Source organism: Dryobates pubescens, chromosome 10, assembly GCF_014839835.1.
Source record: "Dryobates pubescens isolate bDryPub1 chromosome 10, bDryPub1.pri, whole genome shotgun sequence".
NCBI lineage: Eukaryota > Metazoa > Chordata > Aves > Piciformes > Picidae > Dryobates > Dryobates pubescens.
This window is the reverse complement of record NC_071621.1, coordinates 27785202-27856665: the sequence shown is the minus strand read 5'-3', so window position 1 is coordinate 27856665 and position 71464 is coordinate 27785202. Positions and strand designations below refer to the sequence as shown.

The 71464-nt window shown below is 42.7% G+C and overlaps 2 protein-coding genes across 5 annotated transcripts; one reads left to right on the top strand and one right to left on the bottom strand.

The window, feature by feature from the left end:
- Positions 1-15551: 15551 nt before the first annotated feature.
- On the top strand, positions 15552-48289 carry ELMOD1 (ELMO domain containing 1). Of its 4 annotated transcripts, none has more exons than XM_054164656.1 (11): positions 15552-15647; positions 27904-28049; positions 28198-28226; positions 29444-29541; positions 35841-35970; positions 39097-39230; positions 41036-41104; positions 41419-41442; positions 43169-43219; positions 45157-45290; positions 47274-48289. In XM_054164656.1, the coding sequence occupies exons 1-11, from the start codon at positions 15631-15633 to the stop codon at positions 47444-47446; spliced, it is 1005 nt and encodes a 334-aa protein (XP_054020631.1). In that variant the 5' UTR covers positions 15552-15630; the 3' UTR covers positions 47447-48289. The 4 variants fall into 4 exon arrangements, with proteins under 4 accessions (XP_054020631.1, XP_054020630.1, XP_054020632.1 ...); XM_054164655.1 differs by having other exon boundaries at positions 15558-15647; positions 27886-28049; XM_054164658.1 differs by lacking the exon at positions 15552-15647 and adding an exon at positions 24553-24694.
- A 15829-nt stretch (positions 48290-64118) lies between these two features.
- On the bottom strand, positions 64119-65677 carry SLN (sarcolipin). The gene is made up of 2 exons (XM_054164782.1): positions 65562-65677; positions 64119-64490 (listed from the first exon to the last, which is right to left on the bottom strand). The coding sequence occupies exon 2, from the start codon at positions 64381-64383 to the stop codon at positions 64288-64290; it is 96 nt and encodes a 31-aa protein (XP_054020757.1). The 5' UTR covers positions 64384-64490; positions 65562-65677; the 3' UTR covers positions 64119-64287.
- Between the last annotated feature and the right edge of the window lie 5787 nt (positions 65678-71464).

The following is a 71464-nucleotide window of genomic DNA, read 5'->3' as shown; positions in this document are numbered from 1 at the left end:
AGTTTCAAATTCTTGGTACTGTTTGTGGTTTTTTTCCATGACAGAGGCACTTCTGTTGGTCTATGCTATGCACTGATACTGCTGTAGCTTTTGTAGTAGATACGTAGTTTGCTTCTTCAGGGAAGGGTGCTCAGGTAGAGAGATTAAGAGACAGGACCAAAACCAAGATAGTTGTATGAGGTCCTGCCTCTGCAGCTTCCTGTATCATGCTGCTAATCCTCTCACAGTTAACTGATATCTTCTGAAGGTGCGTAAGGAAGGCTGTTTCTGTGAGGAGTGCTTATTTAGGACTGGGTACAACTGGCTATCAATTTCACAAACACAGGAGTTTCTGTTGGCATATACACCATCTGCCACACGAGCTCATATTGTGGGCCTGTGTCTGAGCATGCCAAAAGTGAACTGCTAAGTTTCTTAGGACCCCAAAGTTGTGATGCTGCTGGGATGAGCATTTTGAGGAAGGACTCATGTGGCCAGTTCCAGATGGCACCGATAAGGAACAGAAGTTTTGACACTGAAGTGTTGGGGTTGTTTTTCTTTTGTTTTCCTTTTTTCTAAACTAGTCTTATTCATATATTTAAAACCAAAAATAAATCCCTACCTTTTATTGTCTTCGAGGATGCTTCAGGTATTGAGACTTGTCCATGGTGTAGCAACAATTTGTTACTGCACCGATAACAACTGCATGATTGGATGGGTGTGCAGGTGATAGGAATTTGGCACCTTACTACAAAAGTAGTCCTGTGGTCATGGAAACTGTAGCTCTTTTCCATAGCTCTCGTAGGCAGTTATAAGAGCAAGTCTCTTATTCCCTCTCCCACTCTGCTTTCACAAAGCTGCGCACGTATCAACATTGTCTTGGATGCATGCCATCAAACAGGTTGTGCCTCTGAAACACAAAGATCAATGTGAGGTTTGTTAAATTTCGGCTTGCTAGGGCCTTCATGCTGTCAGTGTTAATGCAGCCTGAGGAGAACAGATGGATCGAAGGAGGAAAAGAGGAGTTCTCGCTGAACCGTGTGAGAAAGGGAGAGGAGTGACGGTGCTCCCAGGGGAAGATATGGAAAACAGGACATATCCTGGGCACAAATCAAGACAAGACTGCCCTGACTATTTGGTGGGGGACTACAACAATTTCCCCAAGGATCTGAGATAGTCGTGTTCTTCTTTTAACCTTATTTGTTCTGTCTGCCTGCAATACAAGTGGTTTGGATCAAGGTTTGTTGTTTTTATACATCTTTGGAGTGTTAAGACACCTATATGTGAACAAGATGCCCTAGAATTGCTTGACTGAGGTTTCTTGTGGAAGGGGAAAACGTTTCATCATCTTGTTACACTATAGGCTGTTTTAGCCAGCATGAGTTTTCTTTCCAACCTCCCTTTTTTATTATGTTACAGCAATTATTTGAAACCCCAGGGCACTCTTTTTCCCTAGGGGGAGTTGAATGGTTCATCATGAGCAAGGGAGTGCTCATGCATATCTTGAACACCCAGTTAACAACACATGCAAGCCAAACAATTAGGGACTAGATCTGAAGCATTAGATTGTGGTAACAATTTTCTCCAAAAAAGAACCAAACAACAACAACAAAAAAAACCCAACATTAAAAACAGTGGAGAAAACATTTTCTCCACTGAATCTGAAGAAAATGTGTGCTGTATCATACAGGTTACTGAGATATTATGGGTGTATCTGCTGCAAGTGTGCTGGAGACTTGTTTTGTTTATTTTCTTTTGGAAATTTTATATACTCATCACTTTACACTTAGGAGGTAAAATATAAGACTGTTTAAAAAACAAACAGAAAAACAAAACTCTATGCCCCATTATTGTAAGTAGAAAGAGATATTAAAGGAGGAAATACTTCAGTGTTGCATTGTGTTAAGATTAAGTGTGTTATGGCAATGCTGTCAATCATCCTGTCCTAGTTTATATTTTTTTCTGGCTCTGCTTTGTTCTTCCCTGCTCAGTAATGGTTGTAAGAACAGATTGCAGTAGTGCTCATCTTCTCTTCTCTTCTCTTCTCTTCTCTTCTCTTCTCTTCTCTTCTCTTCTCTTCTCTTCTCTTCTCTTCTCTTCTCTTCTCTTCTCTTCTCTTCTCTTCTCTTCTCTTCTCTTCTCTTCTCTTCTCTTCTCTTCTCTTCTCTTCTCTTCTCTTCTCTTCTCTTCTCTTCTCTTCTCTTCTCTTCTCTTCTCTTCTCTTCTCTTCTCTTCTCTTCCAATTTTCTGCTATGAGGTCTTTGTCAGCATGCTTTGTTACCTGAGACTGGGCACCTAAAAGAAAGTGAACACCCAGCAGGAAGCGACAAAAAGAAGGAGAGCACTGTAGCACCTCACACATCCCTTGCCGCTGCCTTTTTCTTTTCTACTTGTCTGAGAAAGAACAGCTTGTGCAGTTACTATGTAAGGATGGTTTCTGGGCTGTTCCTGAAAGTGTTTCCTATGCCTTGCTTACTATCTGGTATAACTTTGTTGACTTTCAAACCATTCTTTACATCTTTAGCTTTTGGAGATGTTTATCACCTTTTCCTTTTGCTTATGTTAGAGGGGTGTTTGTGTAACTGTACCACTCCTTGCTGTGAATGCACCTGTGACCAAACTCCATCCTAGCTTGCTTTCTCCACTACTTGCAGAAGCAGTGCTTGATTTAGGTGCAGCTTGCACTACAGAAGGATGAAGTGAGTCTTGATACAGTCACTTTTACAGCTGTTTAGAACCCTTGTTAATGGAAATTAAAATTTGGTAGTATGCTTGTGACTCTTCCAAGTTGAAGAGTCAGCTGGTAGCTGCTCATACATAGGCCTGTCTGAACAACAGAGTTGGGAAGATGCATCTGAGGTGATGATTTTAAGAAGGGCTTAAACCTGTTTCAACTAAAGTATGGAGCTTGCAGTGTTTATTGCAGAACCTTAAGAAAACTTCCTTGGGCAAACAGATGGTAACTTCCACTTCTCTTCACCACAGACACTGGTAAAACTAGAGCAATCTACCCTGCACATGTACTTCTGGGCAGGAAAGTGCCTAACCAGAGCTTCTAGCAAGGTCATGTACTTGGAGTTGTCCTGATTTCCTGCCTCCTGGGATGCAGAACATCTCACTGGGCAGCAAACAGGAGATGAAATAGTAGGCCATAAAGTTTCAGGAAAAAAACCCAACCTGCAGTGGAATTTTAAGTCCTCTTGTCTGCAGATCAAGTATGTTGCTCATTGTAGTTCCCCTGGAGATTCCAGGACCACAGTCAGCTAACAACTGGTGCATAACATTTGCTATAGGACTCTCACAGCTTCACAAATGTGGTACTTCATGACATCATCTGACTGGCTTACTGAGTGGGAGGTCATTATTCTTGAATCCTGTCTTTGGGAACGGTGTATCTGTAAAATTTTGGCCACAATAACCCCATGCAGTGCTACAGGCTGGGGTCAGAGTGGCTGGAGAGCAGCCAGGCAGAAAGGGACCTGGGGGTACTGGTTGATAGTAGGCTGAACATCAGCCAGCAGTGTGCCCAGGTGTCCAAGAAGGCAAATGGCATCCTGCCTGCATGAGGAACAGTGTGGCCAGCAGGAGCAGGGAGGTCATTCTGCCCCTGTAGTCAGCACTGGTTAGGTCACACCTTGAGTTCTGTGTCCAGTTCTGGGCCCATCAATTCAAGAAAGATGTTGAGTTGCTGGAACGTGTCCAGAGAAGGGCAACAAGGCTGGTGAGAGGTCTCGAGCACAAGCCCTATGAGGAGAGGCTGAGGGAGCTGGGGTTGCTTAGCCTGGAGAAGAGGAGGCTCTCTATTGCTCTCTACAACTACCTGAAAGGACGTTGTAGGCACGTGAGGATTAGTCTCTTCTCCCAGGCAACCAGCACCAGAACAAGAGGACACAGTCTCAAGCTGTGCCAGAGGAGGTTTAGGCTGGATGTTAGGAAGAAATTCTTCACAGAAAGAGTGACTGGCCATTGGAATGTGCTGCCCAGGGAGGTGGTGGAGTCACCATCACTGGAGGTGTTTAGGAGGAGACTGGATGGGACACTTGGCGCCATGGTTTCGTTGATTAGATAGTGTTGGATGATAGGTTGGACTCAATGATCTCGAAGGTCTTTTCCAACCTGGTTAATTCTATTCTATTCTATTCTATGCTATGGTATGCTATGCTATTCCAGAAGGACATGTAGAAACTCTCATGTACCCACTCATGCATGTCTGTCTCAGAGAGCTATGTAGAAAAGTTGTGACTTGCAGGGCAAAGTAATCTGGATGCAGTGATGGGAGCAATTTTCTGTTCAATTAGTATACATTGTGTCTGACCTTCACCAAGTTCCTGAGTAAATAATTGCTTTATGCTCCTCTAGCCTGAAAGATTTGTCTGACCTTTGTCCTAACACCTCTGGTGTCTGTGCCTTTGTTTGTTTGTCTGTGGGTTTGTTGCTGTTGTTAGTTAATAAAATAAATATGGAAGTCCCTGGTTGTGCAGGCTGATGCTTGGTGTGAAGTTGCATTGATCTGACAGCTGAATTAGCTCTGCCTGATCCAAGCAAATATAACAGATATTGGAAAGGTAGGAAAAGGGATAGAGCAAGCATCTCTGCTGTGGTTCTATTAATGTTGCAGATCTGCATGTGACCTGTTGATAGGATGCTTCTTCCCCATGAGTGGCAACGTGTTAGGAAGTGGTAGGACTCTAAAGCAAACCTAGACTTCAGTTAATTTCAGTGGCAAGTAAAGACAAGTGAAGTTTTTTACCTCGTACCCTCTTCATCTAGGCAATGAAGTGGAAACCAAGAAGGGAAGACAAAAGAGCATCAATCATTTGCTTTTGGAATAATTTGCTTTTTGGGATATTTTTTTTCACGGGCCTTCTGCAATAATTAGGCTGGGAGCTCATCAGGCACTCTTTTTGGATTTTATGCATCCTGTCTTGTAAGACTTATTCTAAAATTGAAGGACTGTTGCTACAAAGTGTGATGTTTTATTTAGAACAGGCTTTCTTCAATTACAAGCTGTTGTATGATATGTCTGGAAACAGAGCGAGTGGGCCACAAATACTGCATGCTGTGTAGGCACACATGAGCCACCCAGAAGATGATGCTGTTCTCCTGGGTGAACTCAGCAGTGGTCAAGTGATTGTTCACAAGCAGTGACTAAAAATGATGCCTTTTTATAATGCATGAAGGGGAGATGGGGGAAGTTTGGTGGACTGAAGGCAGTTATCAAGCATGAGTCTTCATTTTTAGCTGATATATCATCTGCTCAGGCCTCTTTGGAGTAAAACACACTTTCCTCAATAAATAAAGTTTAAGGATGGAAGCATTATAAACAGACACTTGGATGCTTTAATTCCTGTTGAAATTAAGCATCAGATTACATTTCTAGAAGCTCTCCAGGACATGGGGAGCTTCCTTCACTTTGTAACTTTGTATTTAGTATTAGAAATAGAAGGTACACGGTGAAGTCTTCACTGGTGAACTGAAGTGGCTTCATACAATTTTGTCCTCAACCTCTTTTGATAGTGTGATAGAGCAGAGCTGATAGAATTTGGTAAAAGTAGATTATTACCACTGTTCTGCATGTGAAATATGTCTATATACATGCACATTTCCCTTGTTGAATTATTGGGATTTAGTTTGCCTTACAAAGTCAGATGCAGAACCGTAGCCTTTTTTATGTTAGAGAACAAAGACAAACAATTTACTGTGGAGACACTTCTACAATGCTGAGTTTTTGTTTGAGGTTATTTTCATCAAGCTGTGGGTTATCACTGAGCAAAAATCTACTGAGGAATTGCAGTGTGTAGGCTGAACTGGCTGGTGCTAGAGGTAACTTGCCATGTGGGGACTGATGAGTAAGTTTTCTTAAACCCAAATGCAGTCCGTACAGGTATTGTAGGACCCTCCTGATGCATCCTTTTCTGTCTTTAAAGAGGCAGAAAAGGACTGAAGTGCTAAGTTAGGACTACAGAATGGGAAAATTTCAAAGCACTGTTCTGTGGATTGTAGGAAGGGGTGGGTTGTTCTCTTCCACCCTCAATTATTGTGATTTTATGCTTTTCACCAGGGCTCTTTCTTTGTACTGTTTAGTTGTGTAGTGCATGCTTATGCTCACAGGCTCTCTAAGACAGGACTAAAATTCAGTGAATTTTTACTTCATGCCTAGCCTTTCCCTCACTCTCCTGGTGAAGTATAAAATGTCAATGTGTGATGGAGATTAGGAAAGGAAAAAATCTTATTATCTGTGACAGAGTGACTGCAGTCAAGTTTTGCTTATTAGCTTCATCAGTCAAGTGTGACATGTTGTTCCAAGACTTGCTTCTAAAGAATGCTTGGAGTACTGCCTCGTCTTGGGCACACATAGGTGAAAATACTGGTTTGTGCTGAGATGGAAAACTGAGTTCACACAAAACAAGCATCCTCTGTTGATCTTTGAGGCATGTCCTGCTGGTGGCTGCTTCTGTTTGGGTCAGGCAAAGCCATTTCTGAGCCAGCACAAAGCTCTTTCGAATTCCATGGAACTGGGATTTGAGGTGACCTGTTGCTGAGAGCCATCTTGACAGTAAAGCCATTTCCCAGGATGTCTTCTGAGTTGGAGAGGTCTGTACATCCTTCTTGCTATAACATTCAAAGACCTATGAATGACTATGCTCATTTGACATGGTCAAAGATGCTCTGTTTTTACTGGGTTTTTAAATACATTTTAAAGAGATGTTGATTCCACCTTTAGGCATGAATGCAGGTTGGAAGATTCAAGTAGATATGTTTCAATTCCATGAGGTAGCCTGATAAACAATACCTGCTGGGAATTAGTATGGCTTCCCTAAACTAGGGTCCTAGAGTCATTAGAGTTTCATTTGTGTTTGGGATTTTTCTCTGTTGTATTGATACTGGCAGGACTCTTAAAGTCTCCTTCTAGAGTTGTAGATCCCTTTAAATTGTTTGTTTCAAGTTCAGTGGTGGAGGCTTTCAGGTGGGAGCAGTGAGGAGTGATGAAACAGAGGAACTAATCCTGTTCCATTCTCAAGCTAGGCTTGTTTCTTGGGGAACACTGCAAATTACACAGGATTTTATTGACAAGTTGGTAGCTCTTAAACTAATAAAACAACAGGGACTTGGGCACCCTGTCTGTTCTGTGAAGTACCTGGGCATAACTTAGAATATCTGAGATTTCCCCATAAGAGTGACTGGGGGGAAGCAGAGAATCAAAAGCTGGCCAGATGTCCTGCTCAGAGCAGGTGCAGCTTTCTGATCAAATTTTTCACGTCTTCCTTCAGATGAGGGTTGAAATCTCAAAGGATGAAGGCTGCGCAACCTCAACCTGCGACACTGCCTGACTATCCTCTTGTGGAAAATTTTTTGCTTTATATCCAGGCTGAACCTCTCCTATTGAAGTTTATGCCTGTTTTTCGCTTTCTTGCCCTGCACTGCTGTGAATAGTCCACCTCAGTGATTTCCCTGTAGAGGCTGGGTGTGATGTTAGGTTTCCCCAGAGGCATTTCTGCCCTGGGCTGTACTAGAATAGAATAGAATAGAATAGAATAGAATAGAATAGAATAGAATAGAATAGAATAGAATAGAATAGAATAGAATAGAATTAACCAGGTTGGAAGAGAACTTTGAGATCGAGTCCAACCTATCATCCCACACTATCTAATCAACTAAACCATGGCACCAAGCTCCCCATCCAGCCTCTTCCTGAACACCTCCAGTGATGGTGACTCCACCACCTCCTTGGGCAGCCCATTCCAATGGCCAATAACTTTTTCTATGAAGAACATCCTAACATCCAGTCTTCCCCAGCCTCCCCATCATTGTCAGTGGCCTTTGCTAAAATCTTTCCAGTTTATTGATATCTTCTGTTTATTGCTGTGGTCCAAACCTAGATATTGACTAACTGTGGTCCAAAGAGTGCTGAGCACAGGAAGATAATCCCTTCTCTCAATCTGCTTACAGGCCCTGCTTGTGTTCATGCAGCCCAGGGTGCTGTTGTCTGTCTTTGCAAACCGCTGGCTTGTGGCCAGCTTGCTATCCACTAGGGCTTAAGGGACATTTCATAATGTGTATCAGCTATTCTTTCCCATTCTGATTCTAGTTATCACAGGATAGAGAAGCATTAACATTTCCACCAAGTGGGGTGGGGGAAGTAATATACAGTAGCAAAACACTTTTAGTGATATAAGGCTCAAGACTGATGTCCCTCACAAGTTAATACTTTGGGGGTTTTGGAGGCTTTTGAGGTGAATAAGGAGTAGGCGGCAATCCAGGATGCTACTGGAAAGGAAGTTGCAAACCGAAATCAGCATCATAATAGTAGCTGATGGCTTTCAGCTCAGAAAGAATCTACTTTGAAACTGTAACAACTAAACCTAAAAATAAATGAATGGATATTTTTTTCCCCCTCTGCACTCAAGATAACTACCTGAAGGGAGGCTGTAGCCAGGAGGGGGTTGGTCTCTTCTCCCAGGCAACCAGCACCAGAACAAGGGGACACAGTCTCAGGCTGCACCAGGGGAAGTTCAGGCTCGAGGTAAGGAGAAAGTTCTTCACTGAGAGAGTTGTTAGCCATTGGAATGGGCTGCCCAGGGAGGTGGTGGAGTCACCATCCCTGGAGGTGTTCAAGAGGGGATTGGACGTGGCACTTGGTGCCATGGTTTAATCATGAGGTGTTGGATGACAGGTTGGACTTGATGATCTTTGAGGTCTCTTCCAACCTTGGTGATTCTGTGATTCTGTGATATGACTGCTATTATTACTTTCTATTTCAAACATATGGGTTTGTGATGTTGTTTTTGTTTTTGTTGGTTTTGGTTTTGGGGGGGTTGTGTTTTGTTGTTGTTTTTTGTTTTGGGGGTGGTGGTGTTTGTTTTGTTTTGGGGTTTTTTGGGGGTTTTTTGGTGAGGAGAAAAAATTGGATGAACTGTAATCTCATGATCCACATCAACCAAGTCCTATATTCAGCCTGTTCATCTTAACAGTTCTGATCTGTCTTTTCAGCACAGCTATTCATTCTTCATAATTAAAATATAAACCTTCTAAAAATGTTTGCAATATGCTAGGTGAGTCATTAACTTGCAAGAAAAACTACCTTGGGTTTATATTTTACTCTGAAGATGTGAATATTTATATTAAATAACACATTTTTCCCCTCCGCTGCAGCTTTCTTGAAGACACAGCTTTTCTGAAGACAAACAAAGCAAACCCTTGCCTTCAGATAAAGAAGTGACTTTTTAAGGCTTACTCTTGACTTTCAGCCTCCAGCAACTGTTAACCTTTCAGATTGATGCATGTTGTGCTGTACCACTTAAAAGACATTAGAGTCACAAGAATTCAAATAGTTAATGTTTATTTAAGGAAAGCTTCCTTTATGTTTTCAGACAGATCTTGCATTCATTTTTGTTTGATGCGATTAATTAGCTTCTCTTCCAAGAAAAGCTGGTTTAAGTATATGAAACAATTGGCAGTGAATGGATATGTAGGGGTGTTGTTGTAGGGAGGAGGAGGTTGATTTGTGGAATTGGTGTGCTATGGGATGAAGTCCTACAAGCTGAGAAAATAGCATTTGTAAGATCCAGACTGCATTGTTACTCTATCATCTTCAGTCTAGAGCCTTAGAACATAAGTCTCTTAATGCCAAAGAGCAAAATTTAAGCATTGGGTCTAGGGGATTTCAGTGGTGGTGTGGTATGTTGAAGTTTCCAATTCACATTAGCTAAGCATAACTAACTCAGCTGGAAGCAAATGGAAGCTGTATTTACAAGAAAACACTACACTCCACAATGAAATGCAATGAATATGTACAAAATATACAGCATTTGCAATATTATACGGGTATTTACAATTAGAAAATAACACAGAAACCCCCCTGTACTCCCTCTGGTTCCCCAGAGAGCAGGGAAGCTGCTCTGCTGCCCTCCATTCTGCACCCCCACCCCCCCTCCTCTCCCCCTTGTGATAGAAGAAAAGAGGAGCTAAGAGGAAGGAATGTTAGCTTATCTCTCTCAAAGCCAGCCAGAAGCAGTTATTATCTCTCCAGCAGAACAGCCAAGCCAGAGAAAAATAAAAGGAATGGGAATGAAAGTGAAATGTGAAAGATGTTATGGTACAACTGCCCAATGAATTTGTTCAGAATAATCTTTTGTTTTCCTTTTTACACCCAATAGTGATTTATTTATATTTTCCTATTTTTCTGCTCAAAAGCTGCAGCTGAATTTTAAAGGGATAGCCTAAAACTGCCACAGGTGGATCTGTGTATTTTTGGTACAAACTACTCCTGGGGAATTAATGAAAGACAGCCATTGCTATATGATGTAAAATCAGAAAAGGCTCCAAAGCTGCCTATAAAAGGAATAGAGGAGAAGTATCTTGTAGGTTCCTCAATAAGAAAATGTGTGCAGTAGCTTAAAGCTGCAATATTTTCTTAGGCTGCAGGAAAACACAGCTGCAAGTTTGCAAGTGAAACAGCATAGAAGTACAAAGTCAAGCTCTCCGAGACAGATGGGTGCTGTGGCCAACGGGTTGCTCACCACCTGCCGGCGCTGGACATCCTGCTGTGATTGGCACTTCCTGACAAAAGTGGTATTTCAAAAATGCAGGAAGCTGAGTCTTCAGAAACTTGTATTTCAATCTCTCCAAATCCATAACTACTGTCAATTTCTCATCTAAATTGTGTAATTGTGCTCTTCTGAGCTTGTTAGCTTACAAATATTCATTACCCTGATTATCTGTCACTTTATAGAAATCTTTTTCTCATGTGTCTTCACTTTCCCACAAGTGGACCTTGACAGCCTTCTAGACCTGCAGATGTACAGCTCTCTGAAGAAACTCTTTCCTTAAGGAAACAGAAGGTTCTAAGTCCCTCTCCTGGCCACAAATCTTTTTTTCCCCCCCCTTTTTTTCCCCCTTTCATTCTCAGCACACCTAACGGCAATCAGCTGAAACTTTTGCACAAACTCTCAAGTGCCATTGTCAGCCAAACCTATACTGGTTAGGCCACACCTCGAGTACTGTGTCCAGTTCTGGGCTCCTCAGTTTAGGAAGGATGTTGACTTGCTGGAGCGTGTCCAGAGAAGGGCAACGAAGTTGGTGAGGGGCTTGGAGCACAAGCCCTATGAGGAGAGACGGAGGGAGCTGGGGTTGCTTAGCCTGGAGAAGAGGAGACTCAGGGGTGACCTTATTGCTGTCTACTACTATCTGAAGGGGGGTTGTAGTCAGGCAGAGGTTAGTCTCTTCTCCCAGGCAACCAGTACCAGAACAAGAGGACACAGTCTCAGGCTGCGTCAGGGGAGGTTTAGGCTGGAGGTTAGGAGGAAGTTTTACACAGAGAGAGTGATTGCCCACTGGAATGGGCTGCCTGAGGAGGTTGTGGGGTCGCCGTCGCTGGGGGTGTTCAGGGCGAGGCTTGACAGGATGCTTGGTTCCATGATTTAGTTGATTAGGTAGTGTTGGATGATGGGTTGGACACGATGATCTTGAAGGTCTCTTCCAACCTGGTCTATTCTATTCTATTCTATTCTATTCTATTCTATTCTATTCTATTCTATTCTATTCCTGTTCTTCTTGTTCACTAAGATGCTGTATCAACTTCACTGGAAGTGAAATAGAATACTAGTTTGTTTTGCATGGGATTTTTTTTTTCCACTCAAAAAGGAGATTGTGAAAAATTAGGTCTTGTGGCTATACAGCTTTATGAATAATTGAATTTACTCAATGGTGAATGGTGGTAATCTTTTAAAATAGTTAAAACACTGTTTTCTTTACAGAAAATCCTTACTGAACTCCCTTAGAGAATCACTTAACAAGGTATATGAAAATAGGGAATGCTGCCCTCTAGTCTAATTTGTTTGAAGGTGACTGTAAATTCTCATCTTTGGACTTTACTTCCCAGTCTAGCTGGGAAGTTCAAAGCTTAATTCCATCTATATGTGTGTGTCCACATAAGTGAACTGTTGCAAAACTCACAGTCCACCTTCTAAAAGTTTTTGTTCTTGCCTTTCTGCCCATCCATGGTGTGATGTACCCCTAAAGACATGAGAAGTAAGCTTAATAATTCCTCAATTAGCTACCTGATAACTATGATGTGTCATCGTCATTTTAGTATGAGAGTCTACATGATTGAAAAAACCCTTCCTGATACTGCCCAGTGTGATAATCCACTCTTTTGTGTCACTTACTAAAATAATAAAATAATGATCTTAAAATCCTCCTAATTTTTGCAAGATACAGGAGAAGTCTTGGCAGAGTGGTTCGTAGGTCAAGAGTTTTCCTCACCATCTACTTTGTCCTGGTGAGGCCACATCTGGAATATTGCATCCAGTTCTGGGCCCCTCAGTTCAAGAAGGACAGGGAACTGCTTGAGAGAGTCCAGCTCACAGCCACAAAGATGGTTAAAGGCATGGAACACCTCCCTCAGGAGGAAAGGCTGAGGGAGTTTGGTCTCTTTAGCAAGGGCAAGTGTCAGGAGGACAGAGCCAGGCTCTTCTCAGAGATCCCCAGTGATAGGACAAGAGGCAGTGGGTGCAAGCTAGAGCATAGAAAGTTCTGTGTGAACAGAGGGTGACAAACCACTGGAACAGGCTGCCCAGTGAGGTTCTGGAGTCTCCTTCTCTGAAGACATTCAAAACTAACCTGGACATGTTCCTGTGTGACCTACTCTAAGTGACCCTGCCCTGGCAGAGGGGTTGGACTGGATGATCTTTTGAGGTCCATTCCAACCCTTGATGTTCTGTGATTCAGTGATTTTTTGTCTCTTTACTTGGCAGATGCCAGGATTTGCAAGCCTTGTCTGCCAGACATTAAAGCAAACTTTTACTTTATGAACCAAGACATTCTCAAGCTGTGCCAGGGCAGGTTTAGCCTGGATGTTAGGAAGAAGTTCTTCATAGAAAGTGGTTGGCCATTGGAATGGGCTGCCCAGGGAGGTGGTGGAGTCACCATCACTGGAGGTGTTTTAAGAGGAGACTGGATGGGGTGCTTGGTGCCATGGTTTAGTTGATTAGTGTTGGATGATAGGTTGGACTCAATGATCTCAAAGGTCATTTCCAACCTGGTTAATTCTATTCTATTCTAAGACAGCAGCATGGACTCTGTACTTCTGTGCTGGACATCTTGCTCCTAGGTCTTGAAAACCCTCTTGGTAGAGTAAGGTGGAATTTGATTGCTTTGTGATCCAGTGGAGGAAACTGGCTTTTGCAGCTGTAGCCTTTCTGTGGACCTGGTTATTGTCCGTGCTGTAGAGAACTACCTGCAGAAGGCTGCAGGGTGAACTGCTCCTCTCAAAGCTGGATGGCTTGGATGTTGATTTCTGTGACATCAAGACTTCATTTGGAAAATTTCATTCTAGTGATTTCCTGCCCCTCCTTTTAATTAAAGGGAGAGAACAAGGAGAATTACTCTTGTAATTGGAAGGGCAGGCTTTTAAAGTTCAAAAATCATCACTTTTAACCGCTTGTCATGCTTGCTATGTCAGTTACGCTTTTTCTTTGCAACTGATGACCTTCATGTGAGTTTAACTTTCTGGGTAGAAGGCAGGGGTTTATGAACAGAAATGCTGACTTCTTAAAATACAGGGGTTTAAACAGTCTGATTTTTAATGAGCATTCAACCCAAATTTTTGTTGGTTGTAGCTGGTAACTGTTCTTGAAGGGACAGTATCCTGAAGCTCCTACCATGCCACACTTGGATGAACCAATTCTGGAGTTCAGACAAGTGGAACTTCTCTTCCAGTTAAAGCAGTAGTAAAAAAGCAGCATAATTTTCAGTAAGTGCCTTGAGCAGAATCAAGAGGAGCTGACCTCAAGGGCTGAGGCCAACACACTTTTAGAAGAGGTTGATTTGACAGCTCCTGGAACTTCTGGCGTGTTCCTTACTCTGCTGCCCTTATGGGTCAAATATTGCGGTGAAGCTTCCTTTGTTCAAGTTGATGCTAAAAAGCTGAGACTCAGCTGTGAGAATCTTTCACAAACTGTATCTTTTAAATAGAAAATTATTTGACTGGAGAAGGGGAGCAGGTTACATCCCCTCCAGTTTTTGCCCGTCTCCTGTGCTTGCTGTCGTTGAAGACCCATCAAAAGCGGTAGCAGGAAGTGTTAGGAGCCTGCCTACTGTGTTCATTAGTGAACCAGAGTCTGATGTTAGCATCTCTGTGCCCTTGCAAGCAGGTGTCACTGCAGCCAGCACCAATTACAGCTGTATTCAGGGGACAGCAACATGATTCAGCCAGTCAGAAACAATATAAATGAAGCCTTCACAGCTCAAGGATTATATATTTTTAGCAAGCTGTATGTGATGTAATCCAAGAAGATAGCTGCATTTCTCTGAACTTAAATGCTTGTTCTGTTTCTGTCAGCAGGCAACAACATAGAGTAAAACTTGCAGGATAAAAAAAGGGAGAGAATATGAGCACAGGGTACAGTAATGTGATTTTTATCCTATCAGTGCTGATAGGTCCTGCAAAAGAAAATACATTTGAGGTTCTCTAGATTTATCACGTTGTGACCAAAACCAAAAACCAACAAACCAAACAAAACCACCACCACCAAAACCAACCCAGGGTTTTTTTAAGGGTTTCAGGTACTTTTCAGGATGCTGCATTAAGTGCTAACGAAAACTGGACTCTTAAATGATTGCTTAACAGCAGGGCTTTCGTTCAGGCCTCTGTGTGTGGTTTGTGCTAGCACAAAGCTTAAAAGTGTAGTCTTGTTCCCTTTCATTCTTGGATTAAGCTGTTCCAGTGCAGGTGTGTAGCAGTACCCTCTTTTCTTGCCACAAGTAAAGATGTTTTATTGCCTTTTACAGGACATGCAGTACAGTAATCTGAGAAGTCTGCATCTCTTAATCAAATATTGCTTTTATGTGAATACTCCATTTTAGAAATCTGAAGTAAAGAGCTGATGGCTGGGAAGTGCCTTCAGTACCTGGCCAAGGTTATATTTTGATGGCTTTTCTTGAATTCTTCCCATGAAATTAAATGGTAATCATCATGAAAATTAACTGTAGGACATCAGATCTTAGAATGGATGGGGAATCTGGTCGACTGTATCTATCTGAAGAAGACCTCATGTGTATCATTTAGTAAAGTTGGTCACCAGGAAAATTGATTACTGGATATCTATAATGAATTAAATCAGGTCCCAGTAGTAGCTCTTTGCTTACATGCTGCTTTTGCCCAAGGTCTCCAAGCAGCATAGCAAATTCTGGGGAACAAAGGGCTTTTCACAGTGGAATGAGCCAAGTGTCTCTTCAAACTGCCACTTGGAAGCTGCTGTGAAGCAGACAGTTATTTGAAGAACACAAAAAGGGTTTGAAATTATCTTTCTTCGAGCTTTCTTACTTATTTCTGTACTCTTAGTCACATTTTTTTACTTTTCTGAAAAGAGACATGGGTAGCATAGTCTAGTCAAAATATATGCTCAGGCTGAAGAGCAAACTGATATTTCATTTCAGCTTTATTGACGTGAGATTCCCTAACATCTTTCCTGTGTGTTTCCATAGGTGTTTGTTTCAAGAGCAATTTAGAAAACTGAAGTGCCGTTTTTTTTCTCTTCTATTAGTAAATATATCTCAATTCTATTTTTACAGCACTCATATTGCCTGCAGAGAAGACGTCATCAGTGATCCATCGATTAAGGCTCCAGCAAGACAAAACAAACCATCACCATGAAACACTTCCTGAGGTAACTGCTCTGCATTTTTTTTTCATGGTGTAAACTAGTTTATATTGGATTTCTTTTGGTTCACCTAGATTTTGTTACTTAATTAAAGCTCTTTAATTTAAAATTTCCTTTCTAGTTCCTTATAGAAGCCAAAAACGTGGGAACTGTCTTGGAGTTTGGAGCAGTAATGTATGAAATCAGTAGTGACTGATGTGTCAGGGGAAAATAGGAGAAACAGTAGCAGAACGGTGCCTGAAGAATGTTGTGCCTTTTCTTTCCCATTGTTGTATGCTGTTTGGAATTTTGAGTATTATTTGTGAAAGCAGAGAAGGGAAGATGCATGGTGAAGATGTGCAGGTGTTTTTGAAGCTGATTCTGCTCAGTTTGGGGAGAAATGTCTCTTACTTGCTCCTGTGTGTAACTTGCAGTTGTTGCTCTGTAAACCAGGGCTAGAATGGGGGACTTGCTGACACCAGCTATAGGTGCAGGAAGCCCATGTTGTCTTTGTTCTGTAGTCAGTGGAAAAAGTTGAGCAGTTTGTTAAAAAAAAAAAAAGTTGAGTCAGTGGAAAAAGGGATGCCATCCAGAGGGATCTTGACAGGCTGGAGAGGTGGGCCCATGACAGCCTCATGAGGTTCAACAAGACTAAGTGCAAGGTCCTGCATCTGGGTTGGGGCAATCCCAGGCACCAATATAGGCTGAGCAGTGACTGGCTTGAGAGCAGCCCTGAAGAAAAGGACTTGGGGGTTCTGGGGGATGAGAAGCTCAACATGAGCTCTCAGTGTGCACTTGCAGCCCAGAAAGCCAATCATATCCTGGGCTGCATCAAGAGAAGCATAGCCAGCAGGTCGAGGGAGGTGATTCTCCCCCTCTGCTCTGCTCCGGTGAGACCCCAGCTGGAGTACTGCATCCAATTCTGGAGCCTCTATTACAGGAAGGATCTGGAGGTGCTGGAAGGTGCCCAGAGAAGGGCCACAAGGATGATTAGAGGGCTGGAACACCTCTCCTATGAGGAAAGACTGAGAGGGTTGGGGCTATTTGGTCTGGAGAAGAGATCAGGAGATCAGAGGCTCAGAGGAGATCTTATAGTGGCCTTCTAGTATCTTAAGGAGGTCCACAAGAAAGCTGGGGAGGGAGTTTTTAAGGTGTCAGGTAATGATAGGACTAGGGGGAATGGGAAAAAATAGAAATGGGTAGATTCAGATTGGATGTTAGGAAGTTCTTCACCATGAGGGTAGAGGTTGCCCAGGGAGGTGGTAGAAGCCTCATCCCTGGAGGTTTTTAAGGCCAAGTTGGATGTGGCTCTGGGCAACCAGATCTAGTGGTAGGGGGGTTGGAACTTGATGATCCTTGAGGTCCCTTCCAGCCCTAACAATTCTATGATTCTATGATTCATAGCAACAAATACAGATCAAGAGCTTAATTTGTGTATGAACCAAAGAATTCATGTTCTGTCTGGTTGGGAAAAAAACTTTTTAAGAGGGATGAAACATATGCTTCTGTACAGAACATCTGTCACTGTAGTTTTCTCTCTTTTTAGACTGTTTATAGCTAAGAATCTTATACACTATGGATATCACCATTATTTCCTCTAGCATAATCATCTGTCAAGATTTTGCTGCCAAACAAACCTTGGCTTAAGGACCTCTGTGGTGTGTTTGGGTCAGTTTCCTCAGGTATCTAGAGCCAGCTGCAAAAGGACTCAAAGTGCCACATAAACAGTTTAAAAGTATAAAGTAATTATTTACTTGCTAACACCCACAAAAGACAGCTAAGATTTAATGAGCCTTTAGGTTAAGTGTTAGTGTGCTCTCTACTGACACAGGCACCAGTCAGAAGGGAAAGGATTTGCCTCTGCAGCTCTGCGGTCCTAAATCTTCCACTAACGTCACTGATACTGATCAGTGACCTGATGATTCACAATTAGCCTGGCTACCATCCCTGTGGTGATGTCTCCTTTGTGAAAGGCTCCCAAGTTAGAGGCTTTCTTCTTGGATACTGTCAGTGATTTCCATCTTGGCAGCCCCATCCTCTATATTTTTTTCTTTTCTTTCCCTGAACAGACTTGCTCAGCAGCCTGACTCAAGGTCACAAATTGGTACTGTATGGGATCTGGGTTGTTAAGTCCTGCATACATGGGACTCTACCATCCTGAGGGTGGGAGCTTCCATCTAAGGTCACACAGGATGCTGCAGCTTGTCCCATAATGGCCTGGTATCTTTTGAGCATAGTGTAATTTTGCTCCCTTCTGATGGAGAATCTGAGCCTGCTTCTAAGCTTCTGGCTTTTTCCTGATGACAGTAAATGCCTTGCTACTGCCCGTTCTGCCCTCCTTTGGCTATTCTGGCTGATTTGGTGTTCTCTCCATGTTGGATAGAGTGTGCTTTATGGATTTCTAAGGCTATCTTGAAGAAGCTACCTGCTACTTCTTTTCAAGGGATTTCTGAAGTTAGTAAATCCTGAAAGATTTGAGAAGTCTCAATGATGTTATCTTCTCTTATGTAGCCAAGGTAGATCTGCTGCAAAGCAATTGCTTATCTAAATAGTACAGTTTAGACCTTTGTCACTATCCCACATGCTGAACAGAAAGTCAGATTAAGGGATGTAGAGAAAACAGAGCACCTCAAATAAGAAAACACTGTTGGAAAAGGAAAGCTATTCTGTTTGATTACAGGCATGTAGAACTTCTTACCCAAATCCTTTCACATGAACTGACATGAGTACAATGCTCATATTTTGTAACTCTAGAAGAAGTGTGGGGAGATTAAGAAATCCTAATGGCAGGTATGTGTGACAGGGAATAAAGCAGTGAAATTTGGAGCTGCAGGAAGATGTGCAAGACAAGGATATTAAGCCTTCTAGCTTGGAAATTAGCACAATAATTAGACTGTTATTATGGTATGATGCTTTATTGCTATTGGCATGTATTTACTTGAGGCATAGGGTGAATGGTTTTATTTTGGGTGGGGTTTTCTATTTGTGTGTAGTTTTTCTTTTAACAACATACTCTTACAGGTAGTCTTTACCTGTTGCAAAATGGCCTGCCTCTGAAGTTAACCTATCTTTGCTGACAGTTGCCATCTGTACTTTAACTGGAACATGAAATTGTTGCTGTAAAAGTTACTTTTAAAAGCTGTATTATGCAGTGTATTTCTAATACAAAGTCCAGCCATTTAATGGGACAAAAAGATTCAAGAAGATAGGTGTTTTGGTGCCATGTAGTAAGGCTGCTTTGAATAAACTCTAGTCCTACAATATTTGAACAATTGCAAGACTTCAAAATAAATCCTGAATTGAATTGGTTGCCTTTCCAAAGACTACTACACAACTGAATGGCAAAGCTGGAACATGTCCAGAGAAGGGCAACAAAGCTGGGGAGGGGTTTGGAGCACAAGCCCTGTGAGGAGAGGCTGAGGGAGCTGGGCTTGCTTAGCCTGGATAAGAGGAGGCTCAGAGGAGACCTTATTGCTGTCTACAGCTACCTGAAGGGAGGCTGTAGCCAGGTGGGGGTTGGTCTCTTCCCCTAGGCAACCACCAACAGAACAAGAAGACACAGTCTCAAGCTGTGCCTGGGGAGGTTTAGGCTGATGTTAGGAAGAAGTTCTTCACAGAAAGAGTGATTGGCCATTGGAATGGGCTGCCCAGGGAGGTGGTGGAGTCACCATCACTGGAGGTGTTTAAGAAGAGACTGGATGGGGCTCTTGGTGCCGTGGTTTAGTTGATTAGATGGTGCTGGATGATAGGTTGGACTCAATGATCTCAAAGGTCATTTCCAACCTGGTTAATTCTATTCTGTTCTGTTCTATTCTGTTCTGTTCTCATCAGTTTCGTATTTTGGTTCATGCATGCATACATCAACACAAGTGGCTTCTTGTATATCTTCTGATAAGTATATCATACACCATTTATTCTGACATCCAGATCTTTCATAGGGATATAATTTTTAGACTGGAGGATCGTTACTTAACAGAAGCGCATTTCTGGCTTGTCATCTACCTGCCAACAGCTGCTGCTTTCCAGTGGAAAGAGAAATGTTATTATTTATTTATTTTAACAGTCTAGTACTTGGAATAACTAAATACCTAAATTTAGGTGAGTGCTGTTGGGCAGTAAACATCAGGATTCTTATGCTCACATCTCTAATGCAGGGCAATGTCCAAACAAAAATAACTGTTCTGGATTTCTTTCTGAGCTTATTCTGGTATGAATGATGTTTGAAGTCTGAAATACCACTTATGAAATAATAAAACAGTTTCTCAGTGAAATATTTAATCTTTCAGTACTTTCTCTTTGTAAAGGTATTTTGAGGAGTTTGTCAGTGGCACCTCCACTTTGACTGTAACTTATCTTAAACATCTGAAATAACAACTTGGAGAACCAACTAGGGGTTTTTTTTTCCAATAAATCCTAGAAACTTGACACCTTCTCTTGATCTACTGCAAAACAGTCTGTCTGCAAGCACTAGCAGATTTTGAGCATAAGTTCTGTCTTACTGGAGTCACATCAGATAAAATGAAAGTCAAGCCAGCAAAATGAAGAGCAGGGGAAGTGTAGAAAGCTGCTCTTAAAAACTACTCTCACGTCTTCCCTAGTTGCCACGGTGACTTGCTTTCATGTCTAAATGGAGAGATAAGGTGGATTTCAGTTGTCAAGTCTGCAAAAGCACAGAATGAATAAACTGTGTTTTAAAGGAGCTAAGAGCAGGTTTGCCTGTGGCAGAAAGGGTGATTTGTGCATTACTTCTTGGCTGACCTTGTATACACACTGTAAGTTATACAAATAAACCAAAGATAGTTAAGTTAATTAGCTTCTAAAATGGTAGTAGCACTTGCTTACTCACCTACTTGGACAGCTTGGCATCTGTAACTAATGTGTCCTTGACTTCTCATGCCGTAATCAGAATTCTCAGGAAGGAAATATTGATGTGTAATGCTTTCTTCTCCGAGCTGAGTATGTCCTTGAGGAAAATCAGTTGTGTAAGAATCTTTCTTATCTGTAGGACCTAAAACAGGACATGCAGGAAAGAAAATGATGTGCAGGCAAATTCAGTGGCTTGCATTTTATTCTTTGAAACTAGTGGGATTGTGGTTTTTATTTCTTTGTTCTTTGGTTGGGTTTTGTGTCTTGTTTGCTTCTCCTCCAGGTTTTAATCCCAGTGGGTATCTAGCTGAAGTTTTTGCTTTACCCAAAGCACATTTTTGTGTTTGCTACTAGCTCTGAAAATAGTGAGGTTCTGAAACTATGCGGGAGAGGGAATAAGCACCTTCTAATTTATTAGTTTCAAAATCATTGCACAATAATTAATCTCTGCTTTCCTTCATGTCAGCATGTTGCATTATCCAGTTCTGGGCCCTTCAGTTTAGGAAGGATGTTGACTTGCTGGAATGTGTCCTGAGAAGGGCGACAAGGTTGATGAGGGGCTTGGAGCACAAGCCCTATGAGGAGAGACTGAGGGAGCTGAGGTTGCTTAGCCTGGAGAGGAGGAGACTCAGGGGTGACCTTATTGCTCTCTACAACTACCTGAAGAGGGGTTGTAGTGAGGCAGAGGTTGGTCTCTTCTCCCAGGCAACCAGCACCAGAACAAGAGGACACAGTCTCAGGCTGCACCGGGGAGATTTAGGCTGGAGGTTAGGAGGAAGTTTTGCACAGAGTGATTGCCCATTGGAATGGGCTGCCTGAGGAGGTGGTGGGGTCGCCGTTGCTGGGGGTGTTCAGGGCGAGGCTTGACAGGATGCTTGGTTCCATGGTTTAGTTGATTAGGTGGTGTTGGATGATAGGTTGGACACGATGATCTTGAAGGTCTCTTCCAACCTGGTTTATTCTATTCTATTCTATTCTATTCTATTCTATTCTATTCTATTCTATTCTATTCTATTCTGCATACTTCTTGAATTCAGGCAAACATACCTCACACAGGAAAGAGCTTCACAAAAGTCCTAGACAGCTTTGGAAGGACTTGTGCTCCAAACCCCTCCCCAGCTTTGTTGCCTTTCTCTGGACACATTCCAGCAACTCAAACATCTTTCCTAAATGGAGGGACCCAGAACTGGACATAGTACTGAAGGTGTGGCCTAACCAGTGCTGACTACAGGGGTAGAATGACCTCCCTGCTCCTGCTGGCCACTCTATTCCTGATAGAGTCCAGTATGCCATTGGCCTTCTTGTCCACCTGGGCACATTGTCTAGAGAAGTCTGATATCTTTAAATACAAAGCCAGATTTTATTAAAATATGATGTCATAGTGTCATTGGAGAAAGCTGTAAATTCTAATAATCATCACATGCTGTTCCCATCACACAGGCCAACATCAGCTGGGGTAGTTAAGGACAAACCTTGTCATTCCTTGTTGAGAACCACTTCTGTTACTCCCTTTGCAATGTCAGAGTGTGAAACAACATGCTTGGTGCTCTCTGCTTCTCGCCACTGTGAACTTTTTATCCCAGGCAGTGCAGGATGTGCTATGGAGAACAGAAGTGCTGTGACTGCAGCAGTCGTGTACTTTGTGTGTTTTTCTCCCAGGCCACCACCAACAGAACAAGAGGACACAGTCTCAAGCTGTACCAGGGGAGGTTTAGGCTGGATGTTAGGAAGAAATTCTTCACAGAAAGAGTAATTGGCCATTGGAATGTGCTGCCCAGGGAGGTGGTGGAGTCACCATCACTGGAGGTGTTTAGGAAGAGACTGGATGGGGTGCTTGGTGCCATGGTTTAGTTGATTAGATAGTGTTGGATGATAGGTTGGACTTGATGATCTCAAAGATCTTTTCCAACCTGGTTAATTCTATTCAGTTCTATTCTATTCCCTTTTTTTTTTTCTTTTTGGCTCTATATGTCTCTGTTTTGCAAGGATCCTAGCAACTGTAGGTCTTCCATTCTTCATCCCCTCCTGCAGAACCTCTGCTGAGCCCCACTATTGCTAGTAGAGATGGGTGGGTTGCCTGGTTTCGCAGCATTCTTAATAGCCTTGCTAGGTAGTGACTACCTAACTCCTTTTTTGGTTAAAGCTGTTCTTAGCAGAAAATTAGAGCTCAGAAGGAGAGTGACATACAGGTGGGAAGATATTAAAAGAGTTAAAATTAGAAAAGCAAGGAAAGAGGAAAGATTGAATAGGTACATTTACCAGCCCTTAGCTTGTGTTTGCTAATTATACAAAGAAGAAAACTTTACATTTCTGTGGCTGTTTTGGTGGTAGCTTTAAGCATTGGGTAGTATTCCATAAATCTCTTCTAGGCCTGCAAAGGAATATTCACTCTTTTCAGAATATTTTGGGGAAGTTTAATATTTTTTCTTGTATATATTTTTCTTGACAGCCAAGTCACAAGTAGGTTTTCTTTTTTTTTTTTTTTTCCCTGTAGTATTAATCTCAGAGTCCAGTGGCCCTTTCTGTGAGCCCAACTGGGAGAACTATGATGAATTGTGTTGATATTACTCAGGAGCTAGCAGGCAGCTTCTGATGTCCAAGTGATTGTCATCAACCAGTGGGAATGTGTAACTCTAAGCCCTACTGGGAGGACAGCTCTGTGTGTTTCCACTCATACAGCATCCTTAGCAAGGACCTGCCTGTTGACTTGGCCTATATGCATCTGTCTCAGTCCAGAGAGGGAAAGAGACTTTTGAATATTCCTGTGTCATGAAATTAGAGGCACAAACGAGGCCAAAATAGCAACAGCTACGCTATTTATTACACAAATAAAGTGGATGGACCAGAAGGAGAGAGAGAAGGAATAGAGAGTGAGAGAGAGGAGAGGGAGAGGGAAGAGGAAAGGAATTATATTACCACACCCCTTATCCCCCAAGATAGTTTGGGTCTGTGGAGGAAGGCTGCTGCAGCTTTGGATGTAGAGGAGATGTTGTCCTTGTTGGCTGTGCTGTCCTCTGAGCAGCCTCTTCAGCTCCATGAGTTGTGGCAGGTGGAACTTAGGACATGGAGAGAAGATTCCTCTTGGTCTGCTTCTTCCAGGCTACATGGTGATGTCTCTGTCATTTTCTCTCCTGGTATTCTCTCCATTTTTCTTCAGAGCAACATTGCCCCAGGCTTTTCCTTCTTCAGTGTTTTCCTTCTCAGCAGCATTGTCCAGGTCTTTTCCTTTTGTGTTTTCCTTCTACTGAGCCAGTAGTTGCTCAGATCTTTTATACAGTTTTTATGTATGTACATTCAAGAGAGTATGGATAGCAGCAGCCTCTGCCCATTTCCAGGGCAGCTGCAGTCTGGTGAGCAACCTTTATCTATGCACCTTCCCAAGTTCCAGTGACGTCTGCCTAATACACATCAGCTGGGCAAGCAGTGAAGGTGATTTTATCTTTGTTGAGTCACATCGAGAGAGACAAAATTTAGTCTCTCACAGCATCAACATCTTATCATGCCATTTTTGTCTTTGGTTTAGCAGAAGAAATGTTCATATGAACTCTTGTAAATGTGTTTTCCATATGTAAGGATAAATCTGTAGATCTGTACAGCTGCATGTAGGAGGAGCTTGGGATGCAGAAGAGTAGAGTGCAAGTCTTCATGGACCAGCTTCATTTCTGCAATACATTCTTAAAACTCACCTCAGGATCTAAGGTATTGCTGTACATGACTGCACAAACTGCTGGTGAAACACACTTTACTGTGCTGAGAAACTGCAAAGGCAAGCAGGAAAGAAAAACAACCACAGTGACAACACATACACTGCAAAAAGCAGGAAAATATCCACAAAACACAGAGAGATTGAGTGAAAAGGAGGTTTGGAATTGGACTTTAAACCTGATCAAAAATTAATGTCACAGTGCTGTAGTCAGATGTAGCTCATGCTACATTTCCATGTGAGTTCTTCTTCATGATACACTGTCGTTTATAGCTGCCAGTGTCTTGATTTTGCTTACATGAACTGGTGTAGTGGCTACCATACAACTTGCCTTATTTAATCATTAGTGTGCTTTTATTGCAGGATGTCTACAAGCAAGAATTCCCTATTATAAAGAGCAGACTTTTGAAACCAAACCTGTGTTGCTTTTTTGTGCTGTTCATGTTCCAAATGGAAGATTTCAACTGTTGTAAGCTTGAGATGGATGAGTAGTAGAAAACTGAAGGTATCCACAAAGGCTAACTTCATTCTATAAGCTACCTAGTCAAAACTAGTTTCTTAGCTTTCTTAGTAATAGCTGCTAAGTATATTTTAGTGAATCACAGATGTAGTGTTTGTGTGCTGTGGTGACATGTTTTCAGTAGATACATTTTTAGTAAGTTATTTTTGTGCAAACTATAGCCAAAACAAACCTTTTAATGGGAGAGATTTGTGAATCTCTCATTGAGCCTAAAGGCAGCAACATGTGATTCAAAAGAAACTAACAACACCCTCACCAGCTCCCCCAGTCTTATCCACAAAGTTTTGAGTAATGAAATGGATTGTGATGTTTCAGCTCTGGAGGCAATTAAGTGTAGTCATGAACCTTCTTAAAGGAAGTATGTGGGGTTTATGGGAGCTATATTGTTCATTAGAAGGAAATCTTTTTAGATGGGCTGTTAACATGAAACTGAGTCCTCCCTCTTTTCATATAAATGATCTCTGTGGGTAGTGAGTTGGTCTAAACCAGACCTATCCATTGGGGAAAAAAAACAGGTCAAGGGAAAGTAACTCTAATTTCTATTACAAATGTTTAGAGAAAAGCTCAGAATCCACCTTCCAGTTTGACAATAATCTCATGTATTTGTTTCTCTGGACCTTCAGTCTGACTGTAGAGCTGGGATGTGCTGAGGAGGCTGAGGGATGGCTATAGGTTGTGTCTGGATTCACCAGGGGTGGTGCACTAAGTCTGTGAGGGCTGATACCAAATATCTACTGGAAAACCAACATATCCGATGGTACTAAAGGTGGCAGTTGAAAGAGTATGGAATTGACTCTTAGCTGTCTTATATTTCTTCTGGCTGTGGGAAACTGAAAGAATGATTGCTCAGCTGCTAGTGGACTTCCCTTCTAGTCACTACTCTTGTTGTTAATGCTGGAGGTGATAAGCTGCTGTGAAGCACATATGAACTCCTCACAGTAGTGTGCTCTGGCACATCTTGTGGGGAGATGGAAGGAGAATGACATGACATTATAATATTTCAGTGTTGGCAACTGACACTTTCTTGTGTATCTTAAACTTGATTCTAGCAAGGGAGTGATTCCTCATTCTTCAGATTTCACTTTGTATCTAAAATAGAGGCTTCCTATTGCATGAAGACAAGGGGGTTGCCTGCATGCAGGCATTTGGGAGCGTTAAGTGAATTAACTTAAAGTGTGAAGATAAAGTGGATGCTTTTAAAGCATGTTAAATACTTGTGTGGATGCTCTCTATTTAGATATAAAATGGTTTTAGTTCCCTTGGCTTAATCTTCCTCCAAAGGAGATTAAATAGAAGTGAACATAAAGCAGATTAAACTCCTGTGTGGGCCTTAACTGAGTTAACTTTCCTTCCCTGAATGTCCTTCTACACCATGCCCCTAAGAGTGTTTGTAGGAAATGATGGAGCTCTTCAGGCTCTCCACTGACAAGGGTAATATAGTCTCCTAACAGATAACTGTCCTTTGAAAGCATCAGTGGTGTGTAGAGGAAATAATGGGCTAATGATGACTCCACATACACACAACCTTGGAAAATAATGGACTGAATATTTCTGACCATTTAATAGCAATCTGGCATATCAAAGCTGTATTGATATTTTCCCATAATACAGTCACAGAATATAATCACAGAGAGGTTGAGGTCAGAAAGGTCAGCTAGTCCACCTGAGCGCTCTAGCAGGGCCACCTAGAGCCAGTTGCCCAGGACCATGTGTAGATGGCAGTGTTCCCATTACCTTGTCTTTGCCTTTTCTGAGATGTGCTTCCAAACCAAAGGACCCTAGGTGGATTCTCTCCTCTCAGCCTCAAGTGCTAGTGCACCCTGTAGGGCCTGACAGTTGTATAATATGGTAGAATCTCCACTTTCATAGCCATAGAGACAAGAAAGATAAACTCTCTGCAAATAAGTTGTGCCCATGAAATCTGCTTTTTGAGTGTGTTATGTAATTGTGGTAGCTGTATGTGGGCTTTGGTAGCAGCTGAAATGCTAACAAACTTTAAAATAGGCTGCATACACGAGAAACACTCTTTTTCAGTCCTTCATAGGATGGAGTTCAGGCTGGGAGGGACCTCAGCAGGTCTGTGGTTCTAGCAGGAGCTCACAGCAGGTCACATCTGAGGTCAGACTGGGATCCTCAGGGCTTAAAAAATTCTGAGGAAAAGGAGACTGCACAGCCACACTGTCCTCATGGGGAGAAGATTCTCCTTATATCTAGGCTGATCCTGTTATGTTTCAGCTTATGACTGTTGGTCCTTGTCTTCCTGCTCTACATCACCGTGAAGAGCCTGGATCTGCCTCCTTCTTGGTCTTCCTACAAGCACTGGGGCTGCTGTTAGGTAGCTTTGAAGCGGTTTCTGCTCCAGCTCTCTCAGCCTCTCCTTGCAGGGTCTGTGATCAACCTTACCATCTCAGGGAATTCCACTGAAAACCATCTGGTTTGTCAAAGACATTTTTGTATTGCTGGGCATCAAAACTGGATGCAGTACTTAAATAAGAGCTTTCTTGGCTTGCTGTCAATTCTGTACTTTGAGAAATTGTGCAGCCTCAATGCTGTATAGCAGCTGATCTTGGGAAGAACTAGCAATCCTCAGGACAGGGAAAGCTTTGCTTTCCTTAGTCATCAACCTTCACTCTTTGGGACCTGTTGATTCATATTTGTCAGGATAACCAGCCACTGTGCTTGGAGCAGCTGGATGCAGAGGCAAAGCTAAGCCTGGGTGTAATGGTTTCATGCATCCTCAGCAGCCACGATAGCAGAGTGAGCTGTGCACCTTTCTCACACAGCCCTGCTTCACCAAAGCATAGGCAGGAAGCCTATGCTATACAGCCTTTTATTATAAGAGGACAAATAATTTTCTGGAATTATCTTTTGAAAACTCCGTGCTTCCAGTTCTAGTGCTCTGTGTGTGATTTTGGTGGTGTTGGGGTTTTTGTTTTCACTTGGTTTGGGTTTTGTTTGTGCTGGTTGGTTGTTTTGGTTGGGGGTTTTCTGTTGGTTTGTGGTGGTGGTTAAGGTTAAAAAGACTGATTTAAGACTTACCAGGATAAACATTTGCGGTATGAGTGCTGCTTTTGCTTTCAAGGTGCCCTTAGCCAATGGGAATTTGGGGTGAGCAAGTACCTTCTGCTTGGGTGGTGGCCTTGTTGAAACAAACTTTGCTCAAGACTTATTTTCAGGCTTCTTCTTTTTGGCAGGATGTTTGTCCAGGTATGCCTGTACTTCTACTGCAAATGCTTGTGGCGCTGCCTGAAATTTGTGGTCAGGAAACTAACAGGTCAATGTGAATTGCAAAGGATCTGTTACAACACCAAACCTGGAGCTGCCAGAACTATGAAAATAGGTAACTGCAGATTCCTTCCTTCTGCATGCTTTTGTACCTTTCTGCATGTGCAGAAAGTCCCACAATAGTGTGACTTCATTCTTACATGTAAACAAATTGTTCATTGAATCCAATATAATCTTGGCTTGTCTGATGTGCTTTCTTGCAGAGGCATCACTGAAAGGTTCAAAAAGTAAGGTGAGTAAAAGATCTCATCATTCACCTTTTTTGTGGTATCCTGTGCAGTTGGCTTGTTCAATCTGCTGTTTGCTCACACTAAATCATGTTAAGATTTGATACAATTTTGTGTCAAAGCTGCCTTCTACTGCAGAGGGTCTTGGTTCCACAATACACAGGTTAGCTTGCAGAAGTCAGGGAGCATCCCATGCTCCAGGGACAGGCATGCTGTGTCACTGATGAAATTATGTGTTGTAATTTGGGGTCATATAGCTTCATTCCTTACCCTGCCTTAACAGTTCTGTAGCCTGCAGTCAGTCACTTACACACTTTACACCTCAGGTTTTTTGTCAAAAGCATGGATAAAAGAGGCTGAAGGCAGCAGTATCTAGATAGTCCAGAGAGCTTTGATCACTGCTTTCTTTTTAAACACATTAATGGAGAAGAGCCTCTGTCATCCTTTCACTGTAGCACTGATTGTGCTAATATTAATTCTTCTTACAAAGCATTTTTGTGTGTGTTAAATAGCATCGTCCAGCTGCTCATTTCTCTTTGGCATGAGAATTGGTGATGTTGAAAAGCTTACCTCAGCATTAGAAAAACTGATGTCACACGGCTCCTTGTTCAGCATAATGCTTCCAAATGTTCTTCTAGCACAAACAGAAAGGCAGAATCTTACTTAAAAGCTTGCATTTAAAGCACTTGTGTAGTTTTGAGACATACCACCAGGGAGTTCCACCTCTTGGGGTTTTTTTGGAGGTCATGTTGATTTTTTTGCATGCTGAACTTCCAGGAGCATTCCTACAGTACAATGACACGCAAGGGAAAGGAAACTGTTTTGCTGTGCTTCTGCAACACGTTGGGAGAAGGGATGTCAAATGAAGGCTAGCAATTCCAGTGTAATTAGGTGGATGGTATGAAGCTACCTTTTGATCAAGGGCCCAGTGCAGATCATCTTCACTAGCACCCACCACAGAAATGCCATAGACTGGGTACAAGAGCATGGCAAAGTGACTCACATTCTTACAGTGCTCTGAAACTAGTCAGCAATGTTGAAAAGACTAGAAAGTGGAGGGTGGGTGTGTATATGTGTGTGGGTGGGTGTGTGTTTCTATATATTGAGATGGGATTTCTGGGCTCTTAACCTAGAAGGTTTGGGGTATCAAATTCACCATTGTTACCTTGAATTGAATAATAGCTTCCCTAAAATTTAACATGTGTTTAAAACCTCTTTTTAGCGGCTGCAAACTTCAGTAAGTGTGCACCCTGATGCTATTGAAAAAACTATAGATGACATCATGCAGCTGAAAAGGATTAATCCAGATGTAAATCCACAGTAAGTTCTCAGTTCCCTTACAAAACAAATAGGAATTATTGATTTCTTCAGTGCTTAGCTCCATGGAGAACTGGTGCTCCATAGCTGTTGTGACACACAGCTGGAAGATGAATTCTGTCTCTCAGTATAAAACTCCCAACTTAAGCTTTGCTGTCAAAAAGCTGATGGAAAAAATGAATGATCTTTTACCATGACTGTAACAGGCAAGTCCTGAATCACACTGTCATAGTGTATTGTCGATGCATTGATTTATGGGGGCCACTTCCCCAGGGATAAAATACCACCAAAGCAGGTGATCCTGGCAGTGACAGTGACGGCTTCTTAGCAAGGCTGTATGTGGCCTTTTTGAGTAGGGAAGGAATTATCACATTCTAACTGATATAACCAGCATACTGGGTTACATTTTAAACCTGCCTTTACTTACCCAAACACAAATTTTAACAATACAATGTAGATTATATTCTTTAAATGCTGCAAGACGTCAGAGACAGGAATGGATTGACAACAAGCCATTACATTTACAGTCACATGTTGTAAGAGTAAATGATAACAATTTTCTGCTTGTCTAACCTTTCAGCCCCTAGCTTAAGTCACAAGATGGCCTAGGTCAGGCATCAGTGGGAGAAATGTTAAGGATTATATTATCCAGGTGATTGGTGTGAGGTTTACTCCTCTTCCCAAACTTGAAATTGATGTACATAAGCCAAAATAGCCATCCATAAATTGATGGCTGCTCTTCTTTTAAGTGATCAGCAGCATCAATGGGTAAGGTGGTCTCAAGGTCTTGATGGAATACCAAAACTCAAAGACTTAGTTGGAAAAATAGTTTTTGGTTTGGTTTTTTTTTGGGGGGGGGTTTCTCATTATAGCAATGACCTCCCAGCCCTATGCTTTCAGTGAAAAGTACAGTAACTGAGTAGTCATAAAATAAGGCTTCACTGATCAGAAAGGAATGATCACTAGATGTCTCTCTAACTTGAGAGATGACTATTGTGGACTTGACCATTGTCCATCCAGACTGAAAAAAACAGTAACCCAGCCATTAGAGAAGGGAACAAATGAAGGGGAACAAAACAAAGAGAATGTATGAACCTTATAGATGAGAAGCCCTGTGAAGTTCTGAGTTTGCACAGAACTTTTCCAGGGGTGTCTCTTCACTGGACCTTGCCTACATAACCCTCAGAGGGAGTGTGGGGAAGGAGCAGCTGCTTCAGGCTTTGGCTACTGAGAGGCTTCCCATCTGTCAAGAATTCCACAGCTCTGAAATTTTCATAGTGCACAGGATGTTGATAGCTGAAAGTCAGAAAAAGCCACTGGTGGCATAATTAGTGAAGGTGGCATGTGAGGAAAAACTGCGCTGCGTAAATGCGCACAGTTGAAAGCCTGGCCTGTGGACATCAGTAACTGCAGCATTAGCAATCAGGCTGAGTCAAGTACTCACTTCTCAGTGTTGGGTAACTGGGTGGAATAATTAAAAGAAGAAGTAGAGAATTTATTTAAATAGAATTTTATATTACACTGGAGATCACCACCTGATTCTTCCCATGGCATTGCCTTTAGCCTCTGAAAAAATGCTGTCGTTCAGAAGACAGAGAGTGAGCAGCGGTGCAAATGATTTCTGCTTGCTTGAATCAGGCACCCAAATCTTAAGTTACATTTTGAGTGATCTGGTCCTGATATTAAGCAAAAAAAACCCATGGCACAAAACAAAAAAAACCCAAACAAAACCAGCAAAACCCAACCAAACAAAAACCAAACCCAGTGGTGTTCACATGCTCAACAGAGAACAAAAGCTTCATTATTTTTGGACTAGAACCCTTTCATTCAACATTTTCCAGGACTGAGTCTTTCATCTTCATATCTTCATCCCCACTCGCAGAATGATAGAATGGTTTGGGTTGGAAAGGACCTCCAAAGTCCAGGCCCCTGCAGTTAGCAGGGGCATCCTACATTAGATCAGGTTGTCCAGAGCCCAGTCAAGCCTGACCTTGAATATCTCCAAGAATGCGGCCCCAATCACCTCCCTGGGAAACCTGTTCCAATGTTCCACTACTCTCATGGTAAAGAACTTCCTCCTAATGTCCAACTTAAATCTACTCTTCTCTAATTTCAAACCATTGCCTCTGGTACTATCACCACAGGCCTTTGTAAACAGTCCTTTTTCAGCCTTCTTGTAGCCCCCTTTCAGGTACTGGCAGGTTGCTATTAGGTCCCCCAGGAGTCTTCTCCAGGCTGACCAACTCCAGCTCACTCAGCCTGTCCTCATAGGAGAGGTGTTGCATCCCCCTGATCATTTTCATGGCCCTCCTCTGGACCCATTCCATGTCCTCCTTGTGTTGAGGACACCAGAGCTGAACACACTGTTGTTGAAGAACCATTTCAAAACAATGAGGAACGTGGGCCTTGGGATGTGCAAGATGGTGCAACAAACATAGAAACACACTTTGCCATTGAATGGCTCCTTACATTAAATAGATCATTGTTCTGCTAAACTATTCAGTACAGATGCTGTTTTACACGAGCCATTTATCCTATACTAAAGCTTTCTGCAGAAATTTCATCAAAAGCAGGTCAGATGTTTCTTTAGAGAGGACTGAGGAGAAGCCAGTGGCTTGCCTACTCTTGAATGCGTAAAATGCCTGCATCCAAGCTGTCTTTTTTCAGAAGCTCTAGCCTTCTCTTGCATACTAGAGGCTTGAAATCTCCTGGGGTAAGGACAATGGGACATGTGTCATAGTATATGTGTTTCTACAAATCTGTATGTAGTCATTTTAGCTAATGTAAGAGCTTTGCAAAGCTGAACTAGCATCCCAGGGGTGTTTGCACTGAGCTGTTCTTGAAAGCTATGGGTTGCTGTGACCTGAAGAGGAAGAAGTGGCCACAGTAATTTCCCTTTGTCAATACCTCTGAGATAAGTGTGTGTTTAGTGGTGGGAGAAGTAGGTTGAATAACCAGGTGGTGGCATGTGCAGTCTACATTAACTATGGAAGCAATCCGTGATATACTCACAGTTTTGGACTAACCTCCATCTGGTAGAGCACCTAGAGCTGAGTGCAAGCCTGGGCAGATTGCTTCCCTGCCCTGAGAACTGCCACTGCCAACACAGGAACAGCTGCTGATGTGGGGCATCAGCAGCTCACCCACATCCTCTGCTTGGCAAGGGGGAAAGCAAAAGCTTAATGGAGAATAAATCTTATGAGGAGTGACTGAGGGAGCTGAGCTGTTTAGTTTGGAAAAGAGGAGGCTGAGGGGAGACCTCATTGCTCTCTACAACTACCTGAAAGGACATTGTAGAGAGGCTGGTGCTAGTCTCTTCTCCCAGGTAATTAGTGATAGAACAAGAGGGAATGACCTCAAACTACAGCTGGGTAGGTTTAGACTGGACATTAGGAACAAAATTTTCACATTAGGCATTGGAATGTGCTGCCCAGGGAGGTGGCTGAGTCATCAGCCCTGGATGTGTTTAAAGGTTGGATGTGGTGCTTGGGGATCTGGTTTAGAGGTGAGCTTTGAAGAGCAGGGTTATCAGTTGGACTTGATGATCCTGAGGGTCTTTTGCAACCTGAATGTTCCTGTGATTCTGTGAAAAGGAGAATGCAGGAAATAATTCCACAACTCCCACTACACACCTCCCCCACCAAATAACATTGCATGGAACATTCAACTGGCTTTATTGCTGAAGTGCAAACGTGACTTGCTTTGTGTATGGTTTTGTGCAATTTGGAACTTACAAATATTTTGTTGTCTGGATTTCATAATGTAAAATCATTCTGCTTTGCCACTGCCTGTAGTGTTCTGCTCTGCACTGCTCTGAGGTAATAGAGTAGTTAAAAACATCATGGCTGTGGTTTAGCGATGCATTACAGCAATTCACATGCAGCCTTATCAGGCTTGTCAGCTTTCTTTGCAATGCAGCCTTTGTGTGAAACTGCAGGGTAGAGCAGGTGAAGCATGTAAAAAATAATAATAATGATAATAAAATAAATAAATACTAAATTAAATAAATCAATAAAAAAACCCCAAAACAACACCACACACCCCCACCAAGTAACACTGCATAGAACATTCAACTGGCTTTACCGATAAAGTGCAAACGTGACTTGCTTTGTGTATGTTTCTGTGCAATTTGGAACTTAAAGATATTTTGTTGTTTGGATTTTTTTTTTTAGTGTAAAATTATTCTGCTTTGCCACTGCCTGTAGTGTTCTGCTCTAAACCACTTTGAGGTTATAGAGTAGTTAAAAACATCGCGGCTGTGCTTTAGCGATGCATTACAGCAATTCACATGCAGCCTTGTCAGGCTTTTCAGCTTTCTTTGAAATGCAGCCTTTGTGTGGAACTGTAGGGTAGAGCAGGTGAAGCATGTAAAAAAATATATAATAAAAAATAAATAACCCCCCCCCCAAAACAACAACAAAACCCAAACAAACAAAAAAACAGCAAAGGAGGGAGCACACTGCATAGTTTATTCTGAAAAGGTTCTTGCCATAAAAAGCATGAAATTGCAAAGAGAGAAATGAACTGATGGTGACATCTCTGATTCTGTAGACTAATCTCAAAAGATAAGCAGTGAAAATCCTTCTGCTCAGAAAATTGAACAGTATTATGGAATAAACAAAATGGTTCAGTATACCAAACAAGGCAGATGAGGAACCTGGACAGCTTAATATCGGTGCGGGCTGTGTTCCACAGAGGAGTGAAGATACAGATTTAGCTGTGCCCTCCAAATTCATGGTAGGCACTCAGATAATTTCAGGCATTGTTAAAATTGTATGAATTTATTCCCATATAGCATTAAATATTCTTACAAGCATGGCAGTTGCAATTTTTGTTACAACGAAAAGAGAGCCATTATGATGACTCTTAACATGAGACCAAAAAAAATGTTGCCTAGAAGCAGATCTTTGAACTATGTCACCTTTGGATTTCTGTCCTTTTTAAACTATTCTTACAAGCATGGCAGTTGTGGACTGCATAACTTGTATTTTATATAATAAAACCTTAGCCTAAAACTGAATAAGCTGTTGTTATTTAAAGCCTTGGAAGCCACATGTTTGGTGAGGGGGTTAGGGATTTGGGGGTTGTGTTGGGGTTCTTTTTTTGGTGATTTGTTGGTTTTTTAATGAGCATGAGGAAATGTACATTTTTTTGTTACAATGGAGAGAGAGCCATTATGATGGCTCTTAACATGAGACTGAAAAAATGCTGCCTGGAGGCAGATCTTTGAACTATATCACCTTTGGGTTTCAGTCCTTTTTATGCTAGTTTTTGTGGTATGGATTGGAAAAATAATATTTTTCAGCTTTTTGCCGAGTTTCCCCTTCCCCTCACCCCTTTTTACATTCACATTTCTGGTCTCAGGGCATTGTGTGAAAAGCTGTCATTTGAATGAGAGGAAAGATTCAGTGATGTGCTTGTTGCAGGCATTCAGTGCATTCAGCGCTGCTGCATATAGTTAGGACGAGATTTCAGTGTGAAAATTCACTGTTCAAAAGTCTTCAAAAATCCCCAGTTTTAACATCTAAGGAAAGTGCTGCATAGGATAGGATAGGATAGGATAGGATAGGATAGGATAGGATAGGATAGGATAGGATAGGATAGGATAGGATAGGATAGGGTAGGATAGGGTAGGGTAGAGTAGAGGAGAGTAGAATAGAATAGAATAGAATAGAATAGAATAGAATAGAACAGAACAGAACAGAACAGAAGTAAAAATAGAGTAGAATAGAATTAACCAGGTTGGAAAAGACCTTCAAGATCATCAAGTCCAACCTATCACCCAATACCATCTAATCAACTAAACCATGGCACCAAGTGCCTCATCCAGTCTGTTCTTAAACACCTCCAGTGATGGTGACTCCACCACTTCCCTGGGCAGCACATTCCAACGGAAAAACACTCCTTCTGAGAAGAATTTCTTCCTAACATCCAGCCTAAACCTCCCCTGGTGCAGCTTGAGACTTTGTCCTCTTGTTCTGGTGCTGGTTGCCTGGGAGAAGAGACCAGCCCCCACCTGGTTACAACCTCCCTTCAGATAGCTGTAGACAGCAATAAGGTCTCCTCTGAGCCTCCTCTTCTCCAGGCTAAGCAACCCCAGCTCCCTCAGCCGAGACCATGCATTTCACAAGACCTTGTTTAATGTAATATTGATCTCTTGGAAATTCTCCCATTGTAATTAAAGTGTCAGACTGTCAATTCGTTGGTGTAACATTACTCAGGTGAATTAACCAGGTATGTGCTCAGTGGTGCTGTTTCACGGCTACATATAATCGCGTTGTTCTCCTTCCCTGCCCCCTCAGGTTGGGGGTGTCTCTTCAGGCATGCTTGCTGCAGATTGTGGGGTACAGAAATCTGATTGCAGAGGTTGAAAAGCTGCGCAGAGAGCCCTATGATTCAGAGAATCCGCAACATGAGGAAATGCTTCTGAAGGTAGGTGCTGAAGAAGTGCTTAGAGGGACATCCTTTATCCAGGTCAGCTCCAAACAGCCTGGTTTATAGACCTCTTGAAAACATCAAGAGGTATTGCTGCCTTCCTCCATGGTGTACCAGTTTTTAAGATAAGACTATAGAGCTTATTAATCTGGTCTGGGTGTAACACCTTGCAAGCAAGCAGCTGGCTCCCTGGTTGATAAATGCATGTCCCTTAGCTGGACTGTAAGCACTGGATACCCAGCTTGTACTGCTGATAACAGCTCTGGAAAAATAGCCCTATGTCTTACTTCTGTACACCTTTCTTCAGCATGAGAAGGATATTTTTCTCTCTTAACCAGAATAAAAGGGTTTTTTTCCCTTCTGTTTCTTGTGTTTTTTGAAGACATTGTCTGTGTATCCCCATGGCAAACTTCATTGTGTGGGATGGAAGGCTGGAGATTATGACTTACACATTATATTTACCAAATCCATTTTCAGATGAAAACAAAATGAAACCACTCTTTAGATAACACATACAGAGTGATGAAAACCATGCCAACTGGCTTTTACTTACTCCATGCTTTCAGGAAAGCCTTGCACTGGAGCAGATGTATTGAAAAAAAAAAGGTATTTTTTCAGGAAGATGATTTTGCAGCCATAAGCAGAGGGAGAGCTACAGAGCTCTTATGTTAGAAAAGCATTTTGGAGATAATAAAGAGGGTTCAAGGTAGTGTAGAAGCGAGTCCTAATATTTCTTCTGATCCTGTTTCTGACCGTAGCTAATGCAAGGTGCTTCAGAGAAATGGCAGGAAACACAGACTAACAATAAGTAGCTTATCTATAAACAGAATGCCTTCTTACAGAATTTGCAGGTAATTTGTAAAAACACACCACCTCTCTGGATAATTTGAAATGCATTAAAAATATATATGTATTGAGAATTTCAATGCTACCTGAGCTTCTGCTGCACATCCAGGGGGGTTTGCAGCACGTGATGGTAAAGCTGCCTTCCATGCTCTAGCTTGAAGTGTAGTGCTTTACACAAGTTACTGTGGGAGCTTCTGGAAATTTTACCTTAGTAACTTGGGCATTCAGGTACTCCCAAAAGTCCTAGTGACATCTTATATAAACACTTATGGATGCAAATAACTATTTCTGAAGAATGCCTCAAATGGTCCAGAAATTCCTGTAAGTGTCCAGAAACTTGTCTTTAAGGTTGCTTCCTTGCTGGGAGGTGGGAGTTTCATGAAGGAGCTGTCCAAATCCAGAGCTGTCCCTTGAAGGAGTGGTCTAGCCACCAGGTAGGATGGTGCAGATGGACTTCTTCTTTTCAAGTCCTGCCTCTGTGCAGCCAAATAGTCTCATATGCATAAACATGCTCAATGTGCTCATTTTTGTGGGTAGAATAGACTTCATCTAAAAGGACACACAGGTTTACCCAAGCAAGGATGCACATGTCTTGGAGGTGGGAGATCTAGGTACCAAACTACAGTGCTGGTCCCTGAAAATACCAGGTACCTTGTTGATGGTTTGAGGAGAGCCTTTGGCTCCAGAAAAAAAACATTTCTAAACACATTGGACATCTACAAGAAATTGGGTCTGAAAATTGGATCACGGGTGAGGAGCTGTCTGTGGTCTCCTTCCCAGCCTATGAGGACAACAGTCTGATTTTTAGATGCTCTTGAGTATCATGTCAGCAATGATGTGTAAGTGCTTAATAACATAACTTCATGAGAATAAAAGCAGAACTGAAACTGTCTGAGGGGTCATTAAACAACGCAGCTTATGCTGTAAATCCATAATGCTGAAGAAAGTATCAGTTTCACCATCTGTGCCCAGTGTAACCTGTGTATTAGCACTTGTTTACAGGAGGGGTTTTGCTTTTGTGAATTCTCATGTCAAATGCCAACATGTCCAAGAGTTTAATTCTGTTTCCAGCCCAAGCTGGGGAAGAATAGGCCAACTGGTTTTCATTTCTTCTAGGTATTCTGTTATGTGATCTCTGCAACGGGTAATTGGAGTTCCTAACGTCTATCATTTATTCATGTTTAACAGCAAAGCACTTTATGAATGAGAGAAAGATTAATTTAGTGTGACTGAACTAATGAATACTACTCTATTTACCATTGATGGATGAACAACAAAGATGGCAAATATGATTTTAAAAATGATGCTTTATGTAGTCATTATGGAGTGTAATCATTAGAGCTTTAACCTTCTTAAGGCACTTAATTTTAATGCAGTTAAAATTGCTAACATGAAAAAAAAAATGCTGGGAAATCTGCCTACAGCTTCTTCCTTTGGGTAGGCTTTGTCTAAATGTGTTCCTTGGGGCCTTACCAACTCACAGCCTATGGAGAACACCCAAAGTGTATTAAGAAATCAGAGGGGGTGAGCTTGTGATATGCCACGAGGTGTGTGCATTTGTCAAGCATGTCAATTTAGGCTGCTTTTGGGTGCCTAGCAACATGAAATTTTGGTGCTAAAGTCATTGGACCCATACAGCTAAGTGGATTTATTCCAGCTGAGGATCTGCCTCGCCTTTTTAGTTGGGTTTTTTTTTCAATCTGAGATCAATGAATGATTCACTCCTTAATTAAATAGGAAGGTGGCAACTGCTGTTCTTGTATGGAATTTTTTTTCTTCAATGTTATCTGATTTGCTTTTCAGCACTGTGGTAGCCAAGTCAGCACTCTTAATTTATAACCCTTCCAGAGATTTGCAAAAGATGATGGAGAAAAGATTGCTGCAGAGCCTCAGGGACCTGGAGGCAGTTTGCCTGAGACTCTGTCAGTGACTTACAAACAAATTCCAGGCCATTCTCTGTGCTTATGGAAGCAGGAGCCAGTTTGGTGCACAAAGCAGGGACAAGAGAAGTCCTTTTGTGAGATGTTACAGCAGCTGCCAATGAGGTCAGAAGGGCCTTGTAGGGCTGAAACATCTGCAGTGCTGAAGAGAGGTTTTGGATTTACTTCCCACCCTCTTCACCCCCCAGGAATATAATTTGGTTTCATATTTGGGTTGCTGAGATAGCAATGCTGTGATGTTACATCAGAACTTAACTTGGTTTGGGGGGAAAAAAAAAAAGAAAAAGCCATGCCAATGTGTGGAAGTTTAATTATCTTTTACCTGTAATCTTCCTAGTTGTGGAAATGCTTGAAGCCCAATTCACCACTGAAAGCTCGGATTTCGAAGCAGTGGTGTGAAATTGGTTTCCAAGGTGACGATCCTAAAACAGACTTTAGAGGGATGGGTCTCCTGGGCTTATATAACTTGGTGTAAGTATATTCCTCCGTAGAAGGGTTTATGTGTGTCTGAAGTCATTGAAAACCACGTTACTTGTAGATTCTTAGCATGTGGGAATAATTTCTTTTGTAAGTGTTAGGGACTTCATATTAAAAATGTGAAGTACTTTCTTTGCTGCCCCAATTTTTTGGAGGACATCTCTTTTCAGCAGTACCTCCTTTCTTCCAGTGTTCCTAATTTAACTCAGTAATACCACTTGCTAAACTGCTAAGCAGTTTTTTCTTCTTCCTTTTTTCCCCCCTCTCTTAAGTTTCTCTGGCACAGTAAGTTAGCAGTCTCTTCCTATAAGAAAGAAACTGGAAAGCATATTTTCACTACTATCTAGCTCTCCTTGTACAAAATACCCTGGAATTGTGTGGGTGGGAGGGTTATGTTACTGCTCAGCTTTCTTGTATGGGAATTTCATGCTGAATTCTTAGGCAAAACACTTGAAATGCAGCCACTGATGGCAGACTTCTGTAGTTGAATGGTGTGATGGGTTAATGCCCATCCTGAAAACAAGGTGGGGAAGGACTTGTGAGTGCTTTGCCCTTCCTACAGGGCATTTTCCCCCTGGGAAACTGAGTCTGTTCCACTCCCCACTCCCTGCCCAGCTAGGGTATAAAAGAGAGGACACTGCAGCCATTAGCTCTCTTTTTGGCTCCTGCCTTCCTGGACGAGCGCTACTGCAGCTGCCTTCCTGCTCCTCTGCCACATGGTCAGGCCTGATCCTTCTTGCTGCCTCCATGCCTCTTCAAAGAGAGTCTGGTTTTGTATTCTTGGGGGTTTTCTTTTCATCCCATCCATCCTCATTCCTTGCCCTTGTGAACCTCACCTGTTATTGTTTTATGTATATATATATATATAAAATAAAATAGAATATATATATATATAGTTTAAAGAAAACTCTTTACCTCTCTATGTCCAAGCCAACTCCAAATTATTTCTTGGTGGATTTGATCCTTCCCTTTCTTTTTCCTCTCTGTTGGGAGGGAGGAGGGGGGAGCGGGATTCTCAGCCTTGCCCCCATCTGAGCCCTTAAGTGCCAGTTAAGGCTCAAACCACCACAAATGGCTACTTTTTTCTGTTGATACTCAGAATTAATCAGCGATTTGGCATCATTCTTCCTTCCTGCGTCACACACTAGGTGTTAGTACCACATCTGTTGTTGCTAATTTGGGAACTGATCAATGCCTGTCATTTCCTCCAGCCCGTGTATCTAATGCAGGTAAAGTTATGTAACTTGGAAACATTTGGTAAAATAAACCTCTTCCTATGAGGGCAAAGAGTAGTATTTTCAGCTTTTACAGGTTGGAAGACATAAATCATCCACTTTCTGTATGTCTGTATGTCTAGCAAAATTCAGGTGACAACCTAGACTCTTGACTCTGGCTTTGAGCTTCCATTGGAGATGAATCCCTGCCATGTATTTCACTCAGTTTCCTATGGTGATTCTTACATCGCTTAATGAATATGCCAGGTCAAGAAGCCTGGACTGCTTTCTCTTGAGCCCAACAGCCAAAATGCTCTAGTGATAAGCAACAATTTACTGCAGGATGGGTAGGAAGGGGACTCTGGTAATGCACATTCACTAAGCACTTAGGGGATTGCATTCATTACTTGAAGCTGCTTTCATCTTTCATTTTGGGGGTGTGTATGCTCGCTTAATGAATTTACCATGTTAAGTGCTACTCATGTTGCATAACACGTGTAGTGACCTTTAAAATGGTGTGTATGGACCGTTAAGATGCTTTTTATGTTCTGTTTCTGTAACAACCCCAAATATATATGTCTGCAGGTATTTTGCTGAATGGGACACTGAGGTAGCCCTGCAGGTTCTCTCTGACTCGCTTCATCCTAAATACAGGTAATGCCTGAGACCAGAAAAAGTAACTTAAAGAGAGTGCTATGCTGGCTGGTGTTTGGGGGAGGGGGCTGGGGTTTTGTTTTGGCTTTATTCTTTTCCTTTGTTTGGGCATATGTTTGGGTGTTGCCACGTGATACCTGTTTTCAAGTACTGATCCTGAAAACTGACCAAGTCTGAGAGGTAAACTTACTGAATCTTGGAAATAGTTACACTTAGTGTTAGATGGGTTTGTTTATACTTCTAATTTCAAGTGCTTTTGTATTTTTATTTGCCTTTCTTTTAATTCTTTTTTTTTTTTTCTTTTCATAATGAAGGGAAGTCACTAAGAAGGAACTAAGGTATTTTTTTTTTCATTTCTCTTGGTTTTATGGGAACCTACATGTAAATGAAGATCAAACCATACTGCACTTCTGCATCTTATAAAGTGAAAGTCTTTGTTGCTTCACCAAGGTTTCCATGTTCCATTCTGTAAAATTAACTCAGGTGTAGCTAGTGGTGCAACACTGGGTCTATCTGACCATGCTTGTGTATAAAGAATGAAACCAACCTTGTCTGATGCTGCCAAAGCACTGTATTTTAGACCTTTTTAGTACCAGGCTTAAGGAACTTGAGCGAATTTCACCTATGGGGAAAAAAATCTTGAGCAGTGCCACTATGGTCACAACAGCTGTGACTGACTTGATAATCACATGTTGTCTAGGCCCAGGACTTGTTAGCACAGCTGAGGAGTCATGGAGTGCTGTGTGAGCCCATGCAATTTCAATCCTTTGAAAGGGCATTCATTGAAAGGTAGATTCTGCTGGCTGGTGCCCATGGTGTCCTTCCTGGTGTGGTTACCTAGCAGCCATCCTAGATTCTGATGTGATCATGATCAGTGTAACTTCTGCTTCTGATGAACTGTATTGCTTGTCCACATCCTACATGTGCCACCTTCATTTTTCAGTGTTTGCTTGAGTTTTTTTTAATGATGTTCTGCCACAGCTTACAAAGATGGTTAAGATTTTAGCAAACAGGTGAAGACTGATATATTCCTGTATACTAAGCCTTTTAGGAGGTGAAGTATGTCCTCATGCATGCCATCTCTTAACACTAAGGTCAGGATAGGTATGAGCCTATTATCATCTTGAATACTCAATGACAACAATTTTAAAATACTATATTTACAACACTTTCACAAATGGCTGCCTAGAATTTGGGATCTAAAGCTTGCAAGTTTCTACCTGACTTAACCAGGGCAAAATTCCCACAGGCATGTAGAGGTGTATAGCACCCGTTAGGGTTGCTTCTTTGGCTGCTTTCAGCTGATGATAAATGCAGGCCATGGTTTCTGCCAAACTTTCTTCATTTGAGTAGATTAAAACCTGCTTAGTAGAGTGTCAGCTGACTGGCTGGATCACAGAGCTCTTGTAAATAAAAATGTTGTTGAACAGCAGAAGTGTAGCCTGAAATTAATCTGTTCCCTAACTAATATTGCTTAAAGGAAGAAAGCTTCTGTGTCCTTGAAAAGCTCTGGGTTATGCTGAATAGTGGGAAATAATGTTCCTTATTTTTGGCTGTTGAGTGGTTTCTAACTTGGCTGGACATAAAACTTTCAGTTAGAGGAGTATCTTTCGTGTTTGCTACGTCAGGTAACTCATGTCTTTAGTGATGAGTGTTAGATATATCTTTGAAAACACAAAAGGCTAAACCTGTCTTTGATTACTTAAAAGGAATGCAATCTTTTCAACTTTTTGTGTGGTGCAGACTCAAATGATGTGGGTCATCTTTGCAGTCAGTGCAGATAACAACTGGCTTTTACTGAGAGCACTGACATAGGTGCATACTTCATAATGATGAGACAAGTTTATCAACAATGCTATGAAAAGCCAGTTGCTCATTTCCAGTGCCTTTTACATCAATCCATTAGATTAGATGTAGAGTTAAATGTGATTAGCCTTATCAATGGAGGTAATTGACTGTGTTCAGTCAATGTTACAATACAAAAGCAACTGAAAGAAAATGCTTGCCAGATAACAATACTTGGCAATATCTGGATTGTAATTATTTACTTATTTGTTTCCTCAGCCACCTCAGCAAAGCCGAGTGGGAGAAGAAAAAGTTTGATAAGGCCATTGGGTAAGTTTAAAGAGCTTTCTAAAGTTGTCACAAACCCAACAGCTAACAATGATGCTGATTTGAGAGGAAAAAGCTGCTTCCTGGTTACTTTTTAAAGGAAATGTCCGTGTGCAGGCTAACAGCTATTGTCTTAACCACACTTTGATTTTGATCAAAGATTACAGGAAAAACAGTTTGGAAGTAAGAATTAGGGAAAATGACTTTAAAAAGATGTAGCACAGAGACCCTTTCTCTATATACTATGAATAGTGCAGTGATGAATATCAGTTTAATACTTCTTAACACATAATGTGATCGAGTCTCACTTCTTACTGGCAGAGACAGGTTCTGATCTGCTTTCAGAAAAGTATAATAGGGAGAAAAATAGTGGTGAGGTGGTTGGGGTTTTGTGTGTGTGATTTTTTTGGGGGGGGTGTTGGTTTTTTTCCTTAAGCAGTGAGTTTGCTGTTGCTGCATTATTCATGAGTATGGAACTGCACGTGCATTTGAAAGTCAGTAATATGTTTTAATGCTCGTGTTTCATTTTTCTGTGAAACTCGCCATTAAATTCTAGACTTTCCCCACCACCACCACCTGAAATACATCAAAGGTTAAAGAAAAGGAAAGTATTTTGGTTTGCTTGATGGAGATAATTGAAAAAAAATGCCCATGACAGTCTACATAAGACAGTTCTGTTTACAGGAGAGGAAAACAAATAATTGCTGAATAGCTAAACAAGTTTGCTTTTATCACTGAATGTCAGTGTTGGATATTATATATTTTCTTGGGAAATAGTCACTGCCAGAAATGTCAAGTTCTTGATGCAACAGACTCATAAATAACTCAGTTTCTGAGTTCTGTGGTGCTTAACTATACTGTGCTTGTTGATATCTCTTAGCAGGACAGGAGTTTGGTTCATGAGTCTCATTTTCTTATTTCTGTCACCAGCATGCTCTGATTTAGGTTTTTGCTTGGGTTTTGGCTTGTGTATCTAGTTCTCTGTTAGGAAGAGGCTGGTGATGACTCAGGGGGATCATTTTCACAGGCTTTTTAAACAGCTGAATGTCTTCCTAGAAGTCATTGTTGAAACCTAATGTTCTTAACTGTGGGTAACACGCTCCAGTGGGGCAAATGATGGGTCACCTTGCAGACACAACCATCGTGTGGAGTGCTTGCCCTGCATCAGAGGCATGCTTGGGCTTGTTCTTATTCTGTAGGAACAAATCTATGCTGCTCTACTGAAAATGCTGGCCCTGGTTTTAGGCCACACCTTGAGTACTGTGTCAAGTTCTGGGCCCTTCAATTTTGAGTTGCTGGCACATGTCCAGAGAAGGGCAACAAAACTGGTGAGGCGGCTGGAGCACAAGCCCTGTGAGGAGAGGCTGAGAGAACTGAGGTTGCTTAGCCTGGAGAAGAGGAGGCTCAGAGGAGACCTTATTGCTCTCTACAGCTACCTGAAGGGAGGCTGTAGCCAGGTGGGGGTTAATCTCTTCTCCCAGGCAACCAGCACCAGAACAAGAGGACAATCTCAAGGGGGACGTTTAGGCTAGATGTTAGGAAGAAATTCTTCACAGGAGTGATTGGCCATTGGAATGTGCTGCCCAGGGAGGTGGTGGAGTCACCATCACTGGAAGTGTTTAAGAAGAGACTGGATGAGGCCATGGTTTAGTTGATTAGATGGTGTTGGATAATAGGTTGGACTTGATGATCTTGAAGGTCTTTTCCAACCTGGTTAATTCTATTCTATTCTATAAAGGAAGCACTGCTACTAGAGTGTACAGAGCAGGCAGGATAAATGTTTTTCTTGTTTCCCCACCCCCCTCTCACCCTTAGAAGCTCATGAAGAAGGGAATTAATGCACCTCAGTAGCACGCAAAATCTGCAGTGTCATCTGTGTGTCCTGTAATACACTGAAAGAAGACAAACTCCACAAATACTGCTGCTTCTTTCTCTTACAGCTATTCTTTTGCTATCGTGGGCATTAACATAACAGACCTTGCGTACAACCTGCTTGTGAGTGGAGCTCTGAAGACCCATTTCTACAACGTTGCTCCAGAAGCACCAACACTAACTCACTTTCAGCAGACGTTCTGTAAGTGACAAGGGTTGGGAAACACAGGGTTTGTACTCCTGCTGACACCTTGTGCTACTCATACTTAAAAAAAAGGTCTCCACTGACTCAGCCCAGGGGGTATGCTGGTCTTGCTCTCTCGTTTCTAGGATGCTTGTATTCAGTTCTTAGTTGTGATGGATGCCCGACCAAACCAAGGGGTAAAAATGAGACAAAACTCCTAAAAACCCCCAATAAAATAAAATATTACCAAGTGCCTGAATGAATCCAACTGACTTAGTACATTTGTATCTACATTTAAGTGTTGTCCTCCACCTTTCAGTAGAGTGGTCCCCCCTCAAAATAATGCTTTCCCAGTCCTTTCCCCTGTAGGTGAGCATCTCTTCTATAGCATGACATGCTGTGCATCCTTTCATGGTAGGAGCAACGCTTCCAATATTTTTCACTGTATAGGCAAGAAACTGATAACAAGAAGTAAAAATGTACTGGTCTGCATGTTTATAACAATTGCAGAGTGGTTTTGGTGTCTCTATTGTTTGGGGTTTGATTGGCTTGGTTTTGTTTGTCTGTTTGGTTGGGGTTTTTCCTAAAGTTTGGCTATTTAGGTAACATTATTTTGTTCTGCATCTGGTATTTTCTTATTGTTTCAAAGCATAAATAACAGTTACTAGTGTCCTGTGCATCTCTTTCATGAAATAGTATAGCCTTTTCAGAACAAGACTCATTCACCCTAAATCTTATATGGGCAGTTATCATACTGTATTGGAGCTCTCCCCTTTATGATGGTTTCTGGGTTTCTGCCTTAAATAGACTGACTGGTAGGAAATCTGGATGGTTTAGCTGCTAGGCTTTTGTCCTTGGAGGTCAATGGCTGGACAAGTGAAAATAGATAGATAATACATAGAATAAGTATCTACTTAAATATTCACTCATGCATCTTCACATGATTTGTTCATTGGAGGGGTTGCTCTGTTTGTCACATTTCTAACATGCCTGTGGCCTAGTGAATGGATGTGTCTGGTACAGTTGATATGTCTGCTGATCAACACGACCAGTCCATCATGACAACACTGGAAGGAGAGCTGATTTTGATAGCTCTTCCCTCCATAGCCCGTAAAGGTATGAATTATGAAGTGGGATAAAACTTGCACAGGTCTCTGGTGTAGTAATGGGCCAGTAAAAGTTGCGACTGATCCTGCATACTCTGCCTGCCATCCTAGGGAAAAACTTGAGGTTATCAAATGGACTTTATTGTAGAGAAAGCATCAACAGACAAACCTTCCTGGAGCAAAGATGATTCACCCAGAGATTATCTGTTTGAGTCTGACAAATCCCTGCACTTACGCTTTTGCAGTTTGTCTCCTCTCCCTGCCCCAGTCATCCTATGTTTCCTTCAAATTTCCTTCAAACTCACACCTTATTAGGCTATGTTAAATGCCTGCAGGCTGTCTGACTGAACCAGAAAGTCAAAATTATATTGCCCAGCCATCAGCCTTGCTGGTAGAGAAACACCTTCTGAATGCTGATCCCCTATATTACCTCATCTGCACCCTTCTGCTCCTTCAGACTATGGCAATACATATGAAATGGAGAGTTGTGCTTGGCCCACTGCTTTTGGGCTCTCTTGCTTTCTCTGACTGCACAAGCAATGCATGGACTCGATGATCTCAAAGGTCTTTTCCAACCTGGTTAATTCTATTCTGTTCTGTTCTATTCTCTTCTGTTCTCATCAGTTTCATATTTTAGTTCATGTATGCATACATCAACACAAGTGGCTTCTTGTATATCTTGTGATAAGTTCTGCCAGTGTATAACATTCACCATTTTTCTTTTATCCAAAGTGGGTTGTCTTGTATCTGCACAGTGTTATGAGGTATCAAACCTCACTGGTCAGGATTCTCTGGGTAAATCATGACTGTTAAGTGCAGGTTTCTTTCTAATTTTGTATGTGGTCTTCACACACTGTGCTCATTTCTTCTACTTCTCTTTTTTTTTATGGTGCAGGCTACTTAATGCATGAATTCCACAAATTCTGGATCGAAGAGGATCCGCTGGACATAATGGAGTTCAACCGCGTCAGAGAGAAGTTTCATAAGCGAATCTTGAAACAGCTCCAGAACCCAGAGATGGCTCTGTGCCCTCATTTTGCTGCGTCAGAAAGTTTAATCAATATGTAGTTTCTCATTCAATTTTATTTGGAAACACCATCTCACTCTTGTGTTAGATCACTCTTTAGACCATCACTAGCATACTGAATGACCATGGCGATTGTATGCATGTTTTTGGTGCAGTATCCATCTACTTTGTCACACGTACTAGATCCCCTTCTGCTCCTCTTGGTGGGGATTTCTCATTTCGAATGGGTGCCCATATTGCCCCATTATGCAGTGTTACATTCTGAATTGATGTCCAAGTATCAGAGGTTTTTTCTATTTTTTTAGACTTTCCTCATAACTCAGCATTGACAACTGAACTGTATTTCTCTAGCTGTGTTTTTGTATATGTGGAATAAGTAGCTGGATCTCGTATTGTGAAAGCTTTTTAACTTCTTGGTATGTTTCAAGACAACTACTGGCATTTCAAGCGAACTCTGTGTTTGGGCCTCATCTAGAAGATAATGTGTGTAATTTAATCTGATGCAGGCAAACACATTAAAGTCCAATTTTCTCCATGCAGACATTATATGCTTAATGCAGAATTAATGAGGCTTATGAGGTACAAGTTGCAGTGAGAGGAGTTTATGCCGAATTGCTATCGGACACAGCTGCATGAATACCAAATGGTCTGGTGATGCTAACACATTCACAGTGAACTGCAAACACACTCACAACTACTGGATACTGGCAGGGGCCAAAAATTGTCATCGGGCTGTCGTCGCCAACGCCACCGTGCTGAAGCGTGGTCTAAATTCCTGCACAATCCTTTGAATATACAGGGGTTGGGATTTTGTGTCACATGTTGGAAGGCAGCGTGATTTGGTCACATTGTGCTTGGTGAATTCAGGGGGACAAAAATCTTTTTTTTTTTGTTTCCTTTTTCTTTCTTTCTCTTTTTTGTTTAAACTATTGAAAAACGTTGCTTTGGTTCTCAGTTGAGTTCCTGACAACTGGGAGAAATAATTGGTTAGAAGGTTTAGAGCAAAACCACTTGAGTTTCCCAGATTACTTATGAAGAAAAAATCCAAACCTTAAAATGGCAAATTGCCTTTTTTTTCTAAAAGCAGAAATGAGTCAAAGTGTCTGACACTAAGATTGTGTAGTATATTGAACAGCATCTACCATGGCATTTCATACCCATGGTAATTTTTTACCTTCTAAGCAATCAATTTTAGTATTATATGTTTGTGTAAATCACTTGCATATGGAGATTAAACTGAGTAGTGTCCAACTACTTGTGAATTATATGAATAAATTATATGTCATTCTAAACTGATGCACTGTGTGTTTTATTTTTGAGATCCACAGTTAGGCTCTAGGTGAGGAGAAAGTTCTTCACTGAGAGAGTCGTTAGCCATTGGAATGGGCTGCCCAGGGAGGTGGTGGAGTCACCATCCCTGGAGGTGTTCAAGAGGGGATTGGACATGGCACTTGGTGCCATGGTTTAGTCATGAGGTCTGTGGTGACAGGTTGGACACCAAGGGCACGGACCCCTGAAGAATACTTGATGAGTCTTGTGGGTAGCTCAGAGAATGGCCAGGATCCCTTTATTGTGAGAATACACACAGCTTAGATACCTGTAGCAGCAGTTGTAAGCAAGCCTCTTTCTAGCAGTACTTTTCCATCCTAGCCAAACAAAACTTATGTAAACGGCCATTGAGTAAGCATTTCAAACATCTGCACTACAGAGGTCCACAACAGATGTCCTTTGTCTGTCGTTGACCTCTGTAGTGCAAACGCTCTCTACCTTAGTGCCTCTCAAGGTTTTGTTTCAATGAGCACGTCTCTTTCTTTCTCAGCACACTGTGTTTCAGACTCAAAAGTGATTAACTCATTTTCTTCAGTTCCCACAGATGTGCACTGAGGGGAGGGATGTCTGTCTGAGGGAGGATGTCTGTCTGGAACTGCCTTGCCTCCTCCCCAGGAATGGCCTCTTAATGCAAATCCAAAATTTGTTTTAAAAGTTTGAATTTGCACAGTCAGCAATACATCTCCAAACTGGCCTGTGAGGAGCCAACTTCCCTGGGGAGATTAAAATCAAAGAAACAGGGTTAACAAACAAACAACAACAACAACAAATAAGAAAAAGAAAGAAGAGTTGTTTCAAGAAAGTAGAATCAACGTTTGTTCTCACTGCAGAGTGCAGGTCTGGGGTAAATTATGAGTAGAGAATATTTAGGCTGGATCTCTTGGAAAAACTTTCCATGGCCTCAGGGTTGCTGCTCTTCACCTGACATCTCTCCCAGAGGCTCTCCTGTGACAGTGGCTGGAAATCTGCTGCCAGGAAAGCATCATCCCTGCCCTTGCGTGGCTCAGGCAGCAAGTGCTGCCTGCCCTGCCTGTAAAGTTCTTCTGCACCTTTGGGTTTTTAACAGCTATTTTTCTCAGGCAAATATTTTATGCTGGCAGCACTACGAACCCAGGGGTTGTGAAAAGGCATGGCTGTGCCCGTGCAAGGCAAAGCAGATTCCCACAGCACAACACTTCCTTACCCCAGCTAACACAACTGTAAGTTGTTGCCATGGCTCCTTCAACAGTGTGGGTGGACACCAAACTGTCTTCAGTAACCTCAGTGCTCCACCAGTGTCTGTGGAGCTGGGGCTGTGAACACCATCAGGATCTGTGCCTGGGGTTGTGAGTCGAGCTGGGAGGAGAGCAAGTGCTGCTTCAGCGTCCTGTTGCTTTTTTGGCTTGTAGCTTTTTTCCCTCCTTTGGGGAGGGAGAGTCATTTTTCTTGAAGCTGTTGCTGGCTCTTTTGGGAGGTACTTTTTCAAAGGCTTGTGCTGGTGGTTGTATCTATCTACTATCACTAGAAACAAAAAAAACCCTATGTCTTATCTATACAGTTTGTCTTGGAGAATTGTATCTCCTGGTTGTTTTCTGGAGCAGCACTGATGCTGGACTGGAAGATTCCTGCTAGGTAGAGGGTAAAGAGGATAAATCCGTTGTGCTCATTAATGGAAGAGCAATCTTTAAAAGCACCTGTACCTGCTGTGTGGTCTGTGCTGTCCCCAGTCGAAATAAGTGCTGTTAGGCAGAGCAAGCAGTATGTGAGCAGAGTGCTGATGTCCAGCTTAATGAACTTAGATCTGCCACTACTGCCACTACTGGTAGCATCATACACAGGTTTGTTTCCTTTATGCAGCTGATCTATCATTTCCTTCGTAATCCTACCCTTCAAGGGCTATGGTTAACTTTTAACATTTCATTTGCTGATCCATCCATTTCTATTGTAATGTGATCTGAGGTTTTTGACCCTTCCACAGGGGTCACCAGCATTGCAGGACTGTTCACTAGTGGGGTTTTGCAGATTGGAGTTATTCCTGAATGAGCTGTAGAGGAAACCTCAATTCACAGCTCTGCCACTTGGATGGATATGACTGAGGTAGGAATCATTTACAGCCTGAGATGCTAACTGTGCAGTTCTTTAAATGCTAAGTTGTCATGTTTGGCAAGTACTGCTGGGAGATAGGGGAACTCTGTATATACTTCCCTCTGTCCCCAGTTTGGCTCTTGGCAAGCTCAACATTGTCAGCATATGACAATTTTAGCATCACAGAAAGAATCCTCTGTGAATGATCTTCATAATCTCTAGTTTTCAGAGAACTGTTCTACTTTTGATCTTGATAACCACCCAGATTTTCATCTCTTACTCATCCCCTGGAATGGGGTCCAAGATGAGCTGGAGTTTTGTACTAATGAGTCCTCCAGGCTATACTGAAAGAGGGAGTATGGCTTTCCTCTCTACACTTGCATCTGCAGGATGGAGCAGCTAAAAATCACATGAATTATTAAAATAAATGTTTTGCAGAAAACAATCCCAAAAAAAAGATAAGAAGATGAATTATTCATCATTTTCCTTACTTTGCAGCAGTGCAGTTTTTCTGTAAGACTTGCCAAAGATTAGACAGGAGTCTTTCTACATGATCATGGAGGAATATAGCAGGACTGGCTTTGTGCTTTCCTCTGTAAGTAGCACACATAGAAATCAGGTCATTACTTATTTTAGTGAAGGAAACTGTTATTCTCTATATAGAACTCTAATGAGACAAAGAGATTTAATTCTAAAACCTCCAAGCCAGAACTAGCTACAGCAGTAATGATCAAAATGAACTATGGGGAAGGGCAAAGGGCTTGTTACTTGTGTTGCTGTGTTCTAGACCTGAGCTCCACTGGACTGAAGGTCTGTAAAAAACATGTAACTAAAGTTGGCATGTTCACCAAGGAGCTTACAGCCTGAAGCAAGGGAGGTGAGCAAGACAGTAGCCAATGGTGCCAACACATACCAGCACAGGAGGAGCTAGAGAAAGGGACATGAGGAAGCTTGTTGTATGTCTATGGGCAGGTTTTTTTCCAACTGCAACAGCAGGCACAAGGAGGTGACTGAAAAACCTAACCAATGGATAACAGGGTGACACTGTAACCTACTGGAAATGGGGACAGACATATATCTGGTGCATGCAACACAGCTGAGAAGCTCCTTGGAAAAAAAGTGTAGTGTGAAGTGAGAGAGTTCATGCTGACAGGGGAATTCAGAGAGAAGTCAATGTGTTTTAACATGGTGCTGGTGCAGCTGGCACAAGGAAGTTGGCAAGGGATACATACCAGGGCCATGAATGGATCTGAGGATGGCATCAGTGTGTGGCCCAGGGCCTGAGAAGATGAGGACCAAACCGAGGGGCAATTTTTACTTCTGGATATGGATGAGAAAGACTGTGCAGCTTAAGAGACACCAGTCAGAAAGTATCAACAAGGTGTAGACATAGCCTAAACATAAAGCCCTGAAGAGAAAAGTGAAGCCCTTGGTCATGGTTCAGGGACAAGATTAGAGTGTTCTCTACAGCTGGAAAGAGCTTTCTGGGCATCCCAGCCTTAAGACAGGGAGAGTTAGGAAATGTTGAACAACTTGCAACTATAATATGGACATCAGGATAAAAGAAATCTGGGACTCATCAGCAGGGCAAGAACTGCCAAGATTGTGCTTGTGAACAAGATTAATCAAGAAGAAAATGCTGAAGCAGGAATAAAAATACAGACCAATGGCAGAACTCTGTGGAGAGGCCCATGGATAGAAAGAATCCTCCACAGGACTTGTGGCAGTAATAATCAGAACCTAAAGGGAGACCAAATTTGAGAAAACACCTGAGATTACCAGTGTCAAAGGTATTTTACAGTTGAGGGCTGCGTAGTTTTCCTGGTGATGCAACCTCTTCTGGGCAAATTTCCTCTTAATTCTTCCAGCAAAGCATTCCTGCAGTGCCTATCGCATCACAGGCTGGTCAGCAGTGCATACACCCATCAAAACTAGTATCAAAATCCTCAAAAGCAGTAAAACAGCTCAGCTGTTTTAGCTTCTGTCACCTGCCCTTGACCAAAGCATCCTTCTGGCAAGACTCATTAAGCTCACGAGCCCTCTGGCCTGCTCAAAGGCAGATGTGAGTTTTGCTGAGTTGCAAACTCCTGGGAGCAACTCAGTCTTGTGGAGCCAACTCAGTCCTAGCTGATGGGAACAGCACGTGTCTGCACGTTGTGACACAGATCTCTCAGGCTGCTCCAGCCTATCAAACCTGCCTGCTCACCCCAGTGAGGCTACCCCTGTTTGATGTGCTGGGGGAAAGGAATGCCAAAGGGGCAGGATGCAGATGTGAGGGTGCAGTTTGCTTGCCTGTCTTTGACATTGTATTTGAAATGCTGATTTGGCTCTGGATAGTATTACATGTTCCTCTAAACTGTTGTGACTTAGCCATCATCTGCTTCTTCACTTTCTCCCAGTTTTCCATTCACATTGGTTGATTGGTTTGAATTTAAGCCAGCTCACACACACTTTGCCCCAAGTTTCCAAGCCTTTCTCCCCCCACCCCTTTAGTTTCTTTCCCTTTCACCCTTTGTTGCCCACATTTAGCAGATCACCATTTAGCAGAGGATGTTGATGTCACCCCTCTGTAGCTCTGTGACCAAAAAAATACCAGAAAAAGAATGGTGAGAGAAGTCTGATCCAGCACCAGCTGACTTGGTGGTCCCCCTCCTTCCATCCTGCCCTGAACCAGCTTGCAGGGCTGTGATACCAGGGCCATCTCAAGGCTGCTGCTCCAACTGCTTGGTGCCTTTTATGAGGGCTGTGGAAAGGGCGTATAAACACATGGCTGCATGGCAATGCAGGGCTTCTCTAACTCAGCTGCTAATTTAGTGCATGAGGTTGTTCTGCCCCAAAAGCACCCTCAAGCTCCCACTAGGGTCTCTCCAGGGAAAAATCAGCTTCCTTTGTCTTGCAATGTAATTTATTTTGGTCTTTTGTCCATGCCTGAAATGGGCCTCAGTTAGTGTAAGTCATGCCTGTCCACTGTGAAACTGCAAATTTGCATTCACTCCAAATCTGGCCAGATGTGAGTCCAGCAATGGCAAGGAATAGGTAACCCTGTGCCCCAGCAAAGAATTCTAATCCCAGCACAGCACTCTCACAGTATCACAGTATATTAGAGGTTGGAAGGGACCTCAAGAGGTCATCAGGTCCAACCCCCCTGCCAAAGCAGGATCACCTAGGGTAATCTGCACAGGAATGAATCCAGGTGAGTTTTGAAAGTCTTCAGAGAAGGAGACTCCACAGCTGCTCTGGGCAGCCTGTTCCAGTGCTCTGTCACTCTCACGGTAAAGAAGTTTCTCCTCATGTTGAGGTGAAATCTTCTATGTTCAAGCTTGTACCTGTTGTTTTTTGTCTTTGTACTGTGCACCACTGAAAAGAGCTTGACCCCTCCACTTGACACCCACCCCTCAGATATTTATACACATTGATGAGATCCCCTCTCAGTCTTCTCTTCTCAGAACTAAGTAGCCCCAGGGATCTCAGCCTCTCTTCACAGAGGAGGAGCTCAAGTCCCCAAATCATCCTCATGGCTCTCTGTTGGATTCTCTCTAGCAGTTCTCTGTCTTTCTTAAACTGGGGAGCCCAAAACTGAACACAGTATTACAGGTCAGAGTGGAGAGGTGGAAGAACCTCCCTAGACCTGCTGGACACACTTTTCTTGGTGCATCCCAGGATACCATTGGCTTTCTTGGCCACAAGGGCACATTGTTGTTGCATGGAGAACTTGCTGTCCACTAGGACTTCAAGGTCTTTCTCCATGGAGCTGCTTTCCAGCAAGGCAGCCCCTAACCTGTACTGGTGCCTGTTGTTATTCCTCCCCAGATGCAGGACCCTGCACTTGTCCTTATTCAACTTCATGAGCTTTGCCCTGCACCCAGCTCTCCAGCCTGTCCAGATCTCATTTGATGGCTGCACAGCCTGACAGGGTGTCAGCCAACCCTTCCAGTTTTGTATCATCAGCAAACTTGCTGAGGGTACTCTCAATTCCTTCATCCAGGTCATTGATAAAGACATTGAGCAAAACTGGACCCAGTACTGATGCCTGGGAACACCACTGGATACAGGCCTCCAAGTTGATTCTGTGCCACTGATGATGATCCTCTGAACTCTGTTGTCGAGCCAGTTTTCAATCCACCCCACAGACCAGCTGTCTATGCCACAGCTCCTGAGCTTTTCTATGAGGATGTTATGGGAGATAATATCAAAAGCTTTACTGAAGTCAATGAAAAGACAAGTCTGAGGGAGATGTGAATATCAACTATCTACTAAGTGGGTCAGAAAATCTTTCTTGATTGGTGGTATCAGTGGCCTTGTATTAAAAGTTAGACTGAGTATTCATATCCTCACAGACTATTTGAAAAGCCAGTCAGTGACTTTCTTCTCATGTAGAAATGTCAGTGCTTTTGCAGAACTGAACTAATTTCTAAGTCCAACAGAGATCCAAAAACTACAGACAGGTTGTGCAGTGCATTTGGGAGCCTGCAGCAGTCCAAACACTTTTGGAGCTGTCTGAACTGCAACTCATAGAGAAAGGTGCTGGTACTTCAGTGTTTTATTCTTAATTTGCACCTATAAATACAAATTAAAATTGCTGTCTAGCAACAGTATCTTTTGTGATCTTCTTCAATTTATTATGAATGTCTATAATCTCTGCCTGTGAGTCTCATGCAAAATGGTAATTCACTTCATCATGGTTCTATTCCCTTATTTTTTCAGGCACAGCAATGACAGCTCCTAGATAGTTGAATGATGAGGAGCGTTGGAGACTCTCATACACTCAGAGACACAATTGCCTTTGTGGTAGAGCACTGTGGGAGACAGTGCAGCCTGTGCCATTTGGGTTGGGGCATCTGTGATGATAGTGAAAATTCAATCAATAATGTGGCCCTAATAACAAATTCTTGCATTACAGAGAGGGAGAGAGGGGAGACAGACAACTCCAAAGCCATAAATGCCAGCATTTTTGAGAACAGCATCACACTAGTTGCCTTCCCTGTGCCCGCCCCACCCCCACCCCGAGTATAACCATGGAACGCTCAAGGGTAGAAGCAAAATCTTTCTCGTCTTGTGCAGAAAGCCCTCAGAGGTTTTGGGTGACCCTGTTCCCCGTCTGCTAGGTGCCTCCCGCGCCCTGCCCTGCAGCAGCCGCGGTTGCAGCGCCGCCGTCTCAGCACCCTGGACAGCGCCTGGCAGGGCGGGAGGGGACGGGACCAGAGGAAACAGGCGGGACCGCGGGCCTGGCGCGGCGTCCAGCGCTGCTGGGACTGTAAGGCCAAACATACTCCCTGCTAGCTCCTCAGGATCACAGAAACATTCAGGTTGGAAGAGACCCTCAGGATCACCAAGTGCAACCGATAACCCTACTCTGCAGTGTTCACCCCTAAACCATATCTGAGAGTCTGGCTTGACACACTGACAGCTGTGCTTGGTTCCTAAAGGAAATCCCTGCACCTTGGACTCCAATGCATGTGGCACAGGCTTACTTACTTTTATTACAACTTCAAAGTACCCCTCTGCATTCCCTGGGCTGATTGGAGTACAGGCTCGCTGGACCTCCAATCCATCCACCACTCCTCTGAGGAGAGAAACAGGAACCCACTGGGAGTCAGGCCATCAACCAGCATTACCCAACTCCTGCAGTTCTCTGGGGAGATGAGGGAGGGAGGCAGCAGGTCCTCTTCTCAGCAGCCCAGCCCGTGCACAGATGCCAAACATTTCCCTTCCAGCGGTAAAAATCCTGAGGGAAACATAATGGCTAAATGCACCTTTTGTTCTCCTGGTGGTGGCCCCAGCTGTACCAAACATTCTCAACACAGTCCTGGAAAGAGCATGTTTGAGATGTTTAGTGGGGAACAGTTGAACGTGCAAGAGTGGCAAAGGCAGAGAAAAGGGAGAGAAAATGCTTGCAGGGATAAATTTGCTGTCTCTTCTGGGCTGGGGTCTAACTTCTTTCTGTACCTGGACAGCATCTGGCAATTAAATGGTGAGAGCTAGGGCACAGCCTTGATCTGAGGTCTCATTGATACACACTGTGTTTTCCTGTAAGCCTCCTCTTTCCATGGAATATATCTACCCTGCTCTTTGTTGCTGACTGTAATTGATTGAAGTGACCAGGTGTTCAAAAGGGGACTGGACGTGGCACTTGGTGCCATGGTTTAGTAGTCATGAGATCTTGGGTGACAGGTTGGACTTGATGATCTTTGAGGTCTTTTCCAACCTTATTGATTCTGTGATCTCCAGGCACCACATCCAAATGTCCCTTAAACACATCCAGGGCTGGTGACTCAACCACCTCCCTGGGCAGCACATTCCAAAGCCTGACCACTCTTTCCATGAAAAAAATTGTTCCTAATGGCCAGTCTAAACCTACCCAGTTGTAGCTTGAGGCTGTTCCCTCTTGTTCTATCACTAATTACCTGTGACAAGAGACCAGCACCAGCCTCTCTACAATGTCCTTTCAGGTAGTTGTAGACAGTGATAAGGTCTCCCCTCAGCCTTCTCTTTTCCAAACTAAACAGCCCCAGCTCCTTCAGTTGCTCTTCATAAAATTTATTCTCCAGGCCCCTCACCAGCTCCATTGCCCTCCTCTGCACTTGCTCCAGCACCTCATTCTTCTTGCATCTACTCCCATGTTTCAGCCCCTTGCTACTAGTTGGCTGCTGGAGCAATAGCACTTGGGATGGTTCTTAGGGACCTTCAACAAAACTGTTAACCAGATTAAGTTAATTATCCTTTAGTTTCTGGTGGAAACCAGAGTCTGGCAGTCAATGTTGAGTCTGTGCCCTTTTGTGATTTGGAACTGTGTTGGAAGATTTTCACTGTTTGCCTACCAGAGTTCAGCAAGTGTCCAGACTACACTCTTAGTCACAGGTTTTAATTTTAGATAGTCCTCAAAGGAGCAGGGAGTTGGACTCAATGATCCTTATGGGTCCCTTCCAACTTGACATGCTCCATTCTGTGACATGTTACCTGGATAGGAATCAGCTGTTGTAAATGCCCTCACCTTGGAGGAATATTGCCAAGGATCTTGCATTCCAAGGCCTGAAGATCCTGAAGAGGCTGCATCAGCCGGGAGGGAGTAAGATTTCTCCAGCACTTGTCTTCACTGAGGCAAGCATTTTCCACACTGGGAAACCTAGTCACCTAAACACTTTCTAAATTCCATCAAGAAAAATGTGGCCCATTCAAATGCTTGTGTTAATTACTGTAGGGAAATTGCAGCAACTTTGCTTTAGTGTTTTCCTCCACTGTAAAACATTCTCTGCTGGGCTGGGGAGCCTGAGACCTCTTAAGCACTTAAAGAAGGATAGCCTTCGGTATTTGCTTTCATGGAAGCTCCCCAAGAGACAGTACCCCTATCCAAGTTCAGGCAGCTGTTGTAAAGTATTTCTGAGATGTGTTTGAACCTATTATTAAAAAACACTCACAGCATCTCATCATCTTGGCAGCCCCATGTCTTTCAACCATGTAGCACAGTATTCAGTTACACCTTCTCTTAGTTAGACTAAGAAAACTGCTCTGAAATCTCTATCACTAGCATCCAAGCCCATTACTTTGCATGCAAGAGAAATAGTTTCTTGCTTTCTTCTTTGCCGCTATGTTGTACAGATTTGAAGGCTGTTAGCAATCTTCTTTCCTCTTGCTTGGCTCATCCCCATCCCCAGTGAGGTGCCTTATATCTGCTGCTGGGGCTGCCACTAGCTGCCCCTGGCCCACCCTGCCCTGCTCTGCTATGTGGCTGGGGTGATGGGACAGGTCCTGGCTGCGAGGCCCTGTTGTTCCACACCCAGGCAATCCTTAGCTTCTGCAGTACCCTGGTGATAGGCAAAACAAGAATCAATAACTCTTCATAACACCTTCTGAGTTTTAGCAATCTATGAGTTAAGCTTCCTGTGGATCCATCAAGTCTATCCTCACCTTTACCATCTCGATGTGTTGGCTTTTTTCCCTTCTACAGATTTGTCTAAGCACTTTAAAGCATACCTGTCCTATTTTCCTCCCGAACATCTTGTGAGTTTTACTGTTCAGTCCTGCTCTGTGAAATGCCTTTCTTCATTTTATATGTCCCTGTTACATTTGCTATTTATTTTGTGGACCAGGGAAGTGTAACTAGCCAGTCCAAGGGCCCTTATTTGTTACTACTCAAATCCTTTCTTCAGCCACCTTATTTTTTCAAGTTAAAGAGATTTAATCAGATTCATTTTGTCTCCAGATGAAGTTGTAACCTTGGTTTTTATCATTTATTTACACCTCTCTGCATTTTTCCCAACACTGACTATGTAGCTGGTGTGTTCAGGGAATTCTCTGCAGTGATTCCTAGGTCTTGCCTGTGTGCCACTGACTGCAGTGCTACAGTACTTTGTGTGTTGGAGTAATTTTTTTTCCCTATGTGTCCTACTTCACATTTGCCAACCTTTAATGTTATCTACCATCTTATCACTTATCATTGTCACTGAGATGACATGCTGCAATTCTTCATCTATGACACTTGTACCACCAGAAAATGTTGCAGTCCTCCTTCTTTTCCTGTGTGTTAAACAATGCAGTTTCACCTTTTATTATGCAATTTTATTGTTCACAGACACCTTTTGGTCTTTCAACCAAAGGGAGATCTTCCCTTTCTATCCCACCACAGTTTAGGGTTTTCTACAATGTATCAGTTAACTCACTTTTACTGACATGCTCACTGACCCTTTCAGAGTTGTGATAGATACCAAAAGCAGGATTTCCCTTTGCAGCCTTACTTATTTTTTTTCCACTTGTGTGCCTTTGAATCCTATCTTTGGATTTTTGTGGTTTGGGCTTTTTTTCCAATATGAAAATGAAACTTCCTGTCTGTAGGTGCCCAACTTTCCTCTGCATCCCTCTTAAAAACTGATGCTGCATCTACCACCTTCTGTTCCTCTGGTACCAGCCTGACAGGAGCAATAAGCTACCCTCCACAGTAACTAGGGAGGCAATTTCATATCTGATCTTCTTTTAAATTACCTAATGATCATCATCTGATTCTGCTAAGATATTACTGCTTAGAGGTTTAGACTCAAGGTGAGGAGAAAGTTCTTCACCAAGACAGTCATTCGTCATTGCAATGTGCTGCCCAGGGAGGTAGTGGAGTCACCATCCCTGGAGGTGTTCAAGAGGAGATTGGATGTGGCACTTGGTGCCATGGTTTAGTCATGAGGTCTGTGGTGAAAGGTTGGACTCGATGATCCTCGAGGTCTCTTCCAACCTTAGTGATACTGTGATACTGTGATACTGTTCATTACATTGACTTCTGGCCCTTCAGCTGAGATAATTTCTCCAGCTCATCACTTGCAGATGAAAGTTCTGGTGTAGAAATCCTCCTATGCTGTTCAACAGTGAGCACTGCCAGAGGTATATAATTAATTTACCTTTCTTGTACCAAACTTAGATTCCCTAAGCATTCCTGTTCTGCATCTATCATCTCCAGATCCTGCAGTCTCTGTGGCAGGTTTCCTGTTTCTGATGTGGTTTATTAATAGCTTTTGATGCATTTGGCCTGGTTTTACTCAACATTTTTTCTTGCCCTCCTTAGGATTTTTTTATTTAACTTTCCTGAGTTCCATCCAACTTTTCCACTTTTGATGCATTGTCTGTGTTTCAAACAGTAGTATTTTTAAAGTAATTAATTCCTATCTTTTCTGGTTCATCCTCTTCCCATAGGGATGCTTCACTCTTGCAGTTTGGTCACCATCACACCATTATATTTCAAAGGTAATATTTGGTCATGATTCTGTGTGCTGTTAATGGCTGTATATATCCTAACCCCACTGGTTTGATCTTCAGCTCCCCTGAGCCACACTCATTCCAGGCCTTCATACACACGTGCAGGGACAGCAGCACAGAGCAGATATGATCAGGAATGGACATTGTTATGGTGGACTGTGTATGACTCTGGCCATGAGATAAAATTGACTGCCCACCTCCTGGGAGGGCAGAGGTGAAACATGAGGAAAACAGTCATTTAGAAGAGAGACACAGCTCTGGCTGCTCATCTGGGTACACAAAGAGGCATATATGCAAAGCCAATAGATCAAGACACATCCATGTACCATATAAATGTCTTTCTGCACCCTACTGTTCTAGCTGTAGTACAAGGTCTGCATTTAGCTAACAACTGCTGTCAAAACCAAATTATTGCTCATCTCCCTCATCCACCCACTACAGCAAAGAAAATGTACAAAATATACAGTATTTAGAATAGAATAGAATAGAATAGAATTAACCAGGTTGGAAGAGAACTTTGTGATCATCGAGTCCAACCTATCATCCAACACTATCTAATCAATTAAACCATGGCACCAAGTGCCTCATCCAGTCTCTTCTTAAACACTTCCAATGATGGTGACTCCACCACCTCCCTGGGCAGCACATTCCAATGGCCAATCACTCCTTCTAAGAAGAACTTCTTCCTAACATCCAGCCTAAACCTCCCCTGGCACAGCTTGAGACTGTGTCCTCTTGTTCTGGTGCTGGCTGCCTGGGAGAAGAGACCAGCCCCCACCTGGCTACAACCTCCCTTCGGGTAGTTGTTTGTTGCCATTCTCTGGACACATTCCAACAAATCAACATCTTTCCTAAACTGAGGGGCCCAGAACTGGACGCAGGACTCAAGGTGTGGCCTCACCAGTGCTGAGTACAGGGGCAGAATGACCTCCCTGCTCCTGCTGGCCACACTGTTCCTGATCCAATATTTATTTATACATTTACAATATTTACAGGTATTTACAAATAAACAGCACAAGGATCCCTCTGGTCAAAGACCAGGGGAGCTGCTACTAGCTTCTCCCTCCCTGCCCTCCCTTACCCAATGTACACAAAAGGGACAAGAGAAAGGAGCAGAGAAGTTAGAACTTAGCCAAACCAGTGCAGCCAAGGTCAAGCAGAAGCCAGCAGAAGCATAAAGTTATTATCTCCCAGCCTGAGGAAGCGAGAAGAGAGAGAAACTATTTTGCAAACTAAATCTTATGGTAGGTAACTCTCCAATAGGACTGTTTAGAACTATCATTATTTTCCTTTTTACACCCAATAGTGATTTATTTACATTTTACTACTTTCTGCTCAAGATCTGTGAAAAAATTTTAAAGGCATAGCCTAAAACTACCACAACTGGCAAGCACAAGTGCAACACAGCAGACACCCACACTGACTGACCATTTCCCTTCATTTGGCATGAATTTGTGCTTCTTCACAAACCTTCACAGGCCAGCCCAGTTTGAGTAGACAATAGCATTAGCTGATAAGCATAAGGGAGCCTGCTTGAAAATGCTGTCATCTCTCTTTAGAAGCTGACAGCTGAACTGCTAAGCTAAGAGGTCAGAGTTGACTGGCTCGAGCACCAGCTGGATGCGGCTCTGGGAAGCACGCCAAAGGCTTTTCCAGCTCTGACCTGCAAGACACTAATCTGCAAGTAAACTCTACACACAAGGGGCAAATCAGCTCAGCTGTGTAGGTGGAGAATGATTTAGGAGCCCCACAACAGCATCTCAGGGTGTCAGCATCTGTCAGGCTTGATCCCTTCTAGCTCGCCACACCACCAAAATAATTATTGTGCAAAATTCTTCTTGAATCACGAGGGCATCTGTTGCCTTTGGAACACTTCCAGATGCAGTTGTATAAATAGAACCATGCTGGGCTTGTTACACAAAGAGGAAGCTATTTCTGCTTTACATTTTCTTGGTTTGGTCCAGAGAAAATGTGTGTGCATACACAGGAATGCTGTGTTGATAAGGCTGGGAACTTCACGATTCTATTCCCCTCCTGTGTTATCTGCTGACCACACACACAACAAACACACACACAGAGCTTGCACAGTGTATGATTTATTTTTTTCCAGAGAAAAATGAATTTGGGGTGAACTTCTGCAAACTGAAAATTGTCAGCAAGAAGAAGTTTGCAATCAACCCACCTAGAAATGCAGCACATGTGATTCCTCCACGTCAATCACTTTGGGTTGTTTTTCATTCTTATGTCTCTTTCCTTGCATGACAGTTTCCTACCCTATGACTTGGAGGTGACCCATCATGAGTCAAAAGAGTAGTTGGTTGTGCCACACAGGCTAGAGAACCTGCCTGACCTGGAGCATGAGCAATAGAGGAGGAAACCAGACAGTCTACAGCAGTGGTGACATCATTCGAAAGCAAAATGGACACAGCCAGTTTTCAAGCGTGGTGTTTGCCTTTGACAAATTCTGGATTTCCTCAATAGAAACCTGTTTTGACTGAAAACACCTTTGATTGATAAAAGCATTTTATTAAACACCACTGAACAGCTTTCCAATATTCAGCCAATTTTCAACCCCAGGCATCAGGACAGGCTGGGGCCAACCAGCTGTGCAGATGACCTGAGGCTCACCATGAGCACCAAGCTGCCCATGATCCAGCAGCAGATCCTTGCAGCAGAAGCCACGCAGCCTCACAGCAGATGGGGAATGCCTAGGAGGAGTTTAATTACCAGTTTCACAAACTCTGGGGCTGTGGGCTCCTCAAGCTGGCTCAGGACTTTTTAGCAGGTGATGACACCATCACAGCAACCTAGACATACTTGTGCTTTGTTCTGCGAAGCTGAGCGTGGCCATGCCACAGTACCTGGCATGCTGCAAGGGTACCCCAGGGGACTGCCACCCTTGGCACAAGGCTCACAGCAGGGCTGAGATGCCAAGCAGGCACCACAGCCTGTCACTGATCTGAGATTCTCCTCCAGGCACTGCTCCAAGCACATTCCAGCCAAAAATAGGATCCTGGGAATCCCTGCCTAAAGTCCAGCTTCAGAAAATGCAAGTATTGACAATGCCCTGGCAGGACAGAAGTTCTTTTTGAAGTCCACATCCATAAACACCAAAGGTGTAAGTCAGTCTGGGCAGAACAGTGACCTGAACAGGCCAATCACATGGCTTGGCATCTGTTAAGCTGCAGGACTTCCACTCTACAGCCCGTTTTTAAAAGCACAGATAAAGATGCAGGTGGGAGGAACGAACCAACCAACCACACAGACACAAACTGCACTCAAGCCAAGAGAGAGATAAGGAATGCTACAAAAAGTGAGTTTACATGTTCTTTATTTCAGTGAAACAAACAAGAGAAAGTAGACACACATTCCTTTCTGATAAGAGAGTTCGTGCTTCTTCAGTTAGTTACATTGCATACTGCATTTTTACGCCCTCAGGAACCTAACACCAATGCCAAACAAGCTGGCAGGGCAGGCAGGGATCTAGAGCATTCACAGCAGTCATCACAGGAGACAGCCACATCCAACAGTTCTTAAGGATCCTGCATTTTGCATCTTACAGCTAGACCATTACAGACTAAAATACTTATATAGACCCATCACAAACCTTAGCACAAGCAACAGATGTGAGAGTCAAAAAAAGATTCACAACACTCTCAGCTGACTGAAAGCTAATTACAGTGGTGTGCTGTGGGTGTTGCTCATGCCTGCAGAGAGACACACTTAAATCACCTCTCAGAGTTTCTGATGCCTTTCACTCTTGATAAGACTTCACAAGGAGCCACATGAGCAACACAGTGATCAGGACGATCACGAAGTTGAGGAAAAGTTCTCGTGAGGATCGTTCCATTTTCCAGGGGCAGTCAGGGAAGAGCAGAAGTCAGGAGGCAGAGCAAGGGGAAAACTTCAGTGACTTGCCTGGGAGTGTCGTTGAGCTCAGCCTTTAGGTCCCAGACTCTTTCAAGGAAAAAGATAAATGTGTGAAGAACAGATGCATGAAAGTGGCAGGTTCAGCAAAGCTATTCTTATTGGCATAAATAAGCGTTGTTTCAGTGGCCTAAAGGAAGTAAACCCTGGGGGGCACTAAAAAGTAAAAGCTATCTCTGGCACCTTACCACCTTCTTGGATTTCCAGCATTTGACAAGTGAACATTCTCAGTGTCACCCCAAAATACACCAAGCAGGGCTGACAGTTCATGGTAGTTAGTGCTGCTTTGTACAAGCATTTTCAAACAGAATGTGCTCAAGCCCCATTTATTCTTGTCAGCAGACACACACTGTAAATATACTACTGTTTATAGTTCTTTAAATTCTTCTATTTGTTTGCAGTTTTAAAACTAAATTAGGTGCAAACTACTGTTTTGAAAAGAATGGCTAATCAGTCTGAATAATTTATGCAACAGCTTAAAGCCTGAGGAGAAGCTAAGGTCGGTTTTTAGTTTCTAAAGAACTTAGCACTTTCTGGAGTTAATCCCATGGATGAAAGAGTATTTTCTCAAGAAACACCTGACTTCCCTGCACTTTCAAGATGATACAGATTTCTTACTTCAGAAATCCCACTCAAGCTGCACTCAAAAACTTCTCTGTTGGTTATTGCTTTTTATATGGTTTAGAGTTCATGCAGAGAAATGAGACTATTTTATCATGAACATAATACACTAACCCTCTCTATATGATGTGCAAATAAAAGAAAAACCTGCTAGAAAATCAAGCATAAACTCCAGACAAATCATTTCAACACAACCAAAATCTCAGCAGAGAATCCAGATCAGGCTGTAGCATGTATGGTGCAAACAAGGGAAGCCCTCAGACCATACCAGCTGCGGTGGGTTGAAGTTTCCCCCAGCATTAACTCAGCCACACCAGCATGAAGGCAGAGAGTTGAAACAGGAACTGCTTTAGTTTGCAGATTAAATATTAAAAGCTCAGTGCATGCAGTTAACGAATTCTTACATTCCCAAGTTGTTTTGCCATTTTATGCCCCTGGACAAGAGAAAGTCTGACTTAATCAGTAAGCCAAGATTTTTACCTTGAGGAAGTAAATGGAGCTCAGTAGTTCTGCCTCTGGACTTTGAGCCTCTGCAGATACTCTCTGCAGATGCTCTCTGCAGATACTCTCCAAGCTTCTGCCTATCTCCTACTCAGTCTGGATGCCCCTTCCCTCTGTGGGAACTAAAGTAGGCTGAGGGAGGAGAGCAACAAGTGCATTGGCAACCCAGGTGCTGACATCACCCCAAAACATTTTAAAAGGGCTGAAGTGGGCTGGAGGATTTGGTTAAAGGCTGCTATGTAGTGGGCTCTGTGGGCTGATTTGCTTCTTTTAGTTCTTCTGATGTGGTGATAAGCAGAGCTGTGTGCAGCCCATGGGAGTCAGTGGGATTTGATAGAGAATTGAATTTGGCCCATTAGGGAAAGGGAAGAGCAGAAGCCCTTGTGGAAATATCTGTGCAGAATTCAGAATCTCTCAAGATGATTTCCAGAGTATGGAGACCGGTGTACATATTTACCTTCTCAAGTACAGCTGGTGCTGTTCTATGCAACTATAGTCTCCACAGCTTCTCAAGTTAGTATACATTTGAAAGAAAGTGAATAGGAGTAAAATATTCTTTGTATTTGAATACACACATTGGCTGCACAGAAAGCTTTGGGATGAGGAAATCTGAAAACCACAATTTCTTTAAAGAGCTACTGACTCACCTGCATGCTCTTTCCTAGTCGATTTTCAATGCTGATGTTAATGCCTGAGCACATAGAGAAGTATTCCTGCCACCCTGAAGCATTTCTTTCCAGAAAGCACACTGCTCTGTGTCCTAAACAGCTGTAATCCCCACATCACCTTACCATTGCCCAAGGCACTTGCTATATAAGTGAACAAACAGAAATAGCTATTTGTTTGCTTTAAATTGATACAGCTGAAAGAGAGTCTCAGCAGAGTGTGCTGAGCTGAAGCAGGAGCAGAGTCTGCCAGCTTTGTGCCGCCGTGGGTTTCCCCCCTTATTTGTGCCTTTGCTTCAGATGAATAACATATTTCCACTGGAGTCAGAAGGGTCACTTCTGCAACGTGTTGCTGCCAGATGAGCATGAGGATTCTGATCAGGTTTAAGAGTGTAAGGCTATCCACAGCACTGGCCTTATTCTCACTGCCAAACACAACATGATACATAGCAAGGAGATTATTTACTGATTCTTACTACCTTTTGTATATTTATATTCCATCATGCTAGGCAGTATTGTTGCTCAGAGTATTCAAGCTTGCTGTGACAGTCCCCCTCCATCAGCTCCCAGGTTTCTTTCTCTGCACCACCACTGCCACTCACGTCATGGTGCAATGCCCCCAGTGAGGGAGGTTATATGGGAAGCTATCTGGCTGGAAACCAACCCAGTGAAAAACACAACAAAACAAATAGCTATGGTAACTAGGGGGGAGGAAGGGAGGGTTGGAGGATTTTACTGGATGATCTCCCTAAATAGTCTTCCCACATAATCACTGGAGGTGGGAAAGGGAACAGAATTTGAGAAATCTTCCCTTTTATTGGCTTAACTGATTTGCCATTGCCCTCCTAGACACCAAGGCAAGATATTCACAAAAGCCAACATGCTGCTGGAGAGTCCTGTGCTAAAATACACAGATGAAAGAGCAAAGGTTTAACTCATGCCTCACTCAGGAATTTGGTGTAGGTTTGCAGGGTCCTAGTGCAATGCATGATCTGCTGAGCTGGGCCACCAAAGCCCACCCTCCCAAAAAAACCAACAAACTTTGGCAAACCCATCTCACACTCACAGAGGGTTTAGGAAGTCCAGATTCAAAACACTCCACCTCATCCCAAGAGAAGCAGGGTGTATGTCTGTTGTAGGTTAAGGGTTAATTGTAAAGCCATAAAGCAAAAACTCTCCCCAAAGGTGTGGAAAAGTCTGTCCCAGGAGGGAGGCACGGGATATTGTAATACGTTATTCCATTCCCTTTTCCTGTATCTCTCTAAGAGACAGCACTTCTGCAGTTTGCTCTCTCTGCTCCAGGTGCCTGGCTTTGGTTTTCACTTGCAGCATGGGGGAGGCTGGCTGGTGGCAGCTGTATCTCTTGCTGCATAGAGAGGCTTACCTTCAGGACCCAGCTGGGGTCTAGGCCAGGGCCAATTCTGATTGTATACACCCTTTTCCCTTAATACCTCTTTGTACTTTGTCTTACTTTTGTAAACATTATTTCTATTTAGCTTCCAATTCTGTGTCAGTGTTTTTGTTTACTCCTTTGGGGTAAATTCCACATTCTGTCCTGAGCCTGAGGCTCCACCGAGTACAATGTCTGCCATGAATCTGCCCTAGGCTCTTCCCTTCCCTGGCATCTTGTGAAGCAGAAATCTCTGTATTTCTCATGCAATAGCTATTCTGCTTCACCTTTAATCACATATATATCCACCAGGAAAGGAAGAAACATGTGAGTGTCATTGATCCTGATTATTGAATGTTGTGTGTCAGTGGCCAAATATCCCCCTTGGGCTATGCGTCTTGGAGCTTTTGGAGTTTATTTTGCTCTCTGCCTACAGAAAAGCCAACAAATGTCTTTCTTTAAGTGGAACCCCTCAGGTCTGGTCATTAGGCCTGTATCTGTACTTCCACACTGCCAAGAAGCCCTTTACTTCTTCCTAGATTTCATCCATACCAGCTAGAAAATGTCCCTTCTTCACAGCAAGGAGACAGTGCTATACATGCTATCCAACATACTTGATACATGCCCTAACTCCTCTCTACAGGCACAGATATTTCCCTCAATTTTTGTGCTAAGAATCTGTGAGAGACTAGGTCTTGTCTCTCTTGATGTGACTCAACAAAGAGAAAATCACCTTCGCTGCTTGCCCAGACAATAGCTGATGTGTACTGGACAGACGCCACCGGACAGCGACTCTCAGGAAGGTGCATAGATAAAGCTTGCTCACCAGACTGCTGCTGCCCTGGAAATACTGGGCAGAGGCCACTGTTATTGATACTCTCTGGAATATACATACTTAAAAAACTGTATAAAAGATCTGAGCAACTACTAGCTCAGGAGAAGGAAAACACAAGAGAAGGAAAAGAGCAAGACCAGGGCAATGCTGCTCTGAAGGAAAACGGAGAGAATACCAGGAGAGAAAAATGACAGAGACATCACCATGTAGCCTGGAAGAAGTAGACCGAGAGGATGAGAGGATAAAAGGATGATTTGTTTAACCAAGCAATTAACAAAGCAGAAAGAATTAACTGAATGGTTTCACTTTAAATGCTAAGCCAGATATTTAGATACTGTGCCAAATATTTTTCTCATTGACACATTTTTCCCCCTTCTTTTTCTGACAGATCTGGATGTTCTCAGATTACATGTGGCCCTTGCCAAAGCTCCTTCTTCATGCCTTGCACACTCAAACTTCAGGCTTTAGTCTACATTTAAAGTTGCTTTGACAATCTCAAGTTCTTCTCAGCCTACTAATTAAGTAGAGTATAATCCTTCAAAGACATTCTACATAATTAGAGCAGATTGTGTTCATTTTTTCTCTCATCATTACCTTACTTATTTAGTGAAGTATATATTTTTTTGAATCTGCTAATAAGTAGTTGACTCTTAAACTGGCACCTGCTTGCTAATGTAATCACAAGTATCTTCTTAGAATGCCCAGTTGAAGCATTGATGTCTTATCCATATGAACCCAAGTTTTGCAGCAGCATGCTGTACTTGCAGTCTCAGTGTGTGTTCCTCATAGCTATCATAGAATCATAGAATCAATAAGGTTGGAAGAGACCTCAAAGATCATCAAGTCCAACCTGTCACCACAGACCTCATGACTACTAAACCATGGCACCAAGTGCCACATCCAATCCATTTTTTAACACCTCCAGGGATGGTGACTCTACCACCTCCCTGGGCAGCCCATTGCAATGGCCAACAACTCTCCCTCTGAAGGACTTTTTCCTCACCTCAAGCCTAAACTTCCCCTGGCACAGCTTGAGACTGTGTCCTCTTGTTCTGGTGCTGGTTGCCTGGGAGAAGAGACCAAGCCCCTCCTGGCCACAACCTCCCTTCAGGTAGTTGTAGACAGCAATAAGATCTCCCCTGAGCCTCCTCTTCTTCAGGCTAAACAACCCCATGTCTCACTATGGGAACTGAATTCAAGCATCACTTAAGACTTATGATTTTCAGGACTTTTAAACATCACTCCACAAGAAGCTCAAGATGTATGAAGAAACCTGAATATTGCCACATTTTCTTTTCAGGCTCCTGTAGTAGGATCCTACCTGCCAGGAAGGTATGAGACTCATGGCTCTCCGCATGATGGTTGTGTGACTACAGCACAGGGCCTCCTGCATAACCAGTCAGCGCAGGCTCTCTTAAAGAGTTAGTGAAGGAAAACCAGGCATCTGCCTAATGCAGATGTCTGCTGTAGGCTTAACCTCCCCAAACTCCACAGATCATAATGACTACCTCCAAAGTGAGTTTGGGGGGGCAAGGAAAGCTAGACTTGGCCAGATTTCAGAAGTCTGTGTTTTCAGCAGATGAACCTACCAGAGATTCCAAGAACAGGATTCACACCATCTGTGGGTGAGTTAGCTGATACAGGATACCATGGGTGAAAGCAAGTCTTAAATGCTGTCATCATTTGAGAGTCAGGTGCCTCTCCTGGGGCTACAGAGAGACACCACAGTCTACTTAGACACAGGTGGTTTGAGCCTTGTCTGTGAGTCAAGACTTCTGGCCTTTTATTTTGAGAGCTGAATGAGTTGGCACTGTCCTTTCCTCAGTCCCCACCAAGAAATGCCATTTATTACTCCTGTGCAAAATTGCTTATCCAGCAGATCAAGAGAGTCTGACAGACAACATCATATGTTAGCATCAGCATATCCTTTGAGGCTTAATAAAGTGCAAAATAAAACTGAAGACCTCAAAACAGGGAAGGATATCAGATCAGTAGAAGTAAAGGAGAAATCACTAGATATTCAGAAAACCCAGTCACAAAAGTAGTTACTCAATGCATCTGCATGCATCTCACCATCTACAACATAATAGATACTTTGAACAAACCTTTAAATGCCACAGGCATCATTCCTTCAAACCACAACAAACTATACCTCTATTTATTTAGCAGGACATCTGTGATAGACACACGTGGAATGGAAAGATCTGGATTCAGTTCCATTCTCCTTCAGGGCAAGCAGGAAAAGGACTGCATAGCAACAGATGCACAAGGTAGAGAGGTAACTGCCTGGCACTGCTGTTCTTTCAGGTCTTAGGGAGCTCCAGAGACAAAAAAAATGTAAAGATGTATGGACAGTGTCCCCAGGATGAAATGTCAGCACAGTGAGGATCTAAAGGACTTACATTCTGGGTGCAGAGAACAGAAGTAGAACATCTTTCCCCAGGTTGTTGATATTTGCTCTTTACCAGACTCATAAATCACTGAAATTACTGGTGAATAAGACATCCAAATTTTAATGGTGTCAACACTCTCTCTTACAATCTTTCATTCATGTTTAATTTCGCTTCACACTGGCTTGTTAGGCTGATCCTCAAAAGGAGCAGAATAGGGAATGGGTGGCAGTCAAGGAATCATTGCTTTTCAGTGTCTGAAGGATGAGATTAATCTCTCCCAATAATAAGCATCACACTACAGTTGGTGGGGAGAAAAAGTCCTCCAACTGACAACTTATTTGACATAGAATAGACCTTTATAGTTCTCTGGAAGGTATTTAGCTTTTTCTTCTCCACAGTTATGCAAGATGATAATGACCAGAAAAGTCCAGGATAACAAGGAAGAATGTTTCAGAGAAGACTGCAATAACCAAAGCATGGGCCTCAAGTCACATGAAGGTTTACAATTATTGTCAGGTCATAGTCCCTTGTTCCCTGTCAGAGGACATTTATTTTCAGATTTATTCTTAGCATATTTTTAATCAGGGTTATTTTATTGT

Excerpts from the sequence above, each read along its gene's own strand:
- ELMOD1 (XM_054164655.1), top strand. Across the intron at positions 28,227-29,443 it reads TGAAAGGTTCAAAAAGTAAG|CGGCTGCAAACTTCAGTAAG; the intron begins GTGAGTAAAAGA and ends ACCTCTTTTTAG. Across the intron at positions 41,105-41,418 it reads TCGCTTCATCCTAAATACAG|GGAAGTCACTAAGAAGGAAC; the intron begins GTAATGCCTGAG and ends TTCATAATGAAG.
- SLN (XM_054164782.1), bottom strand. The coding sequence starts at position 64,383 with ATGGAACGATCCTCACGAGAACTTTTCCTCAACTTCGTGATCGTCCTG.